At 37.1% G+C, this 67377-nt stretch overlaps 3 protein-coding genes and 1 long non-coding RNA gene across 4 annotated transcripts; all 4 read right to left on the bottom strand.

Annotated features, from left to right (window-relative positions):
• Positions 1 to 6760: 6760 nt before the first annotated feature.
• On the bottom strand, positions 6761 to 9291 carry LOC149233310 (uncharacterized). The gene is made up of 2 exons (XM_089382150.1): positions 8002 to 9291; positions 6761 to 7402 (listed from the first exon to the last, which is right to left on the bottom strand). Exons 1-2 carry the CDS (start codon positions 9289 to 9291, stop codon positions 6761 to 6763), a joined length of 1932 nt encoding a protein of 643 aa, XP_089238276.1.
• A 377-nt stretch (positions 9292 to 9668) lies between these two features.
• Positions 9669 to 11072, bottom strand: LOC149233309 (uncharacterized). The gene has a single exon (XM_089382149.1). The coding sequence runs from the start codon at positions 11070 to 11072 to the stop codon at positions 9669 to 9671; it is 1404 nt and encodes a 467-aa protein (XP_089238275.1).
• An 18987-nt stretch (positions 11073 to 30059) lies between these two features.
• On the bottom strand, positions 30060 to 34367 carry LOC149233308 (uncharacterized). Its single transcript, XR_016247610.1, has 3 exons — positions 33869 to 34367; positions 30291 to 30418; positions 30060 to 30124 (listed from the first exon to the last, which is right to left on the bottom strand). It is a non-coding gene; the product is annotated as an uncharacterized LOC149233308 (long non-coding RNA).
• A 480-nt stretch (positions 34368 to 34847) lies between these two features.
• LOC149233307 (putative anthocyanidin reductase) lies at positions 34848 to 36931 on the bottom strand. The gene is made up of 5 exons (XM_089376711.1): positions 36742 to 36931; positions 36363 to 36532; positions 35842 to 36042; positions 35187 to 35560; positions 34848 to 35100 (listed from the first exon to the last, which is right to left on the bottom strand). Exons 1-5 carry the CDS (start codon positions 36881 to 36883, stop codon positions 34959 to 34961), a joined length of 1029 nt encoding a protein of 342 aa, XP_089232837.1. The 5' UTR covers positions 36884 to 36931; the 3' UTR covers positions 34848 to 34958.
• Between the last annotated feature and the right edge of the window lie 30446 nt (positions 36932 to 67377).

The raw sequence follows: 67377 nt of genomic DNA, 5'->3' as shown, positions 1-67377 counted from the left end.
CCAGTGTTACCTCCTCGGCGCGAGACTCCTCCGACGGCGAGGCATTCTCAGAATGACAGACCAACTGAGAAAGGGAAGATGACAGAGCGACGGGAGAGAAACTGAGCACAGAGGAACCCATCAATACCAGTTAACCAGGCCAGCTTCCAAACAAGCGGAGCCAGGCAGGGTGCGGGAAGAACCACGGGCGGAGGTAAAAAGAGCCAGGAGCAATGGCGTGAACCCAGATATGGATCCATTATAAAACCTTGGATGATGAGCTCTCGAACCAGGCGCTCATAAATGCCGATTTGTGCGACCAACATTCCGTTCAACAGTGGATTAAATGCGCATGCCATGGAGATTGTCCGCCAACCAAATGCGCACGCCATGGAGGTCGCCCGCCAGCCAGGTGCAGGCCACCGCCTACCTTGTACGGACCCTCGTAAATACAATTTATTAACACCCATATCGGTAATCAAAAACTTATTTAAATAACACCAATCAATTTATTTAAACCACGCAAATCAAAAACTTATTTAAATCACACTAATCAAAATTTAGCTACAATTTTTTTACTCCAAATCGCATTAAAAACTAATACTTTGTGTGCAAAATTTGGCCACAATTTTCTTTACTCCAAAAAAAAATCTCAGTTAAGACTAATCCAAACATTAGTTACTTACCTCGGGATCTTTGGATGCGAAATCTTTCGGAGTGGCGACATGAAAAACGCCTGGCAGCCGGCAAGCGCGGCGCACGACGCCTGTCCTGCCGTCTTCCGACAGATCCGCTTTAAAGAGCTTGAGCCTCTCTGCAGCTCCAGAAATGTCCAGCAGAGGGCGCACCTTCACTTCGTTCCCTGTGGGTCCATCCAAGGGTTTTGATTAATTAGTGAATTTGGGTGTAAGGGCTTTGATTTCTTTTGAGTCTACGAAGATCGCTTTAATTTTCGAGAAATACTAAAGGAATAAATCTTTTTGAACAAGAGGACGAGATTCGAACCTGGGTGCCCAACCCAACAATATAAAAAAGGAATAAAGCTTTTTGGATAAGGGGACGAGATTCGAACCTGGGTCGCGCACCGTTGCGTGGACAGTGTAACCTTTGTCCAGTAACCGTTTGACGAGCCATGAAGCCATAAAGCCTGTCGCTCCCGTCACGCAGAAGGTGGTTTCCTTATACTCTCTGCCATTGCCAACGGTTGTTGTCATTTTCGCGTTGACACCTGGAGCGGCTTGAAGATTCAGCGACTGGAAAAAGACGAGAGATAACTATATGCTCTGTGAATGTGTAGAGAATGCGTTTTATATAGAAAGTCCCTACTTGAATGTGATACTCTTGTGATGTTAGAATGGCAGATATGCATCTGTCAGGCAGTTGGATATGTCTGACATTTAGTTGGGGTTGAAACCATCTTGAATCTATTTTATGTTTGAATCCATCATCTTTATCAACTGGAATTGCATTTTCAAACTAGGAGTTATGCTCAACAATCATCTTGAATTTATTTTATATTTGAACCCATCATTATACCAACTAGAATTGTATTTTTAAATTATGCCATGATCTCTAGGTTGTTACTTTCATCAATAGTATCAAAAGATTTTATCATGAGGACAAGTATAAAAGACAAATAGTACATAAAATAATTACTATAATTTATTTTCCCACATATTACAACTATTTATTGGTTGTATCTATATTCCCTTATCAAAAGATTCTATTATAAGGACAAGTATAAAAGACAAATAGTACAAAATAATTATTAAAATGGTTGTTACTTTCATCAATAGAATCAAAAGATTCTATTATGAAGACAAGTATAAAAGACAAATAGTACATAAAATAATTACTAAAATTTATTTTCCCACATATTACAATTATTTATTGGTTGTATCTATATTCCTTTATCAAAAGATTCTATTATAAGGACAAATATAAAAGACAAATAGTACATAAAATAATTATTAAAATTTTTCTTCCCACGTATTACAACTATTTATTGATTATATCTATATTCCCTTATCCAAAGATTCTATTATAAGGAGAAGTATAAAAGACAAATAGTACATAAAATAATTATTAAAATTTATTTTCCCACATATTACAACCATTTATTGGTTGTATCTATATTGCCTTACCCTTGTAGTAGTAAATAAGGTTCCAAATTTCTTTATCCTCTCTTAATTAACTATATAAACCTCATTATATATAAAGTGTAATAATAAACCTTTATATTCACATAAAGTTACTCATAATATTCATAATTCATATAATTTCGACTTACTTATACACATTTATCAATAACCAAATTATCCTCATCATAGATTAGTCCACAATAGTAAAATCACTATTTATACAAAAATACAAATCATAATAAAGATAAATGTAAAAGTGTTTCCCAAAAATTTCATATGAAAACATAAACTTTACATATTAACTTGTTACATGTCTTACTTTTTTGCACTTATTATAGAATATTTGAATTCATTTAATCATTCTTCCAAATTGTGGAATGTTCAATTCTCTAACTTTAAAATGTTGTTTTTAAACCATTGCACTAACTTATATCTTAAAAAATCTCATATAAAAGATATTACCAATTAAATAAAAATAGAAAAAAAAATAAATCTCATACAAAAATGTTATTAGTTAAATGAAAATAAAAATAAAACACAAAACAAATAACAATTATACCTTACCAAATGCATCATGAAAACACATCAATTATAATATGGAAAATCTTAAAAGAACATTACCAAGTGAAAAAGTATCACAAGGGATCAATAAAAAAATACCAATTCACCTTATAGATAATTTTTTTCGTCTTTTAATTTTGTTTCAATATTTTATTTAATCACTAGATATGTAGGAGTTAGATGTTAGATGTTAGACATAAACATTTTCTAAATTCAATTTTTTATATATATTAAGTTTTTTTTATAATAAAATTACGGACATTTGTTTAGATAAACCATCCTCAATCCATGTTAACCCTGGATTTATGAAGCAAGGGATCAAAGCTCTTCAAACCTCTTTTTTGAGTGCAAAACTTGAAGAAAGGTTAAGATGGATCTAGATATTGGATCCCTCTTGGCGCTTGATAGATCATGGATCTATGCTAGTTATATAATATTTATGTTTGTATTGATGTGTCTCTTTCTTATTCCCTCTCTCTATATCAGCCCCCAAATATACACACTCTCCCTCCATATCTATCTATCTCTCTCTCCCTCTCTTTCTCTTCCCTTCTCTTCCTCTCTCTCTCTCCCTCTCTTCCCACCTGCTCTCCTCTCTTCTTCTCTCTCTCCTCGCTCTCTTCCCTCCTGCTCTCCTCTCTTCCTCACTCTCTCTCCATATCTCCCTTGTCACTCCCTCTCTCTCTCCACCTTTCTCCCTCTATGACTTTCTTCTTTTCCCTCTCTCCCCCCTCTCTCTCTCCTCTCTCTTGAGTCCTATCTCTCTCCCTTTCTCTCCCACCTCCCTCTATATCTCCCCCCAATCACCCTCTCCCTCTCTTTTCCCTCCAACTTTTTCACTATCTCCCGCCTCTCTCCTTCTCTCTCCCCCCTCCGTCTGTGTCTCCCTCTCTCTCTTCTCCTTCTCTCCCTATCTATCTCCTCTCCTCTTCTCTCTCTTCCCTCCTCTCACTCTCTCTATCTCTCTCTCCCTCTCTCATTCTCTCTCCTCATCTCTCTCTTGCTTCCTCTCTCTCCCCTCTCTCTCTCTCTTTCCTTCCTCTCTTTCCCTCTCTCTCACTTCCCTCTCTCCCCTCCCAATCTCTCTTTCTCTCTCTCTCTCTCTCTCTCTCACCCTCCAACTTTGTCACTCTCCGCTCCTCTCTCTCTCTCTCTCTCTCCACCCTCCAACTTTGTCACTCTCTACTCCTCTCTCTCTCTCTCTCTCTCTCTCTCTCTCTATTAAATTTGACCTTATTGTATTGTGATTAAGAAAGTATCTAAATTAGAAAAACTCAATTGGTTGTTAAATATTAAACATATATTTTGGGTCGATCATGTCAAAGAAAATAATGAAAAACTTAAGAAACATGCATTATCTTTCCTGTATTATTGTTAGTCACTTTGTTTTTTATAATTCCTTAGATCTTTAGTTAAGATGGATCTATGTTTGTTCTTGATAATATTTTTTATATTATATAAATTTCACACTTTATATATAAAAGTATTCTCATTTTTAATTTTATTGAAACCTTGATTTAATTTCTATGGAAATATTTTTAGTATTAGTGAGGATAGAAGGTTTAGATATATCTCAAAAGTAATTATAACCTTTTTCCTTTTATATTTATTTAAAAAAATATATAAAAATTTAAATAAAATAAAATATTGATAAAATATTTTTAATTGTGAAATAATTTATGCTTTTTGGGCATGTGGTATCGATAAGTCATGGTATTGTAACAAAGCCTATTTACAAGTTAAGAATATTTATGGTAAAGTGGTGTGAATATCCATGGTAAAAATCTTGTCATATTGTTATAAAATATTTTGATTGTGAAATAAGTTATGATTTTTGAAAAAAAAAAAAAAAAAAAAAATGTTTTTATTTATTTACCATACCTCTCGTTTATTTATATTTTTATTAATTAACTATACCTCTTTTATAAATATGGTATTTGGCCCATGGTATTTAGACCATGGTATTAAAATGGTGATTGGCCCATAGGCTTCACCTAAATAAATCCTCTATCTTGAGTATTCTTTAAATATAAAGAGGTTTATGGACTAAATATAAAAAGATGTTTTATTTATTTACCATAACTCTAGTTTATTTTTATTTTTATTTATTTACCATACCTTTGGAGTAAGTATAATAAGAGGTTTTATTTATTTACTAAACCTTTGGAGTAAGTATAAAAAGAAGTTTTATTTATTTACCAAACCTCCAGTTTATTTATATTTTTATTTACTTACCATACCTATTTTTTAGTGTTCATAAACCTTTTTATATTTTAAATTTATAATTAGATTGATAATAATAATAATAATTAGATTGATTTCTAAATAGATCCGGCAGATTAAAAATGTTAAATGTTAAAAGTTACATGTTAAATGTTTACATGTTTATGTGAGATCTACACCGATATTGGGCTGTAGAAAAAGCCATGGCATTGGCCAATGGTATTGTAACAAATCATATTCACATGTTCATAATATTAGTGGCAAAGTGGGGTGAATATCCATGGTTAAAAAATCTTTCATATTGTTATAAAATATTTGATTGTGAAATCATTTATAGATTTTGGGCAAGTGGTTATAATAAACCATGGTATTGTAACAAAGCCTATTGAATTTATTACTTTAACAATTAAAATTGTTACATTACACCTACACATGTACCCTATACTTATAAATAAAATCACATTAAAATATATAACACATAAATAGTACTTATAAATTAACATCTATTTTACCATATAAATTAAAATAATGATTTGGTAACTATATTTAAATTTTTTTTTTCTCGGTAAATCTATTCTATTCTATTAGATTATATACATGAAAACATTACATTCAAAGAGACAGGTTGCCCAAGGCCGACTATGGCGCTTTGGGTTGGCATTTCGCATTCAGTATTCGCCTCGCAGGGGCAGCATTTCCATCGTAACACACACACACATTGTTTTTAGACCATACCAAAACATCCCGCGCACGGGCTTCAGAGCAAAATTCATCCCTCGCAGGGGCATCAAAAGACCTATAACAGCTCCCTTGCGAGTCCTACTGACCAAACCAGAGCAAACATGGACATAAACATGAACTAGAGGGACACAGACAGAGATATATAACCTATACCATACACAGACAGAGACGAAAGACCTATACCAGACCTGAACAAGAGAAATGGATGACAAAGTGTGCCATTGGAAGCTATTCCTCAGGCTTTTCCTCAATAATTCTGCACCACCCGTGGCCTTCTGGAATGCCTTCCCACATTTCCATGGGGTTCTGCTTGGAGGTCGACGCCTCCTGCTCCTGAGGTCGAATGGGAGTCTGCTCAGGTTCCTTCGCTGGCGCTTCCTCGACAATTTCCGGTTGCTCACCTGGGTGTTCCTCCCTGCTGCCCGAACCGTCTTCATCTTCCAGAGGATCCTCAGTGAAAAGAACCGATATGTGTGCATTAATGCGTGAATTGTCCCTCGAGTTGCCAAGAGTGAAGATGGCAGAGCCGAACGCTGGAAGAGGGTGTTGTCCAGCATTGGGATTGCCTACATCCATGAATTGACTTGCCTGTATAGGGAGTGGCCCTGCCCTTCTATGGCAGTAACAGCAGCAGCAGTGGTGGTGGGATTCCGCAACAGGGCGGCGTGAGGAACCTCCACGAACAGATCCCCTTCTGCTGAGCATTCTTTCCCTGGGTCGAACCATGATTGCAGAAATGCCGGTGGCTTGTGGCAGAGCAGCAAATGAGGGCTTTTTCGTCTTGAGTCGCCCCCAACAGAATTACGTCCTCTCCCAACTGTTCCGGTACCGATCTCAGCAGAACATAAACAGCAGCCCACTGAAAATACAAGCTTGAAATTTCCTTTGGCGTCTTGAATGTCGACAAGACCAGCAAGATCTGAAGCCTTAAAGAGACAATTACCCACAGAGACCTGAACTGCGAGCTTTTTGCTCTGATCATGGAACCGCAACATTCCTTCATCCTCCTTAAATCTCCTGACATTCTCTCGAAGCTTGTTCTCCTTAATTGCTCTCTGCAGACTCTCCATTTCACCTTACGCCGCATTGAGTGCCCTGCAGAGCGTCTCATCTTATTAACTCTCGGTGGCAAGAGGCATTAAATTCCCGGAGTGATCACGAGGCGGCACATGTCTGGCATGTGGCTCCTCACTGCCATTCATGCTAACACCCGCATTCGGGGAAGCAACATCTCCTTGGATCAAGCTTTCACATTCCTGGATCTGGTGATTGTTTGGAATGATGTTCGTGTTGCCGAATAGGAGGGTTTGTTCATTCTCTACCCCAATGTTGGCCAAAAGGTCAGCTATCTTGTTGCCCTCTCTTTTTGTGTGGTTGAAGGAGATTGCTCTATTATTGCGCAGATCTTGTTCAATGGCATTCAGCCTCGCTTCTAGCCTCCAACTAGATGCTACTTTCCTAGCTTGAGAGCCGTTCTGTATGCGAGTGGCCATGTTTATAAGGATCTGGGAGTCGCCTTCTACAATCAAGGGTTGAAGATTGAGGTTCCTGGCTTGCAGGAGACCTTGCCAAAGTCCCTCTAGCTCTGCTGAGTTGTTGGTATCCCACCCCATATTTCCAAAGTATATCTGCAGAGGAGTGCCTTCATGGTTCCTCAATATTCCACCAAATCCAGCTGCTCCAGGATTGCCTTTGGAAGCCCCATCAAAGTTAAGTTTGTATGAGTTTTTAGGAGGGGTGTTCCAGCGGCTGTTGTCCTTGAAGTTGTATTAGAAGGGCCAATCTTGGAAACTTCTTGAGGTAGATGCAGATGCCAGTTGTCAAGAATGCTTTTTTCATTGTCTGTAGATGGGAGATCCTCCTTTGTCCACGATCGAAGCAACATCGTTTCTTTGAGATTCCCATGTAGCCTGTTCCAAATTTCTTCAATAGGAGACCGTTTGTTTTTAAATATACGTTTGTTTCTTTCCTTCCAAACGTTCCATAGGACGGTCCCCGGGATGATGTTCCATAGATAGTTGAGGATCTCACTTTTGTAGGGGCTCTTTGGCCATTGTCTTATGGAATTGATGATGTCATTTTCCCCTCTACATCTTCTTTGGCATCTGAAGCTCACCTTTTCCCATAGCTGATTGGCTAGAGGACAAGTATCCAGGAGATGTTGAAGAGTTTCTTCGCTTTGAAAGCAGTTGTGACAAATAGAGGGACCATGAAAGTTTCGTCTTCTTAGTTTATCCCATGTGAGAATTTTTTTATGTCCTACCAGCCAGAGAAAGTAGGAGATTTTGGGCCAAGATCCGAGACCCCATATTTTGCTCCATAATGGGTCTGGAGGAGTGGGGAAGTTGCATATCACCTTGTAGGCTTCGGAAGTGGTGTAGGTCCCTTTGGGTTGGTATCCCCATCTGAGGATGTCATCGCCGTCATCCTGCCTTATGCTTCTTTTCCTTAGCTCTATCACCAGCTCTTCTGCCTCCCTAATATTTGTATTGTTGAGTATTTGGTTACTCTGTTTCCATTTTCTGAATCCATGCTCCATCTCCTGCGTCCAAAATTGTTGTACTTTTTCCTGCTGCTGCTCCTGCCTGTCTGGTATCAGAGATGGGTGAAGAACACTAGTAAGCTTGGGCATTTGGTTCCAGGCATCTGTCCAGAATCTTGCTGTGCGACCATTCCTGATTTCCCAGAAGCTGTGCTGTTGAATTAGCTGATAGTGTTGTTTGGCCGCATTCCAGATTGGCGACCCCTTTTCGGTAGGAATAAATCTGATTAGCTCTTCTTGAGGTCTGTTGTCGGCATATTTGGCTGTCCAGATTTTTACCCAGGGCTTTTCTGGATTGGTGATCCATTGCCACCAGATCTTGGCGTTCATAATGGAATTGTTGTACTCTGGGTCCCTCAGCCCAATGCCGCCCTTGTCTTTGGGCATGCAAACAGTAGTCCATTTAACCAGAGCCCACTTGCGATTAGTTGCCGAGCTGCCCCATAGAAAATCACGCTGTAGGTTCCTAATTCTTTTTAGGACCCACTTTGGCGCAGCAAGGATAGAGAAGAGGTACAGAGGCATGGCCTGAAGGACAGACTTGATGAGCACCACATGACTGGCTAAGTTTAGAGATCTATAAGTCCAGAGGTTGAGACGGGAATCAAGTTTCTCTAGGAGGGAGCGCCAAGCGGGTTGCTTTATGGCTGAAGCAGTAAGGGGAGCTCCGAGATATTTGGAGGGGAGGGTAGCAGAGGGGAAGCCTAGAATGCGAGTGACTGCAGATTTGACAGAAGGAGAAGTGTGAAAGAAGAAAATCTGCGATTTGGAGCAGTTGACATGGGTGCCAGAGGCTTCAGAGAAATCATGGAGAAGGGCTTTTAGGCGAGAAGCTTCCTGTACAGAGGGGTAGCCAAAAAGCATGGTGTCATCAACGAACTGCTGATGAGAGGTGGCAGTAGTGTTGTGAACCGAAAGGCCTTTAAGCTGATGAGACTGGAGGGCGTGTTTAATGTGTCGACCAAGACCTTCAGCCATAAGAACAAAGAGGAAGGGGGACGGGGGATCCCCTTGCCTGATACCTCGAGAGGGTTTGAAGGGGCGGGAGGGGATACGTTCACAAGGATGGAAAAGTGAGTAGATGTGATTAGGCTCATAATCCATCGGATCCACATGGAGCAAAAACCAAAAGCTTTTAACATATGATGTATGTAATTCCAACTGAGTTTATCGAATGCTTTGGAGAGATCCAATTTGAGTATCATACCTGCTTGCTTTGAGTGCTTGAGGGAGTGTATGATCTCGTGCGTGAGGAGAATGCCATCCATTATTTTTCGACCTTCCACGTACCCTGACTGTTCCGGAGAGATGAGCAGCGGTAGGAGGGGTTTTAGCCTGTTAGCAATAACTTTAGATATGACTTCGTAAATGACATTACATAATGCAATTGGCCTGAATTTGTCAGGGGTGATGGAGTCTCCTCTTTGGGGATGAGAGTGATGAAGGTGGAGTTGAGGGAGGGAAGAAGCCAGCGCAGGGCCCTAGATTCTTCTACAATCTGCCAAACTTCCAGCTTTATCATATCCCAAAAAGTGTGAAAGAACTGTGGTAGTGAATCCATCTGGGCCAGGGGCTTTACCTTCTTTAAGCTGGGACATTGCTTCATCCACTTCCTGGGGGAGAATAGGGCGCATGAGAAGCTCATTGTGTTCCTCCGTGATGAGCTTTGGCACATTGCTGATTATTTTACCGATAGCCTGTTGCCGATCTTCTATTTGTTCATGGTGGACATGTTGGAAGTGATTGAGGAGTACCTCTTCGATTTCCTCATGCTTCTCTACTTTTGCCCCTTCTTGATTCTGGATGAAAGGTATATTATTATTCATCCTTCTCTGCACCGTGGTTCTGTGGAAGAATTTGGTGTTGCGCTCCCCTTCCTTCAGCCATCTGACTCTTGACTTTTGCCTCCAATAGATTTCCTCTTGCTTTCTCCTTTCCTCGAGCTGGCTATGGATAAGCCGTTCCTGTTCCAGGGTTGCCTCCGTATGCCCTTCCGTGATGATCTTTTGTTGGAGATCCACCAGATTCTGATTTAACTCTTGCTGCGCCTTGAAGATATTCCCAAAGGTCTCCCTATTCCATCTTTTTAGGTGATTTTTAAGAAATCTTAGCTTCTGTTGGAACTGATACATTTTTGCTCCTTCTGGAGGGACGAAAGATGCCCAAGTGGTCTTGACAAAGTCCTTGAATGTAGGATGCGAAAGCCAAAACCCTTCAAAGCGGAAGGGTCTTTTAGTCAGGTTACCTGGTCTTTGCCATTGTAGAGAGATCAGCCAGTGATCCGACCCTGTGTGAGCAAGTATTGCAGCTGAGATATCTCCTCCTAAATGGACTGCATTGTCTGAGATGAGGAAGCGATCCAATTTGGAGGCAATTTGATGTTTGCCAGCTCTGCGATTGCTCCAAGTGAAGGTACCATTACAGAACGGCATATCTATGAGAGACGCAGTTTGGATGAATTCCTTGAAGCGATTGGCTTCTGGTTCCATTATGATTCTCCCTCCTATCTTCTCCTCGATTTTAGTAATCATGTTGAAGTCTCCTGCAACAATCCATAGTGTGTGCCTTCTGTTATTGCTCAGAGCTTCTATAGTGTCAAGGAGCGCTATTTTACTCCCTGTGTCTTGCGGGAAATATACATTTGATAAGTTGCCATGAATGTTGGTACCCAATATGTGAAAGGCCGCCTGTATGAGATGATGAGAGGCATGAAAATCTGTGAGGGTTATTGCTTGGGTATTCCATGCTATAGCAAGCCCTCCTGATGCTCCCGAGGCATCTACTGCAACCGAGCGACAACCTGGCCATGCTTTTGAGAGAATGCTGCCTAGCGTAGAACTATTACACTTTGTTTCCTGGAGAAAGCACATTTGCGGCTTTTCCATTTTAATCATGTTTTTTAACATCCTGAGCTTTCTGGGGCTGTTTAGCCCTCTTAAGTTCCATGATACTAGCTTCATGATTCAACTGTTGATAGAGGCTTGTAGTACTTTGTCAACTTAGCGTACGTGCCTGAATCTACCAGGATTTTCCCAATCTCGATCGTTCTCTGGAGATCTGTTTTCCTTCCTCTCTTTTTTGTATCCTTTGGGCGTAGGCTGCCATCCCATTGGCTTCCTGGTTGTATCCCTAGTTGGTGCTGATGATAGGCTCTCGAGATGACCACTTCGAGCTTATTGAGTTGACTCTCTGGAATTGTATCGTATGCTTTCTTCTTGCAGGCTAGTTCTAATTCCAGAATATCTAGGCCATTCAGATCTATGCTTTCTGGCTCTTCTTCCATTTGTTGCACTTGATTGCTTTCTTCAATGTTGATCTCTGAGTTCTGGGGGAGGTCTGCCTTTCCGTCGACTTCCATTTCCTTGTGAATCTCTGCTGTTTCTTTCTGACTTCTACTGAGGATAGAAGGGATGATGATGGGGGGATTAGATTTGGAAGGGGGATTGGAGGGAGGGGGGTGGGATGAAGAAGAATGGGTGAGCGGGGTTGGCCTCAGAGTCCAGTGGATGCTCTTCAGAGGTTTGTCCAAGAATATCAAAGCTGTTCTTAGTTACTGGGCCATGGGATTTGTTGGGCTGGGGTTTGTATCCATTTTGGGGCTTTTTGTGAGAGCGCTTCCGGCTTTGGACTTTAGTGAAGCCTTCCTGGGTTAGGGTCTCAGAAGGGTCAGGGGTATTGATTTTGGCATTTTGAGGGCAATCCCTGAAGAGATGTCCCAGAACATGACATTTTCTGCACCGAAAGGGAACATGTTCATAGTCGAGAGGCTGGATCCATTCTTCATCTCGATGGGCAAGAGTTACCGACTCTGGTAGAGCTTCATTCAGGCGAATGAAGACACATATTCGAGCATAGGAGATGTATTTGCGCGATTTGGTTTCTTCTGCCGCTCTGATGTATTCTCCAACTCCATTTCCGATGCCCTTGAGAATGTCCTCATCCCAATATTCATCTGGGAGAGAGTACAGTCTGATCCAGACCGGCGCCCAAGTGAGATCTTCTTTATCTGGATTGAATCTTGGAATCCATTCCCTCAGATATAGTCCCGCTGAGTTAAAAAAGTAAGGCCCTTCTCCCAATATCCTGTATTTGTCCTCTAGACAAAAAAAGATTGCAGTGAAGAAGCCTTTCGGCCCTAGCTGCAGTGTGATCTCCTTTGGGTTTCCATTTCGCCGCAATCCAGCATATATAGGCTTTCTCAGTCGGCCAGAACCCTATGAACTTCCCGATGAGGGCATGATCTCTCATGTACTCTATTCTTCTGTCAATCTTGTCTCCCGGCAGCTCTATTCTTGGCCGTTCCTTGGCCACTGGTCGGCATGTTGTTGAGGATATTTTCGGGCCTTCTTCTGGAGTTTCTCTTCCTTCTTGCGTATTGCTGTCTTTATCCTTCCGCTTTCCAGTCTCCCTATTATCATCTTGGTGTTTTTTCCCTCTGTTTAAGATTTCCTTGTCGACAGATCCAAAGATAACCGTATGCTCAGGATCGTGGTGCGAAGGGGAGGGCTCTGACGCCCCCCCCTGAGGCTGTTCCATTGCGTTGCGCTAATGCTCTGCAGCTCTGTCACGCTGCAGAGGTTTCCTTACAGCTGTGAGTGTACTCCGCGCTGTGCAGTCGGCGCCGTGGATTATTCTCTCAGAACCCTAGCTCAGAACCCTAGCAGCCCGACTCTCCCCAAACAGAAAACTCAACTATATTTAAATTTAATTAATAATCCTATAAAAATTTAATATTTACAATATAACAAGATTCTTAACCATGAATATTCACACTCATTTTACCATGGATATTAATAACTTCAAAATAGGTTTTTTACAATACTATGGCTTATCAATACCACATACCCAAAAACCATAACTCATTTTAAAAAAAACCAAAAATTCTAAATGTTTTATTTTAATTTAATTTTATAACAAATTTTAAATTATAACTTAATACTTACAACAAAAATACAATATAACAAGATTCTAACCATGGATATTTACCCCCATTTTACCATGGATATAATTAATTTGTAAATAAGCTTTTGTTACAATACCATGACTTATCAATACCATTTGCCCAAAAACCATAACTCATTTCAAAATTTAAATATTTTAATTTAATTTTATTGCACGGAGGCTCTCAACTCACTATGGTAGAGTTGTTTTAACCTAACATTTTGACTAAGTCAAATCACATTAAAAAAAAAAGTTAAATTAAAATATTAATGTAATGTAAACATTTTAACTAAGTTAAAATAAAATAATAAAAATAAAAATGGCCCATGGTAATGACCCGTGGTTTTGAGAATCCATGGTATTCATGAAGAATATATCTTATTTAAAGGGGGAAATTAAACCAACCTAGATCCATCTTAACTCTGGATCTACGAAACTCTAAGAGTGATAAAATATCTTAATATGCAAACCTCTTTTAGAGTGAAAAGAGATTTGATCCCTCTTGAAGTTATACAATATGGATGCAAAGAGGTTTCCTGAAATTTCTTCTAGCTTTAGCCAAAACCTACACCTTCGATTGATTGAAGTGAGGCTGGCATAAGGGTGCCTGGTCTTGGCTAGAGCATTGGGGAATAAAGAGGAGATCATCTTGCAGAATTTCAGATAATATTAAAAATAGTATTTCTTCAAATTTAAAGAGAAATTGTGTGACAATAAAGAGTTGGAGGTAAAAAGGGAAGTGCAATATTATAAGGAGGTGATCAACCCCAATTTGGAAAACCAAAATTATCTCTTTGTCTTGACTAATGTTAAGATGAAAATGAACATTTCCAAGATTAGAACTAATTCTCATGATTTTTATAGTGAAACTAGGCATTGGTGAATTCTCAAAACACAGTGCGATGAAAGAGTTTGTCACTTGTGCAAGCATTGGTGAATTATCAAAACACCTTGGGATGAAAGAGTTTGTCACTAATCCTAGAAGGGTTGAAAAACTTGTGCAGGCATTGGTGAGAGTTTGTCACTAATCCTAGGAGGGTTGAAAAACTTGTGCAGACATTGGTGAAATATAAAAACACCTTGGGATGAAAGAGTTTGTCACCAATCCTAGAAGGGTTGAAAATAAAATCCACTTTCTCTTAGATTGTCCATCTTATACTCACATGAAAGAGTTTTCCACCAAACCTGGGAGGATTGAATCTTGTACTCACATTAAAACACTTTCTATTAAATTATCCATCTTATACTCAATTTCACTTTCTCTTATATTGTCCACCTTAAACTCACATTCAATCCCCTTGAACACAGTCTAACATGTCTTCCATGAAGTGGAGGGTGAATTAAACTCATTAGCTACCACTATGTTAGGTTCCTATACCAATAGGTGTCATATTTCATGATTGACTGCGGAAATGCCAAAAATGATCATCCTTTCCATGCTGCAAAGGTTCCATATTTTCAAAAAGACAAAAAATTTAAAAAATGTAAAGAGGGTATGCCCTAAAAGAAAAATCAAAGGGTAAGAAGAATGAATTGGTCAAGAAAGAAAGAAAATGAACCCCAAAGAAAGACCAGGAAAGTGGCTAGTCAAAATGCCACTACTGTACTACTTGTTGCAAAGAATTTCAAATCATGCAATCAGTGAATTTGTCACACTTGATGGATGGCCCAACAGCTCAATCTTGGCCAGTCCATGTTTAAATTTCTTGTTTTAGCATTAGAGAATAAGGTCTGTTCAAACAGTTCAAGCTTGGCAGATCACTAGCTAGGTAGAGAAACAAGGGTGCTCAATAGTTGAATCTGAGCCCCTGGAAGAGATAAGGGCAGACTTAGATAGGGAGGGCAGTCAAAAGAAAAGAAAGAAAGGGTTTGCTAGTTTAAATGCACCCAACAAGATGAAGAAAAAATGTTAGGTGTAGCAGAATGGGTAAGTAATTCTGGTGTTGCAGAAGCAGGTTGGTGATTAGTTTTGCCCTGTTAAATATGATCTATCTCATGAGTATCACAAACATCCTGACAAAGTGGCTACAGTTCAGTGGAGCATGACTGATTTCCCCTCTCATTTGTCCAAGAACACTTGCTAACATCCCTTCAAGGACATTGGGATCTGCTCAGTGGTCCTAACTCATTTCATTTTATGAGAAATACTAAGTGAAACTTTGTGTTTACTTGGTCAAAACAAGCCACATTTCTTGTGTAAAATAATCACTCCATTTCCCTTTCATTTCCCTATAAACCTAAGTTATTACTTTATAAACTTAGCATTTTAATCTACAAAACCATACTAACACCCTAACTCTATTATATAGCTCCTATTTAAACTTTTCCCCTCCCATACTATGTAAAAATACATAAAATCCATAAAAAACTAAATATCCCAACCTTCGGCTTAATATAGCCATACACCATAAAGTTTCGGGAGTTATAGGTTCATTTGGAACCTTATAACAACCCTCCCCGCGCATGCATACACCATGGGATTAATTAACTCTTGGTTAATTAAATAATAACGACCCACAAAAACCAAAGCCGCCCGCATAAACCACATAAAACCCTGTTAACCAAGGTTTCTACCCTGCAAACATTAAAAAATATTAAAATGATGCGCGAGTTCTAAATTATAAACCACCGCCAACTTACCTTCCCGTCAACTGTCGGATTGGGCCCTCCCCATCCAACAGCTCTTGTCCATATCAGAGCCGCTCCGATGTACAAAGATTAGTGCCCGATAAAAAGCGGTTTTCCTGCCGTACCCTGGGACGCGTGTCGCCACCCTATTGCATCGCGTCCATTTGTCAGAAACCACCATCGTACAAAGGGCGGTGCGATAGAAACCACAAACTGCTCCCGCCTCCTGCTGACCATGTCATCCGCCCACGTCAGCGCCCACGTCACTATTTCGTCTGTCGTGTCTGCCATGTCATCCACCCACGTCATCCTCCATGTCATCTGCCACGTCACCTTCCGTACCCCGCTACATGACAAAATTTACGTCATGATGACGTCATCCCAAAAAGCGCCAAAAAGCCCGAAAAAGCCCAAATTTTGTTAAAAAGTCGTGAAAGTGATGGTTTTTTTGTTTATTTCTATTCGTTGGTTTGCGGAGACTGTGCATGCAAATTACGACGAATTTGCCACCAACGCTCCAGTCCGCCACCCAGGGGAATTCACTCTGCAAACTCGGCCCCCTCAGCTCAGTCTTGTACCCACAGTTCGTGCCAGACGCCTGTAAAACAGGTATTTACCCGATATTCACTCGTAAACCCTGTTTTTCCGAAATTTCTCTGTTAAAATCACCTGAAGAACTAAAATTCGAATTAAAATGCGCTCCTACCTACAAATCTCTGCATTTTAATTCACTGTTTGACCCATTTTCCCAAAGAAAGCCTGTGAATTCTGTTCTCCTCTGCAAATTGCCCATTAAACTGCAATTCAAGCCCATTTCTGCTGGCAAAATCTTCAAAAATGCCCAAATATTGAGTTAAAATTGTCAAACTCACTTGCAAAAGAGCACCATTTCCCCTGTTTTATCCAGCTTCCCAATTAAACTCTGCAGACTTTGTCTTTTCTTTGAATTTTACCCAGTGCCCATAAGCCATTTCTATATAAAACTCAGTTTGCAAAATTCCTGTGAAAAGCCCAGTGCCAGTGCTCTGTTTTATGTTGTTACACAGACCCAAATTCCAATTATAAACATAGACAGTGAAGCATGGAAACTCCAGTGGCCTTGAATATTGCCCCCTTAAATGCACCACATAAGGAATTGGAATGGATACCCCTTGTAGATAGGGATTTTCAAATTAAGGATATGATGGGTGAGAAGCCTCACCTGCAAGCCTTTTGTGAAGTTAGGAATAGCTACAGAAGCAATACTTATGTCATGGGAATTTGGGAATCCAACATGCCTATCTATTACCTCCCTTCAGTAAATGTCCTCCCTGATTTCATCCATTTATGCTGTGCAAATTATGAACCCACACAAAGAGCAGTTATGGCTCCATCTGGGACTGTACTTTTCTATATTACTCCTCAATCCATAAATGAGATGCTGAATTTAAGCCCACTCAGCCTCTGGCTCCTCTCACCATGAAATCCTTGCTTGACCAAGCCGCCAAATTGCCCAGTTCAGAGATTACCAGAATAGCTCAATTGTTTATGAGACTAGAGAGCCAGCCCAGGAATCCACCTCCTTTTAATCAAGTCTGGTTCAATGAGGCTGGTATACTCATTACTGATATGATTTCCTACATTTTGAGTGTCAAAACCAGTGAGCATATTGATGAAACTATTTTAGCATTGATGTCCATATTCACTCCAAGACAGCCCCCTGCTGTCAAGTACGATTATGCCACCTTCATAGCAAATAAAATCCATGAGCAATTCATGAATTTGGAGAGAGAAAGAGTGTTCAAATACACATCCTACATATATCATTTGTTGTTGTACTATCAACCTGATAGTTTCCAACTTCCTCTTAAAAGATTGGACCTCAAAGGAGAAAGGAGGTCTATGATTTTCTGGACCTCAGTATTCCATGAAGTCCACAACTCCCCATATACATATTGTGAGTTCATTGACCTGTTCATATATCCAGCCACTTCTTTGTTGATAACAACTCCTCCTACCAGGCTCTCTGCCGAAATGCAGAAAATTTTACATCTCTCAAAGGAATACAATATTGGTGATTGGTATTTTTACCAAAACCACACAGTGATCAGGATTTATGGCTGTGAATTAACTCCCTACAAGCTGCCGAAATATGTCCCTATGAGACTCTTTGCCGGGAATACTACGGCAATTTAGTAGTTCAGACTTAACTCATTTCTATGGTGCTAGGAAAAAAGCACAGCTCAAGATAAGACATCAATTAGGCCCTTTTATCTTCAATAAAAGGGGAAGAAGCCTGGGAAGAAGCAGATAAGATATTAAGAGATCAACTTATGCTGAAACAAAGTTTTCATTGGTCACCATATGACCCTGAACATTTCATAGGTTTTAGAAGAGTAAAAAACAAGCTTACAGGATATGTGCACCACAAAATCCCTGAAATTGAACAATATGCTAATCAACAGGACTGGGTAGAAGGCACACTAGTTGAAGAGCTTACTGAAGAAAAGGAATTAGAAAAAGAAATGAAAGAGCTTGAAAAAACACTTGACCTGGACTCTTTTGGACAGGTCCCTTTCACATTGCCTCAACACATTGGAGTGAGCACAACATCTGCTACAACTTCTCAACAACCTGCCCAAGAGAGTACTCCACCTGTATGGACATCCAAAGGTAAGGAAGTACTGCATTCAGAGCAGGGAACAATGGCAGATCAGCGAGATGCATCAAAGGGGCAAGGCCCTTCAACACAAACAAAGGTACCTGAAATCCCCGTGTTACAAACTCCTCTCAATGAGGAAAGAGCCAAGAAAAGGGACAGGCAGGAAGAGACACCTACAAGTGGATCGGCAGAACAATAAGGGGAAAAGAGGCAAAGGTTAAATCCTTACTCTGAGGAAGATTGGCAGAAGAGACAGCATGCAACTTAAGGGTGAGGAGGAAACAACTGAACAGCAGGCTCCTCCAATTTTGGAAACATCAACTAGCTCATATCAGCAAGAGCAAGAGAGGCAGCATGGTGTGGAGGTTACATCCACCAAGCAACAGAGCAAGCAAGGCTCGGATATCAAGAAAGCATTCACTGAAATAAAGGCCAGAAATGAGCCAGTAAGGTTCCAGCTTTATAATCAATTGCTGAGAATGGCTCCCACCAATCAACAAAGGCTAATGGCAGCCTATGATATCCAAGAAGGGAAAATGACCCTTAGTCACTTCAGGCCTACAACGCAGCAGCCACAGTCAGCTGCTGATTATATCAGGACCAATCTGGAAGTTCTCTCTAAAGACATCCACCCAATGGACCAGATTGAGTTACATAAACAAACGGAGAAATGGTGTACTCTACCTTGGCAGACAAAGTGTTATTGGCTCACAAATTGCAAAATTCGCTACATAATACTTCTGCCCAATTGGAATTGGAAAAGGCCTCCTCATTAGCCAAGGATAACAGGATCAAATCCTTGGAGGAAATTATTATTGAGCTGGGACATGATCCCAAGGATCCCAAGGGCATACAGGCCTTAATAAAAAAGAAAGAAGAAGATATTGCGGCCCTCAGAAAGCAGCTCAAGCTGCCAATTACAATGCACCCTCAGACCACAGAAATTGCACAGCAGAAAGAAGAGGAGGACGTGGTGAGTTTGCTAATGAGGATGAATGAGAGAGTGCCAGAAACAGAGAAGGCATTGGAGATAGCATTACAACGAAAGCAAGGAGAATTGGCCTCCCAGCCATCAGAAACAGCTCCAATAAGCACAATAGCCCCTCCTACAACTACAGCACAGCAGTCCCTCCCATTCTTCCAGAATCAATAGCAGGTACCTCAACTTTAGCAACAACTACAACAGCAACAACAGCAGGACCAGATGCCAGCTTGAGCATGGAAGAGATGATGAAGGAAATAAAGGCTTTAGAACTCCAAATGGCAGAGCTAAAGGAAGCCAAAGAAAAACTGGCCAAGATAGAGGTGAATTATGATAAATCAAAAATAATTGTGGCTGAGAAAACAAGAGAAGTAAAGGCCCTGGAAAATAAGGTAAAAGCCTTGGAGAAGGACCTTACTCTTCACAAAACTCTGGCAGAAATCAAAACAATTTTGTGGACTAAAATTGGCCAGTCCATCACTGATCAATGGACATCAATACAGACTATTCATGACCAGATTGAATTGATAGGGATAGCTCAATTTGAGACTCAAAAATCCAAAGCATTATTGGCAAAAAAGCCTGAACAGTCCAATAAACTGATTCATTTTTTGAATACTCATACCATAGAGCAGCTAGTAGCTCTAGATATTCAGGACAGAACAGGTACAATTTTGACAGTGAAAAAGGTGCTGACCATGAGGAATTTCGTGCAAACTTTGGAAAGAAAGTGCCAAGAAATGCAGACAGAAATAAATGCCTTCAGAGAAAAGTTTGCAGTGTTGCAGAGCAAAGGGTTACCCAGCTTATTGACCAGCAATCAGAGACTATTAACACATGAACAGTATGCTCACAGGGTAAATACCTATGTTACCAATCAAATTACAACATCATCAAGCATTTCAGAAGACACAGTACCTCCCTCTGGACAGAGTTTATATGACAAATTAGAAAATTTGTTCTACATTGAACATGAGATGACACATCTTTTTGAAGTCCAGCCCAATTACTACAGGTATACTGAAGCTGATGAAACATTAATAAAACTACAAAGACACCAGTTGCCAACAGACCAATGGTGGCAGGGCATGTTGGAGATTTTACCAAGGTAGTGTTGGCACTAATTCTTTTTTGTTTGTCTGCATTTAATCAAATTTATGCGGTGTGCCACCTATGATAAATATGAAGACAGCAAGGAAGGCATTCACGCCAAAACGCATTAAAGAAAAATCGGGCAAAAATGGAAGGGCCAGGACAACAACGCAGGAACGTGGAATAAAGGGATAGCTACCAGCCGACTGACTGAGTCAAAAAGTTAAAGATATCAGACCACTTAAGGCAGCCAACACAACGTAAGTTACTCCTGCATTCATTGCGCTCTATTTCTAATGCCATTTATTGCCTTTAAAGAAGTAGATGGATGAAGTTAATGCTTGATATTTTGTCTATAAGATATTTTGTAAACTCTTTTTTTTATAAATACCTCCACAAGAGATGTATTGTTGTTGGTTGGTGAATATCATTCTGGACCTGCACTGTAATTTTGAGAAACTTTCTGAATAAAGATTGTTGGAATGCTTTGCTGGTGAACTTTCTGGTTGTGGAATTAATGGCAGAAGAATATGTTGCAGAATTCTCGTGTTACTTCATGGATCAATAAGTATTTTTACCCTTGTTTTACTATTCCTATGTTTATTTATCATCTATATATCATGTTCTAATTGCAGGAAAAAAGAATACCCAGAATTTACTTGACTATACTCTGTGTTCAATTCCTGTTAATTTTTATGTTTTCTACAGGACCAACATAGGCAAGAATTCTTGACTGCTCTTGTCTCCCTGGTTCTTTCACTCTAAATATCATCAAGGAATTCTTAACTGCTCCTTGGTAATGTTTATTCAATTTCCCTCTGTTAGCATAATGAAAGATTCTTGATTGCCTTTCATTCCTTGACTTCATTTCATCTTATTCAGCTTGAAAATTGTTCTATGTTTAATTATCTTGCTCTGTAGTCCTCCTTTTGCCTAAAACACCACACCAGAGGTTCATTTTCAACTGACTCCATTAACCCAATGGTTTGAACTTCTCTTATCTTGCAGCCCTGTTCTACTGAATGTCACCTTCCAAACACCAAACAAATACTTGTGCTTCATAACTAGCCTAACATATAACAAAACAAATCTAAATCATAAAGAGAGAGCCCTCTCTGGTTGCAGATTGGCTAGAATCTGCAGCTAAAAGACTGGTTAGTGGTTACCTCGGCCGTATTCCCTTTTCTCAAGATCTTTTGGGGAACAACCTGAGTGATAACACACTAGAGTTATTGTCCTTTGACAACCTTCTTAACATTTTAACTCATCAAAACTACGGTGACTTGAGAACCCTTCTCTCACTTCTTTTTGAGCATATAAATAAAATATTAAAGAATCCTATTTAATCTATTATCTTCTTAACATCTGATAGACCATATCAACCTTAGTGGACATTAATCATTATAGTCGTCATCATTATATGTCGAAATTATCATTTCACTCCTCTTAATATTATTATAGTAATAAAATACATTTTTATTTTTATACCTAATAATTCAAAACCGTATATTTAATCTATTATTTTTTAAAATTTCATATTACTATCAATTTATATCTAGATTATTAATTTACTAATAATTATAATTAATTTACAACAAATCTAACTAATTTTTAAATCCAAAACTTTCAAGAAATTAAAATTAGAAATAATTGCATAGTATTTATAGATTTTTTAAACAATTTTTTAATTTTTTTTTAAATAAACCAATAATTATAATAAAAATATTTAAAGTCTAAAATAATCTTTATAAAGTAAAATCTATCGAATTATAATTTTTTAAAATAATAATTTTTTTGTCAAAATAATTATAAAAAATAATTAATTATATATTATTAAAAAAATTTTAAATTCAAATATTAAAATAAATATTCATTTTTCCATATTTAATAACAACTAATTATTTTAATTTATATTAATATAAAAAAATATCAATAAAATATATATATATATATATATAAATGAATTTTACTCACCTTATTTTTTGAATAAGAGGACGAATTTCGAACATGAGTGCCCAACCCAACAATATACGGAAGGAATACAACTTTTTGAATAAGAGGACGAGATTCGAAACGGGGTGGCGCACTGTTGCATGGACAGTGTAACCTTTGTCATCTAGGAAATGTTTGATGCTTCCGTCATGCCATCGCTTGTGTTTTCCTTATGGAGTCTGCCATCGCTGGTTGTTGTTGTCATTTTTCGGGTGACACCTGTAGTGGATTGAAGATTAAGCCATTGGAATGTGTCCAGAATGCGTTTTTATATAAGGAGGTCCCTTTGAATGTGTTCAGAATGAGTTTTTATATAAGGAAGTCCCTTTGAATGTGTCCAGAATGCGTTTTTATATGAGGAGGCCGAGGTTATTACTAAGGTTGCGTAGTTCCATCACCATAAATTCAGGGAGGCGATTGAAATTGAAAAAAGGCTTAACAATCTCAATAGAGATGACGGCTGGAAAATCAGTAGTTGCTGGATCCCTGCCCTTTCTTCTTAGTCTTACCTTCCTTTCCCCCTTCCCCCCCTCCCCCACCCCCTTTTTAGTTTTCGAGGTTTCCCCCTTTTTTCCTAGTGTTGTCCTTTCCATCCTCCTAAGGTTTCTCCTTTGGTTTAAGTTTTTTATTAATTGTCTTGTTCTTGTCCTTCTTGTATTTAAGATCTGTCGCTAGTTCTAATTTTTATTACTATTTCACTATTTCCTTATCAAAATTTTCTTGATATTTTTTGTTATTAAGCTTCTTCCTTGATCATATGAATAAACTATAAATAAATATAAATTAATACTAACTTATTAATCCCATTAAATCCTTATTATTAAAATCCCTCTACTATCCCTAGTGATTTAAATGATTAAATAAATCAATAAAGAATAGATTGACTTTCTGATTTATAACTCCTCCCCCTTTTTTTTTCAATCGATTAAATTAAATTAGAATTAAGTAATTCAATATTTAAATAAAATTAATATTATAACATTCTAATATATAATAAAAATAAAACCCTTCACATATCTATATGATTAAATAAATTAAAAAATGAATCAAATTAATTTAATTTAATAACCTAAGGAAAATATTTTAATTAAATAAATATAACATTCTAATATATAATATATTAGAATTAGTTATTATTCACTAAAATTAGAATATTATTCTATTATTAGAAGTTATTACCTTTGACTTATTAAATCTAGCCCCGTTGATGGTCAACTTAGCCGTTTGGAAGATCTGCTCTCCCTATTTATTTTGCAGCGATGATCTGGCTTCTCAACTTGTCCTGATAATGAACCACACTAATTGGTTTGAAACGCTTTGACAAAGGTTTTCTACATGTGATTTACGCCGAAACTCTTCTTATAAATGTTATGGATCACAGAAGCCTCAATTCAATATACGTTTTATTTTAATAAATATGGTTGGTGACATAAATCTAAATATTTATTAATATAATTAATTCATTTGTGTGGAATTTAGTTTTTATGAAGTTTTAGTATGAAATTTTATGGAGATTGAAGAGAGAGAGTTGTGAGGGTTACATTTTCTTAAAAGATATCTAATTTTAAGGAATTTTACAGTTTTGAATGACAATATTATTTAACGTATCCAACATATTAATTAATTGAATCTAAATTTAACTTGATTAAATTTAAAAAAAAAAAAAATAACATAAAATGATGGTGACTATTAATGAAATAATGGTTACCATTTACTATCATTAGTCTAAATATCACTCAAGTGATGGTTTAATATAAAATCTAACACAACCGTATAAATTAAATGGGTCATAAACAATAATAGACACTAAAACACTTATCTCATCATACATCTCACAGTCCTAAGATTAAATAAAATCATAACTAGCATTTGCACCAAATGTTGCAAAAGAAACGCCATAAGGCATAAATTGAGGAACAATCACTACATGGGAATGGGCAAATCTAAATGAGATGCAAATATGTAGCAGAAATGAAATTCTAACGTTGTATAAACAGAAGTTGATTTAGGGTGCCTCACACTATTTTTTATTAATTATTGAATTAATATTGCATATAAATATCATAAAATTCAATCAACTTATAATTTAAGGCTCTGATCTAAATTTGACTTTGGGTCATTAACAGGTGATGTTGTGTCTCAACTACTTAACCACTAAATCATAGGCCAACAAAGAAAAGACTGCAAAATGTTACAGGCATTACCATAGTAAACCCAATGACTCTACACACAAGAATTTTTGGGGGAGAGTGTTATTGGAATTAATAAATGGCATAACAGGAGCATAACCCTTGTCTTGCTTCCAATCCTCGTTTACAAAAGAAAGCTCATTCTGAATGATATATCTTAGGTTTGGAGTAGAAGGCAAAGTTGAAGCCTCTGATAAAAAAGAGCGACATTTTTCCTTCACTTCATTAAAGCGATTGTAAGTGGGAGTGGGAATATAATTTTTGTTAGTTTTGAAGGTAGATGGAGCATCAAATTTCAGTAATTTGTAAGGGGATGAACTGGCCTCATTGCAGTTGTTGTGGTCTAAAGTGGTTGTTAGCTATTTTTGTGGTTGATGTGAGTAGTTTTGTGAGTGTGGCCTCAATGCAGAGTGTTCTTTGTCTTCTGTGCTTCTATTGCATTGTCTACAAACTCATTCTGGTGAAAATTGGGCTGGCTAGGAATTTAATGCAGGACCTGCTCTACCAGTGAGCTACCTGCCCTTTTGATGATGGGCATCTTTACCGGTTTGATATCAAGGTGTCAATTGGTACCTCCAGCATTCCATTGGGTTAATGCCAAATGGTGTAGTAGCACATAGGTAACTTTTGCAGTGACGTTTCGGGGGAGTAGTTCAAGTTCTGTTGATATTCACCTTCTTCTGCTAGCTAAAAACGTGTTTTAGGTATGGTTACTCAAGGTTGAAGTTATGATAACGAGAAAGATCAAGGCCTAGGTTTTGGGCTGAGTTCTTTGTATGTTTAATCTGCTACATGTGCCTCTGGTTAGAGTTCCTTCTTGAATACTTACTTGAGTTGGTGGAACTCAGAGTTCATAACACTTTCCAGCTTATTTCAAAATTCATTCCATATTTTCATGCAGCATTGCCTCAAAGTTTCCATGTCGGCACTGGTTGCCTTTTCTCCAGACCAATCCCGGTTCAATTATGCAAGTACTCTTCTTAATAGCATACGCTGTGTTGGGTGCCAAATTATACATTTCTGTTATTGAAATTCAACTCGAGAATATGGTAATATGGTAATATGGTCATATGGTCATATGTTTATTGTGTTTTCTATTTTCCAGTTTTGGTCTGCCAATCATGTACACGAGCTTTTTTTTCTTATCTTCACAAGATAAGATAATGCATGCTATGTACGTTTAGGAACATTTGAAATCTTCTAAGAATTGATGGAAACAATAGATGTTACTATGGAAAAATCAGATGAGTCCAAATTAATATCACATGGATCTTTTGATGAACTAGTAGTTGTACCTAAGCTAACCTTAACTGACAACACCTACAAGTCATTACCAACTCCCGTGTTTTATGATGCTAAAAAATAACTTATAGCCTTATCTGTTACAAAAATGGTTCTCCATCAACAAAAGGAGCATTCTACATCTGCAAGTGAATGGATTTATTTGGATTTCCATCACTCACAGGGAGGGGACTGCAACAATCATAGTTGTTTTTCTCTTCAGAAAAATATACAAGATGAAGACAACTGCAAATTGATTAAATTTACAGATCCTTCTTTGAAAGTGACTTCAACTTTTTTGAATATAATGGAGTATTTTGATAAGCACCAGGATAATCAACCTGAAAATAATGGTCCAAAGCTCTCCGAAAGTGTTGGTATATCAGATATTCCAAGGTTCAAGTCTGAGACTGTTCTGGGTGGGGTACCTGACAACATTGACATGAAAACACAGGATAATCTGCAAAATGCACTTCAGTCAAGAACTAAGAAAGTCTCTTTATTGTTCAACTCTATGTTTGTATCCAGTGATCTGTCATTTTACTTGAATGTGAAAAGAAGTTTTGTAAGATGTGGAGATCCTTCAGCAAAAGAAACAAGTAGCATGCAAAATTCTTTGTATACCGATCTCAATGAATTCTCAAATACTATTTCATCCAATTTTTATTGTCAAAAGAACATGATACAACTTCATCATATTGAGATGTCCAAATCTGTCATAGACATTATTGATTGCATTCGAACAGATTCTGAAATGGTTTATGAGTTAGATAATGAGCTAAAAAGAATAGTACATACATTTCCAAACTTGAAAAAGCTTTGTATTCCACATGTTAATTAGGTAGATCTAATGAGTTTGATCAAGGACAGGGTTTCCCAAATAGGTTCCTTGAAATATGATACAACTTTGAGAGGACTAGGCACTATGCATATATTATAGAAGACAACTTTTGATGTTTGTTTCTAAGTGTTCAGGTAGCATATCTGTATTTGATAGAGTTGGTTCAAAGCATAGAGTTTTTGGAAGATTCTATAAAACTACCCTATTCTTTGCTTAAATATGCCTTTCTTGACCATCAATAAGCACTTTGGATGTAACAGCACCAAAACAGAGAACTTTTGGAGGAGAGTCTACCATGGACTTCATTTCCATTTTCTTATACATTTGGTTAGATGTACCTAATTTGTTTAATGCATATATAATTTTTTCTGAGTTCCAATATGATGCTCACTAAAAACAAACAGATAAATCTGATGCAGCCTTGCACCAATAAGTAAACAGTGTAACGTTTCAATTTAAAACAGCAGCATTGGTCCACAGTAAAAAAGCCTTCAAGAGCCATCCATTTCCTCCAACTGGCTACCTCGAACATCTTATCAAGTGATATGATACAACCTTGGCTTTTACACCAGCAAGTATAGCGATGTAATCATTCAGTTAAAACAGTAGAACTTGTGCACAGTAAGACAGTAATGAAGGGTTATCTACTTTCTCGAATTGGCTACACCATTTTTTTAACTGTTGAAAATGCATCATATACCACATTAAAAATAAAAAAGATTGACCAAAGATTTTGTAAAAAAAATACTTGTCTAGATTATAACAAGCAGATCATTGTTTACACAATGGATCACAAAAAGTCCATTTGTAAGGGAATAATAATCTGTTAACTTGATCAAACAAGGGAAAGGGTACAGGGTCGTAGAAAATGTGGATTCAAGCTGCTGTTGTAACGTTTTTGAGTAACCCACTTATTTGGATGATGTTTTTTGGTTTTGTCTAGATATTTTTCCATGAACAGGATAAAAAGTTGCTATAGTATTTTTTTAAACATTTGTTAAATAAAATGCTATAGTACTCCATGCACCTGCCATGCACCTCAGTTTTTTAAAACTAACTTGTACTTGGATGTAACAGGTTATAAATCAGAATTGGAAGACAAAAGGATAGTGTGCGAAAAAGATGAAATACAGAAAACAAAAATAGACTTTCCTGTAAGCCTCGTACCATGCCACAGAATGGGCCTTATTGCAAATGGCCAAAGCCTCTAAGTCTGTGTTTCAGCGCATTGGACATTGGGATTTTTCTCTCCCCTTGCACGCAGTTATGATATATAAGGGGGCTTCTATCTTTATTGCGATTAACATGTTGACTCTGTTCCATCTACATCTATGTTCCAGATTTATTTGCTTTTTAATCAGGCCATCAATAGGGGCTTATAAATTTTCATGCATTGTTGCCAGCAGGACAGTTGCTATTGCAGTATAGTTCTCATGCTAGATGGCCAACTTTCTTCTTTATCTATCCATATCTAGTTATCAAAAACACAGATTTCGAGTGCCTACTTTAATGAAGTCTCCACCAGTGGATGAGTCACACTGTCTGTACAACATTCTTGAAGGAAATCGGATGAGAAATGGAAAGAGGACCTTAAGTAGTGCAAGAGCAATGCAATGGTATTTTGTATTCCTAAGCCTATTCAGACAATGAATAATGCAGTGTGGAGAATGTGATTCCAACCTTCCTGATGATCTTTTGTATAGAATTCCTAATTATTGTGAATTGCAAGTGTTTTCCAGACAGGAATAGCTTGTAAAAAATAAAATTCCATCACACAGTCAAGGAAACTCATCTGGTAGTGGTCCACAGTACCTTCACAAAGGCCCTGGTACTTCATGAATTCAGAGGATGCATCTGGGTTTGCATGTGATCATGTTCTAGCGAAATGTTACAATTTGTTTTAAAAATTTAAACCAAAACAAAAATCTTGCATTGCATTCAAAAGTACAACTCACTTGGCCAAGGGAAGCAATTAGAAAGTTTAAGGAGGTCAGCTTCCAGTATGTAAAGAGATAAGGAAATATGGTAGCAGACCTATTGGCTAATATTGCAATAGAGGAGGAATAGAAGGATCAGACCTAAACACAAATTCACTGAACTTAGCTGAAGGGGAGTGGACGTCAAGCTTCAAAATTGGTCCAATCAAATTGCAATGATCTTTAGGAAGTCTTTTATCTAAAGTTCATTTGTCTTGTTTCAATCCCCTAATTTCAGAGGCATTTCAGAGGCCCAGTATTCCCCAACATTACTATGGGTTACGGTCCAATCATGTAAGCTTTTTTAGAAGGACCTGTTTTAATTTGAGAATTTATGAGAGAGATACCACATAGAATTCCAAGGTTGAAAGTAGATCAGCTTAATAATTTCAAAGGGTGGAAAAAGCCATGCAAGGCTATAAATTTAATAAGAATACTCCTGGCCAGCTCAAAGAGGGAGAAATCTTGTTGCGCAGGAATTGTAAAGCCATGAGGAGGAATTTAGAAGGACCTGTTTTAATTTGAGAATTTATGAGAGAGATACCACACAGAATTCCAAGGTTGAAAGTAGATCAGCTTAATAATTTCAAAGGGTGGAAAAAGCCATGCAAGGCTATAAATTTAATAAGAATACTCCTGGCCAGCTCAAAGAGGGAGAAATCTTGTTGCACAGGAATTGTAAATTGTTCAACTCTATGTTTGTATCCAGTGATCTGTCATTTTACTTGAATGTGAAAAGAAGTTTTGTAAGATGTGGAGATCCTTCAGCAAAAGAAACAAGTAGCATGCAAAATTCTTTGCATACCGATCTCAATGAATTCTCAAATACTATTTCATCTGATTTTTATTGTCAAAAGAACATGATACAACTTCAGCATATTGAGATGTCCAAATCTGTCATAGACATTATTGATTGCATTCGAACAGATTCTGAAATGGTTTATGAGTTATATAATGAGCTAAAAATAATAGTACATACATTTCCAGACTTGAAAAAGCTTTGTATTCTTTTTCCCAAAAATTCATGATTTTTTACCAAAAAATTGCGATTTTTTCAAAATGAAAAAATCACTGAATTAATCGCGCAATATTATCGGGAAAATGAAAAAATCACGATTTTTTATGTTATCGTGATTTTCGCAACACTGAAATCAACACACTAATACCAAGCAAACACCTAGTTCCATAACATCTAGAGAAGCAAGAAGATGAGAAGAATGTTATACATATAAGATTAGTTAGTCACAACAAACTAAGTAGAATGCAATTATTGTTAAAATAGATCTAACAATGAATCCTTTAAAAAAATTATACCTTGGAGAAAAAGGATCCACACAGCTCTGGAGCCCTATACCATCTTGTGGCAACATAGTCCTGCACTTCATCAAATATATACATCTTAAAAATGGGAAATTTACTAACTAAAGTACAACAATCAAAATCAAACAGAGAATTCAACAGAAACCCTGTCAAACCAGATATAACAATATAGCAACTTATTAGATTTGGATCTGTATAATATAGATTTAAAATAGTATACCGTCCAGAAGATTGTTGTGGGCATGTCATTGAAGGCAACTCTTGCTAAGCCAAAGTCACATATTTTTAGCTTGCAATCAGCATTTGCCAAAACATTCTTCGGTTTCAAATCCCGATGATACACATTTGCTACAAGAACATAAAGTTGACAAATTAGAGAATAGAATTCACATTTCTTCTTCCATACTAAGTTCCCTGAAATGGGAAGGTGCTTCACAGTCACAATAGATTCTTAAAAACGCAGTTAAAACTTAACAGGAATATTTGAACAGGATCGATGTCCTAAACCAGATACCCTTTAGTACACAAACGAGAAAGAAGCATATGCACTTCACAAAACACTAAAATATATATTTTTGGAAGTGAATAAAGCACAATTGCAATGTGCAACTGCTTGAAATGATTTGTAAATACAATGCATGGGGCAAATACAGAGATCAAAATTGTGAATCCTCAAATTGACTAACTCTTGCAGTTACAGATGAAAATTTGAGCATTTGAAGATTGAACCATTATTCTGAAGGATTGATTTCTAATCACTGAATCAAACTAAACTGGTTTGAGGGTTAACGGGCCACATATGTCAAATTGTGGTCAAAAAACTGATCCTTAGACTTGTGAACAATTACAAAACAACAATGGGCCCCCTATGCCTATAGTGGACATTACCATGGTGAAATAAATAGGGACTTCAATCAAGAGTATAAATAGCTGATGTGCCAGAAAATGATTAAAATAATTATTGTTTAATAACTTGTATATTGCACTTGGATTGTCAATACATCTGTAATGCAGAAATACATAGAAAGAAAAGAGCATACAGAATGATCTCATGGTTCAGATTGTTTTATCTATAAAACTGGAGGAAGGCAAAAAGGAAATAGGCTAGCCGCTATACATACATATTAATTTTCACACAGTAATTATGCGTTAAAAAATAGTGAGAATAAATTAAAATTAGACAAAACCCCTGCAACATAAAAGCAAAAATCACAATCTTAACAGAACAGTAACCGAATATTGCCTACTCACATAAACAACCCATATATCTAGTGAATATAGTCAGCAATGAGCATGCATAAACCCTTTCCCAAGTTTAAACTTATTTAGAAATAAGAATATTAGCAAAAGAAAGCTACGAGTATGTATGTACTTCAGAGCTCGTAGAAGTTGGTACAAGGAAAATTTATAATGTTCCGGCATCGAGTCATCATTTGCCTTAAAAACCCGGTGTAGATCTAATTCCATATGTTCAAATACCACGTAAATGTCTTTGGATTCCCACCTTAACATAATGTGTTTGATTTCAACAATATCATAATGTCGCAACAGCCTCAAAAGCTTAATGTCAAGTAAAATCCGGGTTGCATCAGAAATATGTTCAAAGATGTCATTTATTTTCTTGATTGCAACTTTCTCCCCAATGTGAGTATCAATTACAGAGCATACAACACCATAGCTTCCTTTTCCTATAACCTCCTGAATCTTGTAGTGATTTTCTTCACCATATTCAGTGAAAAACTCAACCTCTATAGGGGTCTACATCAGGTGAATTGCATAACAATCGGATTTTAAACCTTACATCGTCTTCACAAAATGTGATATGTGATATAAACTGAATATTTAAGAAAGAAACAACTAATAAGATCTAACAAGAAGAAAAATATTAAGCAGAGCAAAATGACATGTTCTAGGCCTGAAATTTCCATGACCTCTCCGAGATGAAAGAAAGCTAACAACATTCCCTCAAAGCATGAAAACGGTATCGAAATTGAACTACTGTGAGTAGTGACAATGCCAAAGGTTGCTTCATTGAACACTAGCAGCTAAAACATATACAAGAGTAGGAACATTGGGTTTGAACAAGCCTATGTAATTCACAATTATGAGCTATTTCATTATTGGGACACCGACAAATAAATTATTTTCCAGCTAAACATCAAGAAAAGCATTATCAGTACCACACATGACTTAATGCCTATGACCTCATTTAAAAAAGGTACAACTATAACTAAAAATTTGAACGGAGGCCTGAACCAAACTTCAAAGTATTACCCGAACTGATTTATCTTCATGGCAAAGTAGGATGTTCAGTTAAAATTTTAAACGGAGACCTGAACCAAACTTCAAAGTATTGCCCGAACTGATTTATCTTCATGGCAAAGTAGGATGTTCAGTTAAAATTTTAAAAACAAACTGAATGAGAAAGATTTGCCATCCTTTGTTCGAATACAGTATCAAACCAAAAAAGTGGGATCAATTTAAGCCTATAAGGAACTAAACATGCAAAATATGAGACGATGGAACTATCCTTGCCTCAAAACAGCAGAAAGCAGAATTCCCTAACATTTGGGTGAAAATTTAGTGTTCTTCAAAGAGGCATGTGAAGCATAACTGGAGGAAAATAATATTTTGCCTAAGATTGTGAAGGTGAACACCCATGAATTGACAGTCAATGAAAAGGTCCAATGCATCAATCACCTGGGTAAAATAAAAAACGACCACAATAAGCTGGATTCTTTAGGTCAACGCATGTCCAGATGTCCATATCTCTATACAGTCTGTTATAGCGCACAGATCTTTGTGATCAAATTCATGATTTAAATGACATAATTGATGAAGAGATTTCGATTTTCAAGACTGAATGCATGATTTTCCTTCTATAATTTGAATAGATGCAAACAAGGAAATGTGAACCTGCACAATGTGGCATGTTCTAAAGGGGAAATGCTTTAGGTCAAGAAACGGAAGGGAGTCCGAAACATAATATTCTAAAACCGTTACAGTTATTAGATGCCAAACATGACAAAAAACACCTCCCAACTAAAAAGGGCCGTGATGCTTGAAAGGCCATTCCATAGTATGGCTTCTGTTAATTTCCTCTTTAAAAGGGAAAACTATGATAATATTTTTTTGATCAAAGAAGGGCAATGCATATTCAGTGTCAAGCTTTTTATTCTTATTGGTTGGTTCATCAATTCCAGTAGCCCTGTGAATGAAAACAAATTTTGATGAGTTACACAACAAGGAGCCCTTCAGATTAAAGGGAAAGTCGCAATCATTAATGATAGGTGAAAGGTAAGTGATAACCTTACCTTCTAGTCAGGTAAGACAACCACAAGCAAAAAAGGGTCCACAAGTCTGACCTCAAGAGATTTCATGACATTTTTAACAAATAAGGTTAATCGATATCAACAATATACCGATACCCACCCCTTGCTATTCCATGGAGTCATTTCAATTTTAGAGTATCGGAATATCAATCCACATGCAGAACATGGTCTTACCCAACATGAAATGGGGGTGTACCTCAGTACTAAAGGAGCCCAACGGCAGGGGGCGGGACCTAGATTTGTTTCACATCCTGTTAAATTTTTAACACAGAAACAAAAACAACATGGGCCCTAATGCCAAAGGATAATTCTGGCAATGTGACACTATATTCTCCATCTGCTGCAGAACATCCAACTTATAAGAATCCCCTACGACACACTTAAACAAACCCGAAAAGAAAAAGCAGCATGTCTTGCAGTAATCGAATCACAGACATTAAGATCAACCCCAGACCAAGGTACTTACTTTTCTTCTCTGATCTTGCTGCATAGTTCTTTGTCTCTGTTCACTTTTAGATCCACGTTGTATTCTTATGTCCTGATACAAGGCCAATGCCTCAACTATCTGCGAACCTTCCTGGAACCGCAAATACCAAATCTTTTCACATGGGCAGTGCTTCAAATGAGAGGAAAAAATCAGCCTTTTCTCAGCTTGGTCTGTACGTCAGCCACATTTGACCCATCTGCCTCTGCTTCTGATAAAAAACCCACTGTTTATCTTGATCCTGCCATTAATAAACAATTCTAGATCTACTCTCCTGCGCTCAGTCATAGAGAAACAACACAAGCCCATGGCCTGCAAGGCCTGCGAGTGCCTAATATCTGCATTGCCAGAAAAACAAGAAAAAGCAGGAAAATTGTCCTTTCGGCCCCTGTACTGCCCGTCACTCACTGATCTTCAATGTACTCGATCGCAGGGGAAATATTGAAAAGAAATCCACATTGGGGTTTGGGAACTGAGGGTCTTAAACAGACGGGTAGTCGAGAATGTGCGACCCTCCCCATCCTCCTGCAGAAAAAGCTCGTGCAGCACAGGACGGACTGGCTAGGTAGACGGACGGGCTGCGCTGGGTTTAATTAATTTTTTAACTAATAACTGTTTTTTAATGGATTTTTGGACGGCAGAGAATTGTTGAATCGTCTAACAATAGATCTAACGGTTAAGATTAGGACAGGAAGACATTTAGGGGAATTCATTTCAAAGGGAAACACCTTGCGTAAAAATAACTAAATTATAAATTTTGATTTATATTATTATTATTGATAATTATATAAAAAAAAAGAAGTTAAGATATGGATAAAAATACATTCATTTTAAAAAAACATGTAAAGAGATGATCATGAGACTCACCACCACTTTATCATAGAGATTTTTAATTTGTAAATAAATTTTACTACAATATCATAACATGTCGCGACTTAAAACATATTTTAATAACATGTCATGACTTAAAAAGTTAAATAAACATTTTTTATTACGAATACCAACAAACACACAGCGCGTTGTATTATTTCCATGGGAAGAAAACAGCTCTGTTTTGTTATTCGTAGAGTAGTTAAGCAAGCAATCCCTTCGCCTTCGCGGATTCTACAGCGTCATCGTAGATTTCGTCGATGCCAAATTTGAAGGAGAAACCGCTCTCCACCAATTTCTTCGACGACAGGTTCAACTTCTGGGTTTGTGGCACACCCTCGAACCTGCGCGCACACACAAGCATTCATACTCGTATATACGTACGCAAACAGATACGAAAAAAGGGCAAATACTATACAGATATACTTACTCAGTCGGGACATTGTACTGCGGATAGCGTTTGGATAAGTAGTCTGCCAGCTGTGGGACGGAGGTGTTGATGGGGCAGCAGATGTAGCGACCCTTTGCAGAGGGGTTGTCCATCAAGAAAATATGAGCACTACAGACGTCGTCCACGTGTACCATTGATACGGAGCCGGACAACAACTGGCTGCCCTTAATAAACTGCAACATACGGGGATTGCCAGTAAGCAGGGAGAGCGCCATCTGGACGGTGGACGGCACGTCGGGAAGGATGGAGGGCCCCACCAGCAACACCGGGATGATGGTTACGACATCCAGCCCCTGTTCTTTCCCGTATTGCAGCGCTGCTTGCTCTGCCAGCGTCTTGGAAACTGCATATGCCTGCAACATTTAAAAACACAAGGTACTATTTTGTCGAGTAAGAAAGAACTCTGAAATCTCAGACTGCCCAAAAAAGTTTCAAAAAATTTTGTAGAGGGAGTGTTTGAATTGTGTTTTTGATGGTGGAAATGGATTTAACACCGTAAAAAAATGTCAAGAACACCCAAAATTTTAAAATTTGACAACAAAAATATTTGCCAGATATTTCCTAAATATAATTGGACCCTATAACTTTCCAGACAACTCCTCCACCTCGTTAGACTAAACGTATAGTTAAATACCCAGACGAACGGCTTTTTAGTTCGGAGGAAATCGAGGTCTGTCCAGCAAGATTCGTCGATCTGCTGATTCTGCTCCGTTGATTCGTTTATGGAAACCGTAGCCGCGGACGATGTGACCACCACGCGTTTCACGGTTTGGGCCTTCGTGCAGGACTTCAGAACATCAAGGGTTCCGTTGATCGCTGGCTTGATTACATCATTCTGAAAAGTTTGACAGTCGAAACTTAGAAATCGAAATCTAGAACTCTTGAACTCTAAAGAATCGGTCTCTTTGCATTTTTCGAACTCTCTATGATTTTTAATGCGCCGAGAGAGTTGAATTTATATATATAATTAAAAAATTTATTTAAATCACACGAATCAAAAACTTATTTAAATCACACAAATCAAAACTTAGCCACAATTTTTTTTACTCCAAATCACATTAAAGACTAATACTTTGAATGCAAAATTGGGCCACAATTTTCTTTTACTCCAAAAAAAAATTCCATTTAAGACTAATCCAAACATTAGTTACTTACCTCGGGATCTTTGGGTGCGAAATCGTTCGGCGTGGCGACATGAAAAACGCCCTGGCAGCCGGCAACGGCGGCGTCGAAACTGCCGTCTTCCGACAGATCCGCTTTAAAGAGCTTGAGCCTCTCCGCAGCTCCAGAAATGTCCAGCAGAGGGCGCACCTTCACTTCGTTCCCTGTGGGTCCATCCAAGGGTTTTGATTAATTAGTGAATTTGGTTTAAGGGCTTTGATTTCTTTTGAGTCTACGAAGATCGCTTTAATTTTCGAGAAATACTAAAGGAATAAATCTTTTTGAACAAGAGGACGAGATTCGAACCTGGGTGCCCAACCCAACAATATATAGAAGGAATAAAGCTTTTTGGATAAGGGGACGAGATTCGAACCTGGGTCGCGCACCGTTGCGTGGACAGTGTAACCTTTGTCGAGTAATCGTTTGACGAGCCATGAAGCCATAAAGCCTGTCGCTCCCGTCACGCAGAAGGTGGTTTCCTTATACTCTCTGCCATTGCCAACGGTTGTTGTCATTTTCGCGTTGACACCTGGAGCGGCTTGAAGATTAAGCGACTCGAAAAGACGAGAGATAACTATATGCTCTGTGAATGTGTCGAGAATGCTCTGTGAATGTGATACTCTGGTGATGTTAGAATGGCAGATATGCATTTGTCAGGCAGTTGGATATGTCTGACATTTAGTTGGGGGTGAAACCATTTGTTACGTCGACCATCTTTACTACCACTTGTTACGTGGACCATCTTTACTACCATTTGTTACGTCGACCATCTTTTATGTTACTTTATCTTTAATGTACTTTTCTTAGCTTTTATCTCGTTCTTCCCATTTTTAAAATGAAACTTCCTCAAAACCAGTAAATCCAATAACCGTTAATTAGGAATTAGGCTCAATAACCATCTTGAATCCATTTTATGTTTGAATTCATCATTCTTACCAACTGGAATTGCATTTTCAAACTAGGAGTTATGCTCAATAATTATCTGGAATCCATTTTATATTTGAACCCATCATTCATATCAACTAGAATTGCATTTTCAAACTATGCCATGATCGTTAGGTTGTTACTTTCATCAATAGTATCAAAAGATTTTATTATGAGGACAAGTATAAAAGACAAATAGTACATAAAATAATTACTAAAATTTATTTTCCCACATATTACAAATATTTATTGGTTGTATCTATATTCCCTTATCAAAAGATTCTATTATAAGGACAAGTATAAAAGACAAATAGTACATAAAATAATTATTAAAATGGTTGTTACTTTCATCAATAGTATCAAAAGATTCTATTATGAGGACAAGTATAAAATACAAACAGTACATAAAATAATTACTAAAATTTATTTTCCCACATATTACAATTATTAATTGGTTGTATCTATATTCCCTTATCAAAAGATTCTATTATAAGGACAAGTATAAAAGACAAATAGCACATAAAATAATTATTAAAATTTTTCTTCCCACGTATTACAACTATTTATTGGTTATATCTCTATTCCCTTATCCAAAGATTCTATTATAAGGAGAAGTATAAAAGACAAATAGTACATAAAATAATTATTAAAATTTATTTTCCCACATAATACAACCATTTATTGGTTGTATCTATATTCCCTTACCCTTGTAGTAGTAAATAAGGTTCCAAATTTCTTTATCCTCTCTTAATTAACTATATAAACCTCATTATATATAAAGTGTAATAATAAACCTTTATATTCACATAAAGTTACTCATATTCATAAAGTCATATAATTTCTACTTACTTATACACATTTATCAATAACCAAATTATCCTCATCATAAATTAGTCCACAATAGTAAAATCACTATTTATACAAAAATACAAATCATAATAAAGATAAATGTAAAAATGTTTCCCAAAAATTTCATATGAAAACATAAACTTTACATATTAACTTGTTAGATGTCTTACTTTTTTGAACTTATTATAGAATATTTGAATTCTTTTAATCATTCTTCCAAATTGTGGAATTTTCAATTCTCTAACTTTAAAATGCTGTTTTTAAACCATTGCACTAACTTATATCTTAAAAAATCTCATTTAAAGATATTACCAATTAAATAAAAATAGAAATAAAATAAATCTCATACAAAAATATTATTAGTTAAATGAAAATAAAAATAAAACACAAAACAATTACCAATTATACCTTACCAAATGTATCATGAAAACATATCAATTATAATATGGAAAATCTTAAAAGAACATTACCAACTGAAAAAGCATCACAAGGGATCAATATAAAAATACCAATTCACCTTATAGATAATTTTTTTCATCTTTTAATTTTGTTTCAATATTTTATTTAATCACTAGATATGTAGGAGTTAGATGTTAGATGTTAGACATAAACATTTTCTAAATTCGATTTTTTATATATATTAAGTTTGTTTTTATTAATAAAATTACGGACATTTATTTGGATAAACCATCCTAAATCCATGTTAATCCTGGATCTATCAAGCAAGGGATCAAAGCTCTTCAAACCTCTTTTCTCAGTGCAAAACTTGAAGAAAGGTTAATATGGATCTAGATATTGGATACCTCTTGGCGCTTGATAGATCATGGATCTATGCTATTTATATAATATTTATATTTGTATCGACGTGTCTCTTTCTTATTCCCTCTCTATATCAACCCCCAAATATACACACTCTCCCTCCATATCCATCTATCTCTCTCTCTCCCTCTCTTTCTCTTCCCCTTCTCTTCCTCTCTCTCTCCTCCCTCTCTTCCCTCCTGCTCTCTTCTCTTCCTCTCTCTCTCCTCCCTCACTTCCCTCCTGCTCTCCTCTCTTCCTCACTCTCTCTCCATATCTCCTTTATCACTCCCTCTCTCTCTCCACCTTTCTCCCTCTATGAATTTCTTCTTTCCTCCCTCTCTCTCCCCCCCTCTCTCCTCTCTCTTGAGTCCTATCTCTCTCCCTTTCTCTCCAACCTCCCTCTATATCTCCCCCCAATCACTCTCTCCCTCTCTCTTCCCTCCAACTTTTTCACTATCTCCCTCCCTCTCTCCCTCTCTCTTCCCTCCAACTTTTTCACTATCTCCCTCCCTCTCTCCTTCTCTCTCCCCCCTCCATCTATGTGTCTCCCTCTCTCCTTCTCTCTCCCCCCTCCATCTATGTGTCTCCCTCTCTCTCTTCTCCTTCTCTCCCTGTCTATCTCCTCTCCTCTTCTCTCTCTTCCCTCCTCTCACTCTCTCTATCTCTCTCTCCCTCTCTCCTTCTCTCTCTCCCCTCATCTCTCTCTTGCTTCCTCTCTCTCCCCTCCTCTCTCTCTCTTCCTTCCTCTCTTTCCCTCTCTCTCACCTCCTTCTCTCCCCCTCCCCCAATCTCTCTTTCTCTCTCTCTCTCTCAACCCTCCAACTTTGTCACTCTCTACTTCTCTCTCTCTCTCTCTCTCCACCCTCCAACTTTGTCACTCTCTCTCTCTATTAAATATGACCCTATTGTATTGTGTTTAAGAAAGTATCTAAATTAGAAAAACTCAATTGGTTGTTAAATATTAAACATATATTTTGGGTCGATCATGTCAAAGAAAATAATGAAAAACTTAAGAATCATGCATTATCTTCACTGTATTATTGTTAGTCACTTTGTTTTTTATAATTTCTTAGATCTTTAGTTAATATGGATCTATATTTGTTCTTGATAATATTTTTTATATTATATAAATTTCACATCTTTATATATAAAAGTATTCTCATTTTCAATTTTATTGAAACCTTGATATAATTTCTATGGATATATTTTTAGTATTAGTGAGGATATAAGGTTTAGATATATCTCAAAAGTAATTATAACCTTTTTCCTGTTATATTTATTTTTTAAAAAGTACAAAAATTTAAATAAAATAATATTAATAAAATATTTTAATTGTGAAATAAGTTATTCTTTTTGGGCATGTGGTATCGATAAGTCATGGTATTGTAACAAAGCCTATTTACAAGTTAAGAATATCTATGGTAATGTGGTGTGAATATCCATAGTAAAAATCTTGTCATATTGTTATAAAATATTTTGATTGTGAAATAAGTTATGATTTTTGGGAATGTAGTATTAACTAGCATCTGGATCTACCAAGCCCCGAGAGGGATCAAATCTTTTTTCACACTATGATAATTTGCATATCAGGATATTTGATCCCTCTAGGCACCTAGTAGATCCAGAGTAAAGATGATATATGTTGGTTTAATTCCCCCCTTTGAATAGGCTACATTCCACGTGGATATGATGGGTCAATACCATTGGTTCTCAATACCATGGCTCAATACCATGTGCCATATTCACTTTTATTAATATTAATATTATGGTTAATAATTTTTTTTTTGCGTGGTATTAATAATAATTTGGCCCATGGTATTTGGTGAAGAGGCTTCACCTAAATAAAACCTCATTTTTAGTGTTCGTAAATATAAAGTGAATTATTGAGTAAATATAAAAAAAATGTTTTATTTATTTACCATACCTCTAGTTTATTTATATTTTTATTAATTAACTATACCTCTTTTATAAATATGGTATTTGGCCCATGGTATTTAGACCATGGTATTAAAATGGTGATTGGCCCATAGGCTTCACCTAAATAAATCCTCTTTTTTGAGTATTCTTTAAATATAAAGAGGTTTATGGACTAAATACAAAAAGATGTTTTATTTATTTACCATAGCTCTAGTTTATTTATATTTTTATTTATTTACCATACCTTTGGAGTAAGTATAAAAAGAGGTTTTATTTATTTATTTATATTTTTATTTACTTACCATACCTATTTTTTTGGTGTTCATAAACCTTTTTATAGTTTAAATTTATAACTAGATTGATAATAATAATAATTAGATTGATTTATAAATAGGGCCGACATTAGATTAAAAATGTTAAATGTTAAAAGTTACATGTTAAATGTTTACATTTACGTTTGCATGTTTATGTGAGATTTACACCCATATTGGGCTGTAGAATAAGCCATGGCATTGTAACAAATCATATTCACATGTTCATAATATTAGTGGCAAAGTGGGGTGAATATCCATGGTTAAAAAATCTTTTCATATTGTTATAAAATATATATATATTTTTTTTAACACTAGGAATATTTGATTGTGAAATCATTTATAGTTTTTGGGCATGTGGTTATAATAAACCATGGTATTGGTCCATGATATTGTAACAAAGCCTATTCACCGGTTAATAACAAAATAAAAATATAACAAATTGAATTTTATTATTTTTATTACTTTAATTTTTTATTATTAATTGAGCCAACATTTAAATGTTTACTTTTAACTTTTTGTTTATTATTTTTATTTTTTTATGCGACATTTAAAATTGTTACATTACACCTACACATGTACCCTATACTTATAAATAAAATCACATTAAAATATATAACACATATAAATAGTACTTATTAATTAACATCTATTTTACCATATAAATTAAATAATGATTTGGTAACTATATTTAAATTTAATTAATAAGCCTATAAAAATTTAATATTTACAATATAACAAGATTCTTAACCATGAATATTCACATTCATTTTACCATGGATATTAATAACTTCAAAATAGGTTTTTTTACAATACCATGGGCTGATACCATGGCTTATCAATACCACATACCCAAAAACCATAACTCATTTTAACAAAAAAAAAACAAAAAATTTTAAATGTTTTATTTTAATTTAATTTTATAACAAATTTTAAATTATAGCTTAATACCTACAACAAATATACAATATAACAAGATTCTTAACCATGGATATTTACTCCCATTTTACCATGGATATAATTAATTTGTAAATAGGCTTTTGTTACAATACCATGACTTATCAATACCACTACCACTTGCCCAGAAACCATAACTCATTTCAAAATTAAAATAATTTTATTTTATTTTATTGCATGGAGGCTCTCAACCCACTATGGTAGAGTTGTTTTAACCTAACATTTTGACTAAGTCAAATCACATTAAAAAAAAATTTAAGTTAAATTAAAATATTAATGTAATGTAAACATTTTAACTAAGTTAAAATAAAATAATAAAAATAAAAATGGTCCATGGTAATGACCCGTGGTATTGAGAATCCATGGTATTCATGTAGAATATATCTTATTTAAAGGGGGAAATTAAACCAACCTAGATCCATCTTAACTCTGGATCTACGAAACTCTGAGAGTGATCAAATCTCTTAATATGAAAACCTCTTTTAGAGTGAAAAGAGTTCTGATCCCTCTTGAAGTTGTACAATATGGATGCAAAGAGGTTGCCTGAAATTGCTTCTAACTTTAGCCAAAACCTACACCTTGATTGAAGTGAGGCTGACATAAGGGTGCCTGGTCTTGGCTAGAGCATTGGGGAATAAAGAGGAGATCATCTTGCAGAATTCAGATAATATTAAAAATAGTATTGCTTCCAAATTTAAAGAGAAATTGTGTGACAATAAAGAGTTGGAGGTAAAACGGGAAGTGCAATATTATAAGGAGGTGATCAACCTCAATTTGGAAAAAGAAAATTATCTCTTTGTCTTGACTAGTGTTAAGATGAAAATGAACATTTCCAAGATTAGAACTAATTCTGATGATCTTTATAGTGAAACTAGGCATTGTTGAATTCTCAAAACACAGTGGGATGAAAGAGTTTGTCACTAATCCTAGGAGGGTTGAAAAACTTGTGCAGGCATTGGTGAGAGTTTGTCACTAATCCTAGGAGGGTCGAAAAACTTGTGCAGACATTGGTGAAATATAAAAACACTTTGGGATGAAAGAGTTTGTCACCAATCCTAGAAGGGTTGAAAATAAAAACCACTTTCTCTTAGATTGTCCATCTTATACTCACATGAAAGAGTTTTCCACCAAACCTGGGAGGATTGAATCTTCTACTCACATTAAAACACTTTCTATTAAATTATCCATCTTATACTCAATTTCACTTTCTCTTATATTGTCCACCTTATAGTCACATTCAATCCCTTTGAACAGAGTCTAACATCTCTTCCATGAAGTGGAGAGTGAATTAAACTCATTAGCTACCAATAAAGTTATTGTCCTTTGACAACCTTCTTAACATTTTAACTCATTTTAACTCATCAAAACTACGGTGATTTGAGAACCCTTCTCTCACTTCTTTTTAACCATATAAATAAAATATTAAAGAATCCTATTTAATCTATTATCTTCTTAAGATTTGATGGACCATATAAACCTTAGTGGACATTAATCATCATAGTCGTCAGCATTATATGTCGAAATTATCATTTCACTCCTCTTAATATTATTATAATAATACCATATATTTTTATTTTTATACATAATAATTCAAAACTTGTATAATTAATCTATTCTTTTTGAAAATTTCATATTACTATCAATTTATCTCTAGATTATTAATTTACTAATAATTATAATTAATTTACAACAGATCTAACTAATTTTTAAATCCAAAACTTTGAAGAAATTAAAATTAGAAATAATTGCATAGTATTTATAAATTTTTTAAACAATTTTTTAATTTTTTTTAAATAAACCAATAATTATAATAAAAATATTTAAAGTCTAAAATAATCTTTTTAAATTTTTTTTAAGATAATAACTTTTTTGTCAAAATAATTATAAAAAATAATTCATTATATATTATTAAAAAATTTAAATTCAAATATTAAAATAAATATTCATTTTTCTATATTTAATAACGACTAATTATTTTAATATAAAAAATATCAATCAATTATTTATATATATATATATAGAATTTTATTCACCTTATTTTTTTGAATAAAACGACGAAATTCGAACATGAGTGCCCAACCCAACAATATACGGAAGAAATACAACTTTTTGAATAAGAGGACGAGATTCGAAACGGGGTGGCGCACTGTTGCATGGACAGTGTAACCCTTGTCGTCTAGGAAATGTTTGACAAGCTATGAAGCCATAAACGGGGACAGTGTAACCCTTGTCGTCTATGAAATGTTTGACGCTCCCGTCATGCCATCGCCGGTCGTTTTTATCATTTCCCGGGAGACACCTGCAGTGGATTGAAGATTAAGCGAGTGGAAAGGACGAAAGATAGCTAGATACTCTGAGAATGTGTCTAGTTAAGGAGGTCCCTGCATTATTTTATAAGGAGGCCCCTTTGAATGTGATTAGTTAACGGCATGATGTTAGAATGTCAGATATGCATCGGACATGAACGACATGCTAGTCCCCACATGTTAGTCCGAGTGTTCAATTTTTAGGGGGAAGATTTTTTGTTTTTTGTTTTTTTAAATTATGAATCACAGAAGAAGCTTATATTTTGAGTGTTAATCATATATGAAATCACAATATATTTTAAATAGCAAAATATCACTATTCAACTAAGATTTATTTTGTCAAATTAGGACAAAAACTCCAAAACCTAAATAGTCCTAGCTCTACAACTCACTATGGAAGAAATTAAAATTGTATTTAAAAAAATAAAATAATAATGATATTAAAAATTACTAATAACTAAAAAATGGCATTGTCTTTTCACAATTTTGTAATCATTTTTGTCAGAAATTTTTCTTCTCATAAAATCTGATCATCGGAATGTTTGAATTGTTTTTTTTTAATGGTGAAAATGGATTCAGCACCATCAAAACTCTGGGGCACTCAAAATTTAATTTACGACCAATTTTTACCAAAATCATGTCGGAATTTCCGCTATTTGCTGGTCAAAATTATGGCCTCATTAGACTACTCTCTAAATAAAAAATCTTTCGATATTGAACACAAATATTGATAACGAAAAATAAATCAATATTTACCATAACAAAAAGAATTAGATGTCCACCATATTTCATCCATAGGTGTTGCTTTCTACTTTTTTAGTATGAGGAAAATGTGTAATTCCTTCACCCTTTAACATGGAGATTGCACATGCACATGATAGCCAAAATAACATTGATATCACAACCTACTAGGAAGGAGATGTGAAATTCATTCCATACTTAGAATAGAGTTGACATGTTGTATTTAAAAAAAAAATTAATAACCCAAAAAATGTGAGCTTCAACCACTAAATAACATAATTATTTCACCAATAAGCCTTCTCCAATTCAGTATGGTAGATATTTGTAATGTCTTGTAAACATTTTGGCTAAATCAAAATAAAATAAATTATTAATTATAATTATTAATAAAAAACATAAAGTTAATAATAAATCCATCGTAGATCTATTTAACTCTAAATTTATCAAGCTCCTAGAGGGATCATATTTCTTGAAATGAAAACCTCTTTTAGAGTAAAAAGAGATAGAGGAAATAGTTTTTCTCAAGACATTTTATTATTATTAATTTTAATCAAATTTTGACATATATTTTTAAAAACTTGAGTTTAAGTTGTTTAATCTATAGATTGGACAAGGAGTTTATTTTAAATAACAAAAAATCACAATCTTGCAAAACATTATATCACCAAATTCCTACAAGTTAGATTAGTTCCATAATTAAGATGAATCTAGATTGGTTATTAGAGAACACCTACATATCTATTCTATATGCTTGAACTGGAAAAGAAACATTGTTTCGATATTCAAGTAATTTTCAAATCTAATTGCTTAAATTATGCGGATTATACCATTATAATTTTAATGAAGTTAAAAGAAAAACAACAAAAAGTTTTCACACTAAAGCAAACAAAAATGCTTCTAAAATTGCATAAAGATAAGAAGTGCTTAGGGAATTTAACACGCCTAACCTTAATATATATATATATATATATATATTCTCCTAACTATACTTAGGATAGGTATGAGAGAAACATATTTATAATACATGATGCGGTGTTACATAAATACATATTACCTGCAGATAAATAAATATGTTCACAAGTACAATAGATTGTTACATATGTTAACACCCTGAGGTGATATCAATTCATAAGGATATGATACTTTAAAATATGTTTAATGCTTTGATTATATTTAATGTGACCACCCATAGCGTAAATGAGTGCGAGGTAATATACCGCTCTCCCCACTTGGCTACAGTTGGTAACATGGTTTCCGAATCACGAATTGGGACAGTTGTAACACGATCCACCGTTGATGCGTTCAATGTTGACAAATATCGAGCTGGGATATTTGTGGCACGATTCGTTTAGGGTTCAATCCAACAGTTCTGCTGCATGTCGTTCGTTTCAGGTAATTGTCACCTTCACTTGCCTAGAGCATTCGTCATTTGCCTCCTGCAAGGTCTAGTACCATGCTTCTGCAATCCGCTTAGTTTTCCATATTGTTTCGATCATATACCCAGTCTTGGACATTATTCCTTTACTCGTCATTATTCAATTTATTTTACTTCTAATCGGCAAGTTAACCCCTTGATAGTTTTATCTTATACACGGTTTTCTTTTCTTCCTCAGAGTATTGTTTCATTGAGTATGCACTTTCTCACAGTGCTTGCAGCCAACATCAAGAGGTTAAAATTCCATCTTGCAAAACTTCAGGTAACAGAGATTCTTGTTGTTTATTTGGGCTTCATCTCTACTTTCCCTTCTCTTCTTTAGGAATGATGGGGTTTTCCCCTTTTTTCTTGTATCGTGTAATTTACAGGGTTATGAGTAACGATTGGGAAAAGTTTGACTATGGCAGGTTTCGGCAGAGGAAGGGGACGAACTTGAGTTTCGTAGGGTGAGTTCTGCACTTTTATATTTCTTAGTTTTATTTACTGAGCATCACAACATTTCCCTTTCAAGGTTTTACGACTTAGTAGTGTTTGAGAGATTTCTGTGTAGGGTTTCGGCAAAGGGGATTCACTGCGTCTGATTGGACAAGATCCAAAAATATTATAAGTGAGCCTTCCTAGAGGTCTTTTTCTTGCTTTATTACACATGCCATAGATGAGTCATTAATAATAACTTTGTTTACTAGGGTTCCATGCAGAAAATCCTTCGACCATTGCTTCCTCACGTAATTACTTCTAGAATTTTTGTTGTTAATTCATATTATATAATTTTTCCTTGCTTCGCCTTAAGATATTTGAATGCATGTTGCGACCCTAATATGTGAAATTTCTCCACAGGTAACTTTGTGTTAGATTACGATTTTCTTCTTTCATTCTATTGTGGCCACAACCACCACCTTATTAAAACTTGCTCTGATAGCAAATTTGAATGGGTCCCCTAGAAGTCCGATCTTTCATTTATCCGAATGATAACTCTTCGAATGATCTGTTTTTATCCCAGGGATTTTAACTCTCTGCCGAGTCAAATCTTCAATTCTTAATGGTTAAGACCCCCTGAATAAGTCTCTGTGGCATGATTCATTTATAACCCAGTCTAGCCCTTCATTCATATCCTTCATCGGGACTTTCTCAACCCTCAAAACCTTCTATCGCGTCCTTATTTCTATATCAATGCTTTGATAATAGAAATACTATACAAATATGCATAACTTACCCTTTTCGCGCTTCCTCGGTCTTTACACATCTCTCGATGCATGCCTTCATCGCTTATCGCAATCGCTTGACCACTCCTCCATCGCATATCACTTTTCGCATTGGTAAAGGGCTAAGGTCTATCTCCCATGAGTTACTGCGATGCTATCAAGTCTCTGATCGCATCGAATATCGTAATCGGCACTTTCAACGCTGATACATAAGGCGCACCACGATACACTGGACCCACCGGGATTATTAAACATAACACACATATTTTTCGGGTCTGCTTCCCCAATCGCAAATCGCAATTGGCAGAGTTCAGTGTTTATACATAAAGCGCGATGCGATATGGCAGACCCACCAGAATTATTAACTACAGCGCATATATTTTTCGGGTCCGGCCTATCGTAAATTGCAATCGGTGGAGCCCAAGGCTTATGCATAAGGTGCGATGTGATATGGTGGACCCGCCAGGACTATTAAACGCAACTTATATATTTTCAGGTCCGGCCAATTGCAAATCGCAATCGACAGTCGGAGAAAGTGAAGTGACATGCGATATGCGAAGGGGCGATGAGCAGACCCGACGATAATTATAGATTTGGGTGTATAGTATTTGAAGTCCGACCTTATGGTTCGGCTACAGGTTTTTCCGTATATTCCCATGTGTTCCAATAAAGTGTTGTGGTCCGGCTTTTTTAAAAGAAAATCTGATAGAGTGAATGGTCCACTTTTGAAGTGTTGTCAAGTGATTCTTGAATAAAAATGAATATTATGGGCAACGAGAATACATGTTACAACAGGTTCAGTGGTTTAATAATTATAGTTTCTCTGCGTTGCGAGATTAAATAGAAACTGTGACTGAATGCAAGGTTTGTTTGTGGGCATGTTTGTCATATTTCTCATAATCATAGCTAATATGAATTATTTCTACAAGTAAGAACCAAGAGAAGAAAGGCGAGTTCGAGTGGACCCAGTAATGGATAAATGCGATTTATATCAAGACAACACCTCTGCACCACCAATGTCGATATTGCAAAGACATACTCTGCAAGAAAGGGATACGAACCACCATAGTGCATAATGGAGGCACGCTCTATGTCAAGAGGAAGCACTCATGACAGCGTTGATCCATCAAGATGTTATTACCTCTAAACACACCTTCAATCATGCCAGATGTGGGATGATGAGCGCAGTGTCTTTAGTTTCCTTCAGGAAATAATAGGGAATAACGTTCGCTCAATACAGTTGCGAAGAGATGACACATAGTCATTCTCTTTTAATCAACATCTATTCATTTCCCCAGAAAATGAAGCGCTCCAACAGATATGCCCTCTACGTGTCAGCCGTTTCACCGATCGATTCTACATCTATATATTTTAATGTGTATATGGAAAAGAGCAGGAAGGTGGGAAGTCGGGGGGAGGGGGGTTAGACGGAGGGTCAGTCTTTTCTGCATAAGTATTACCTCCGGAGATGGGTAAAGGACTTTTTTTTGGGCAAAACAACTTTTGATTTATTGTGCTAATAAAGAACACTGTTTGGGTCAAGGAGCCTTTTTTAGATTTATTTTCCTCTTCTTTCATATGTTTAGAATCAGGGTGTTGTTGTTGGCATAAATATAAATGTGTTTTGTTTTGTGCAGTTTGATAACGATAGAACTTATGACTAGTCTTGGTTATTTGAATGTAATTCTTTATCATGGTTAACTCATGAGCGGTACCCGATTCGAAACTATATTAAACACCAGTTGCAAGTTTATTTGTAGGAACAGGAATGTGCATTCTTGTATGAATAATTAGATTGCAATTAGGCTTTAATACAACCTTGTTCATCTGCGAACTCAGTAATTGATTCATTTGGACTTGGAATATATATATGATGTTCAATATCTTTTATTATGCTCCTGCATGATAGATTAGAATAGTTAAGATTAGTATAAGTAGGTAGAATTAGTATAGATAGGACTTAATACATATAGGTTAGCTGTTTCTTTTGTTGATTTAACTGAAGTCTTCCTCCGGGGAGCAATCTTTCAACACCTATAACAGTTTACGGGATCCTTTAAAACCCGTTGGAACTAGCCACTCCAAACGAAAGTAGATCTAATCGAGGCCTGCGATCGGGTTAGTTACCCTTGATGGTATAGCAAAAATTGATCGCATCAACAAAGTGGCGCTAGAAGGAGGGCCTGAACTGCCATCCACATCTTTTCAGGATTTCATCTATAAATGTCGCGCATGGATTCGAAAAGATTAATGTATGGATTGTAAAGGTCGAAAAGATCCTTCCACACATTTGGAAGAGCCTCATTTCAAAGAAGCAGAGATCCCTCTAAGTCCCGTGTTTGGGTCACCCAAAGAAGAGAGACTGTGGGAGTATCTTGTCACTTAGGAACAACCAGTCAGAGTACTTACTTGGGCTTACGATCATTCCCTCTCTCAGCTCCCCATCTTTCACTCTTTACCTCTGACAACTAAAAGAAGGCTAAGGATCTTTACCATAAGCGAAGAGACATCTGCAGCCCCTTCTCTTGAAGATATTGTGTTAGAGTCCTTGCAAAGTATCGACACTCCTTTGGAAGAAATTCCTGAGGATCCCCCCTCTAAAGGTAATCCCTGGCTTGATTTGGAAAATACTAAAAAAGAACGTCTCAAAGAAACCTTCAACCAGAACCTCCCTATCCATAATATGGCTAACGTTCCCCCTCAAGGTGGGAATCCGCCTCTACTACCTCCTCCAGGTGGGAATCTGCCTCTACCACCTCCTCCGGGAGCACTCCCTCCCTGGCTCTCTCAGGATGTCGTAGCGGTACCTGGGCCGCAACATGCCTTACCCAAGAATGCAAAAAGAGTACTGCCTAAATTCGACCTTAAGTGGGGAGACACTACTGATAACCATATTCACTCTTTCTTCCTAGCCATGCGCATGTTGGGGGTAGCCAATGAAGATGTAGTATGTCGCTTATTCCCTTTTACTATGATTGGTGTGGCCTCCACATGGTACTTGAGCTTGAGAATAGGATCGATCACCTCATGCGGTGCCTTTCAACAGGCCATTTTAGACAAGTTTGGCAATGACAAAACACCTGCGGCCTTAGTTTTAGAACTATCCCGTTTGAAAATGGAAACCAAAGAGAAGGTCAAGGATTTTAACATCCGGTTCAACACTTTGTTCAACAGAATCCTGGCTAATGCTAGACCTACTGATGAGGTGCTCATGGAATTCTACATCACTGCTCTCCCTGTCCCTACCGCGATGTGGGTTAAAAGGAGTAACGCACAAACCTTACAGGATGCTATTGATGAAGCAGTAAAAATCGAGAATGAAATGATCAGTCTCACAACATGTCATCATATGACCGAAGGAAATAAAACCTCTCAGTCATCCAAGAAGAATAATGGGAGTGATAACAAAGTGGCTGAGATCAAAGAAAGGGATACCACAGATGTGGAAGGTTTGCATCGGATCATTAAGAAATTGACGAACATAGTCATCGATATGAAAAGGAACTCTGGAGAAAGTACAAATTGGAATGGAGGAGATTATAACAACAGAAAATCCTTCAAACCTTTCTATCATAAGAAGATAGAAGGTGGTCATGGCCAACTTGCACTGCCTGCTCCACCCAATGAAGAGATTTTAAATATGGAAGAGCTGGCTCTTATCAGATTGCTTCTTACCAAAGAAGACCCTATAGTGGAGCTGGAGCCAGAACAAGAAAATGAGGAATAATACCAAGTAGAAGAGCCCTTGGACGAGGAATCTCAAATCAATGTATTGTGGGATTTCTATACAAATGAGAACGATGACGATGAAGGAGATAGTACGGCAGAAATCCACACTAATGAAATCCACACATGAAGTAAAGGGCCACTTGCGGGCATGATGAAGCCTGTAGACCAGACAAAGAAAGATGTTCGCCCTTTGAAGGCATCCGCTCCCAAAGTTCCTGTTGAGAAGGGTAGACCTAGTGGTGATTCCAAGAGTACTCCAGTTGCAAACTATCCAGAGAAAGATAATACATCTCTGACTGCAACGAAGGCGACTCAAAATGGTAAACTCCCACCTAAGAATGGAAAAATCGGTATGTTTACTCTGCCCTACCCTGTTTATAACATTGATTACAACATTATGGATGATCTTAAGAAATCTCGAGCTAATATCACATACTTCGATTTGCTAAAATTAACGCAGCAAAGAGATATGCTCTTGAAAGCTATGAATGAATGGAATTGCAAATCTCCCACCATTCCGAGTAGCCAAACCAAGAAGTCGATGTCCAGACCTATTAGTACCCCCAGTACAGCCCAAACACCATCAGCTATGGAAGTCACTCTGTAAAAAATGAATCGAACCCCCCAAGATGTCAGTGCAGCCATGATAGGAAGGAAATCAAAATCCATGACTCCACCTTTCCTTATCACATTTGAGATCTTCAACATGAACATACACAATTGCTTGGTAGATTTCGGTGCCTCGTCCACAGTTATGCCTTACGTTGTTGCTAAAAGACTTCATGCGATACCCGAGAAAACTGGAACTCGAATTATGAAATTGGATAAAACGAATGTGAAAGTAATTGGGGAATTGAAATATGTGTTGATTTGGATGGCTACCAAACCACAGTACACACAAGTCATTGACATAGTGGTAGTCGACATACCCGAGGCTTATGGAATGCTGCTTAGTAGGGACTGGTCAACAAAACTGAATGGATATTTCTCAACTGATTGGTCCCATCTCTTGCTGCCTCAGAAGGGAAAAGGTGATATGCTGAGAGTTGATCGAGAAAGATACATGAAGTATGTGGTGACGGAACTAAACGGCCCCAATGAACCTGTAATGTTTACCAACTCTATCCTTGGGAATTATAGTTTCAACGTTTGTGCCATCGAAACCTGTTTCAGAGAATTCCATGCAGAGACAGTTGAAGAAACTATGACAAACACACAGTTGGAAGCTCTCCCCCGTAGTCCAACTGATGAGCCACCCTGTAATATAGTAGATGATAGAACCAATTTCATAGGAAGCAGTTCATTTAATGTAACATTAGATTCTATTTTCTGGACACTCTACTTTGATGGCTCTAACTGCCTTGAAGGTGCAGGTGCTGGGAGCATTCTCATTGACCCACAAGGGAACCAACATCTGATGGCCAGCCGGTTGGAGTTTGCGTGCACCAACAACATGGCAGAATATGAAGGCTTGCTACAGGGCCTGAAAAAATCCATTGATATGAAGGTAAAAAATCTTAAAGTTTTTGGTGACTCACAGATAATTGTGGACCAGGTAAGGAAAAGGATACACTGCAATTCGCCACACCTGGTAAGATATGAACATGAGGTATGGAGCTTAATTGACAATTTCGATTCTTTTAATATCACATAAATACCTCGAGGGAAAAGCTAAGATGCCGGTCTGATGGCTGTTATGGCTGTGAAACTTTTGCCTGATCTTAGACTAAACAAGAATAAATGTTATGTTGAATTGATTTTCAGACCATCTGTGCCTGATAACATCTTGAATTGGCAAGTGTTCGAAGGTGATGAGCAAATCCTTGAGTTCCTGCATGGCGAAAAAACATTTGAAAACACAGTCATTGATGAAAAAGAGCATGACAAGCTTATGAATGTGAGTGAAGATGAGGAAAAAGAGCAGCTCAATATAATTCCCAAGTCAATTGTCAAGATGGAGCACTTGTATGACCTACATGATAAATTTAAGAAGCCAACTAACTGAAAAATGCATAGCTGATCCATGAAGTATTAATCGGTCAAGCTTGGAACCAAAGAAGACCCAAAATTTGTTAATTTGGCCTTGGGATTCTTTCCATGAGAAAAGGCTACATTTGTTAAGCTATTTAAAGAGTACAAGGATGTCTTTGCATGGACATATGGCGACTTAAAAACCTTCAATACCAGCATTATGCAAAATGTGATTTCGTTGGAGAAGGATGTTAGGCCATACCAACAAAAGCTTCATAAGATGCATCCAAGCCTAGAACCGTTGGTGAAGAAAGAATTAAACAAAATGTTGGACGCCAAAATCATTTTTCCTGTCAGGCACACCCGCTAGGTAGCCAATCTTGTGCCAGTAAGAAAGAAAAATGGAGACATCAAGTTATGTATCGATTTCAGAAACCTGAACAAAGCATCGCAGAAAGATAACTATCCTGTCCCTTCTATGGAACACATTCTTCAGTGCATTTCTGGGTCTGAAATGTTGTCCCTATTGGATGGTTTTTCGGGATATAATCAAGTGTTGGTATCGAATGGAGATCAGCTTAAGACAACCTTCAACACTAAATGGGGCACTTACACATACCGTAAAATGTCGTTTGGACTTATTAATGCGGGCGCCACATTTTAGAGAGCTATGGACATAGCTTTCTGAGGATTGATTAACATATCAGTAGTAGTGTACATGGATGACATTACTGTGTATTTGTATCGCAAAAGGGATCATATTTATCACCTGAAACAGATTTTTGAAAGATGCCGAAGATACGGAATATCGTTGAATCCCAAGAAGAGCGTCTTCGCAGTTACAGAAGGGAAACTACTGGGTCATATCCTCTCTAAAGAAGGGATTATTATTGATCCTGAAAGAATAGAGACCATCATGAGAATACAACCCCCTGCAAATAAAAGGGCAATGCAATCTTTCTTCGGGAAAATTAATTTTGTTAGGAAATTCGTTTCAGGTTTCGCAGAAATAGTGCATCCCATGCAGCTAATGATGAAGAAAGATGTTGTGTATAGGTGGAGCGATGAAGCTAAGAAATCGTTTCAGCGAATTAAGGAGGCCATCACAGAAGCTCCTGCATTGGTCAGCCCCAATTTCAACAAGGAATTCTTCTTGTACACTTTCGCTTTTGATGTTTCATATGCTGCAATCCTCACCCAAAAAAATGATGATGGCAACGAAGTCCCTATTTCTTATATGAGCTCTAATCTTCAGGGAGCAGAACTGAACTACCCAGACGTGGAGAAACAAGGTTTTATGGTTTTTAAAGTAGTAAAACATTTCCGTCGTTATTTATTAAAGGACAGGACTAAAGTAATCGTTCCCCACCCTGCTGTAAGAGCCCTCTTCGTGCAGAAAGAAATGGGTGAATGAAGAGGGAATTGGATAATTGCCCTTTAAGAATATGACCTGGAGATTAAGCTAGCGAAGATAGTTCGAGGGCAGGGATTGTGTGAGCTCGCGGCAGAAGCCTTAGCAGATAAAGAAGGGGCATCCGAAGAACCAGAAGTGCAGAGCATACAAAATGCACAAGCAGAATTCAGGGAGGAGCCCCTATGGATTAATGAGACGTTGATGTGTGAGCGTGAAACGTCGGAAGTCCCTTTGGACCCAGAGTCATGGTATTACGACATACACTTTTATTTAACATGGGGACCATGTCCTGAGCACATGGATGCATCACGAAGGAGAGAACTCAGATTGAAATCTAATCAGTATCACTTGGCCAATGACACATTATACAGAAAAAATTATGATGGAGTTTGGCTGAGGTGTTTTGAGGAGGATGATGTCGATCATGTCTTGAAAGAAATGCATGACGGCCAGCAGGTGGTCAGTATGGAGGAGAGACCACTACTCACAAAATATTAAGAGCTGGATATTATTGGCCCACAGTGTTCAGAGAATTGCATGCCTACCCTCGGAAATGCAAGGTAGGTCAAACTGCCGCAAGACAAGAAAGAAAGCTAGTCGTTCCCCTCAGGCCCATTATGATTTATCACTCGTTCCAGAAATGGGGCCTGGATGTCATAGGTGAGATCACTCCGAACTCTTCACAGCAGCATAAGTATATACTCACGGCAACCAACTACTTCACTAGATGGACCAAAGCCATCCCGCTTCGGAAGGTTAATGAAGACGAGGTAATATCTTTTATTGAGAAATTTATTATCAACAGGTTTGGCATCCTTGACGCTCTCATATTTGATAATGCTTCTTACTTTTCATCACTAAAATTGACTGAATTTGCTATCGATAAATCAATTCACATAAGGTATGCATCAAACTATTACCCCCAGGGAAATGGAGTTGCAGAGTCCTCAAATAAAAACCTCATCCGCATAATTCGTAAATCTGTCGCCAACAACCAGAGGAATTGGCACAACACTCTAACAAACACCCTTTGGGCTGATAGGGTCACCCCAAAAGTAGCATTAGGAAACTCCCCATACTTCCTCGTCTATGGACAGGAAGCCATCTTGCCTCCTAACATTACCCTTCCCTCTTTACAACTCTCCCAAGCTTTGAGAGGGACCCCTTCAGCCTTACTTCAAAAAAGGATCAACCAACTAGTGAGGTTGGAGGAATTGAGAGATAAAGCCAGAAATAAATTTAGAAATCACCAAATGATTGTGAACAGATGGTTTGATCACCATATGGCAGGAGATAAAGATTACCAAGTAGGAGAGCTAGTCTTGAAATGGGACAATTTGAGTGAGCCAAAAGGTAAGCACACGAAATTCCAACACTTATGGCTAGGCCCATTCCAAGTTGAGGAAACAATTGGTCTGGGAACTTACAGATTATAGGGAGAAACTAAAAAACTCCCTGTTAATGGTCAACATCTTAAGAGATACTTCCAGTAGCCACCATATGGTGGTTACCTCCTTAGTAGGTTAGGATTCATTTTATTTTTGCTGTTAGCTTAAGTTATATTTTCATCCCATCTGTTCTTGTTTTTCCGCAAAGTTTATTTTCCTTTTGTTTTGAATTTCAGTCCTTTTCAGCCAATTGATTTTGGTCCTTCAGTCTCGTTTTCACCTTTATAACTCTCCTCAGATTTCCCTCATTTCCCACCATCAGCTTTTTGCCTCCCTCAGTAACCTGCTGATGAGTCTGCCAATCCTAAATTCATCGTTACCTTGCAAATCAAGCAAACTTTCAATGAGCCTATGAGAACTGGAAAATCAGCGGTGAAATTCAAATCAAAGCCACTCATTGGCATCTATTGGGAACTAGGTAGGATCTGTTGATAACCTGGATACCCAGAGCATGTAGGGGCATCTTTATAAAACGAAAAATGTGTAACCACAACTGGACTGGCATGGCGGAACGCTGCATTTTTAAAATCCCATCCAGACCTAGCCTATACTTGTCTATGAGGTTTGTAGTCATTCTCCATTGGTTCCGTCCACCACACTAAAATTTCCAATATCTGTCATCTACAAGTAAACCTCCTCTCATGGGCTAAGCTCGCTGTCGTATATCTTGTGGAAAATTTAATTGTGCTCTAGTCCTTGTGCCTGAAACTGGAAGGACTTATGTAAAAGAAAATGAAATGTTGAGTCCTTGTGCCAATCTGGAAGGACATGTTGTTTGGGAAGCCGGTTGGAGTAGGGACTATTGCTGGACTCAGAGTACCGGTTAACATAGCAAGCCCAACCTTGCTTAAGCAGTTTAAAAATATGGCATGATCCATGATTGCACCACATTCAAGCATACAGAAGTATAGCACTAAAATTCTTACATAAAGTGCAGATAAACATATCTACATCAAGTTTGATGAGCGATAAAGAGCTGAGGTACACACCTAAATAGATATTGACAGACCGGTGATGGCCCCAAAAGGATTTTGAAAGTAGAAAACAGGTAAAGGAAGGTCAATAAATCCCATAATATGACCATTGGAGAATGCCTACAAAACCCTATTAGTAAGTAGAAGCTATTTGACTTTATCCCACGTAACACTATTAATGTTGAAGTGGAACCCATGCCTATCCGTCTATACAGTTTTCATTTCAAGTTTATCTTAACACCCCGATGTTCTACTGATCCAAATTTTATTTGGTAACAGAGATAACTGGTTCGCCCAGCAGTTCGCCATTTGTTGTGGCCACAACCACCACCCTATTAAAACCTGCTCTGGGAGCAAATTTGAATGGGGCCCCTAGAAGTCTAATCTTTCATTTCTCCGAATGATTTATTTTTATCCCAGGGATTTTAACTCTCTGCCGAGTCAAATCTTCAATTCTTAATGGTTAAGACCCCCCTGAATAAGTCTTTGCGACATGACTCATTTATAACCCAGTCTAGCCCTTCATTCATATCCTTCATTAGGACTTTCTCAACCCTTAAAACCTTCTATCGCGTCCTTATTTCTATATCAATGCTTTGATAATAGAAATATTATACAAATATGCATAACTTACCCTTTTCGCACTTCCTCAGTCTTTACACATCTCTCGATGCATGCCTTCATTGCTTATCGCAATCGCTTGACCACTCCTCCATCGCATATCACTTTTTGCATTGGTAAAGGGCTAAGGTCTATCTCCCATGAGTTACTGTGATGCTATCAAGTCTCTGATCGCATCGGATATCACAATCGGCACTTTAAACACTGATAGATAAGGCGCACCGCGATACACTAGACCCGCCGGGATTATTAAACATAACACATATATATTTTCGGGTCCGCTTCCCCAATCAAAAATTTCAATTGGCAGAGTTCAGTGTTTATACATAAAGTGCAATACGATATGGCGAACCCGCCAGAATTATTAACCGCAACGCATATATTTTTCGGGTCCAACCTATCATAAATCGTAATTGGCGGAGCCCAAGGCTTATACATAAGGCGCAATGCGATATGGCGGACCCGCCGGGACTATTAAACACAACTTATATATTTTTGGGTCCAGCCAATCGTAAATCGCAATTGACAGTCGGAGAAAGTGAAGTGACATGCGATATGTGGAGGGTCAATGAGCAGACCTGACAATAATTATAGATCCGGGTGTATAGTATTTGAAGATCTGCCTTATGGTTCGGCTGCAGCTTTTCCCGTATATTCCCATGTGTTCCGATAAAGTGTTGCGGTCTGGGTTTTTTAAAGAAAATCTGATAGAGTGAATGGTCTGCTTTTGAAGCATTCTCAAGCGATTCTTGAATATAAATGAATATTATGGGCAACGAGAATACATGTCACAATAGGTTCAGTGGTTTAATAATTATAGTTGCTCTGCATTGCGAGATTAAATAGAAACTATGACTGAATGCAAGGTTTGTTTGTGGGCATGTTTGTCATATTTCTCATAATCATAGCTAATATGAACTATTTCTACAGGCAAGGACCAAGAGAAGAAAGGCGAGTTCGAGTGGACCCGGTAATGGATAAATGAGATTTATATCAAGACGACACCTCTACACCACCAATGTCGATATTGCAAAGGCATACTCTGCAAGGAAGGGATACAAACCGCCATAGTCTATAATGGAGGCACGCTCTATGTCAAGAGGAAGCACTTATGACAGCGCTAATCCATCAAGATGTTATTACCTCCAAACACACCTTCAATCATGCTAGATGTGGGATGATGAGCACAGTGTCTTCAGTTTCCTTCAAGAAATAATAGGGAATAACGTCCTCTCAATACAGGTGCGAAGAGATGACACGCAGTCATTCTCTTTTAATCAACATCTATTCATTTCCCCAGGAAATGAAGCGGTCCAATAGATATGCCCTCGACGTGTCAGCCGTTTCATCAATCGATTCTACGTATGTATATTTTAATGTGTATATGGAAAATAGCAGGAAGGTGGAAAGTCGGGGGGCGGGGGGGGGGGGGGGAGATGGAGGGTCAGTCTTTTCTGCATAAGTATTACCTCTAGAGATGGGTAGAGGACTTGTTTTTTGGCAGAACAGCTTTTGATTTATTGTGCTAATAAAGAAGACTGTTTGGGTCAAGAAGGAGCCTTTTTTAGATTTATTTTCCTCTTCTTTCATGTGTTTAGAATCGGGGTGTTGTTGCTGGCATAAATATAAATGTGTTTTGTTTTGTGCAGATTGATAGCGATACAGCTTATGACTAGTCTTGGTTATTTGAATGTAATTCTTTATCATGGTTAACTCATGAGAAATCCCCGATTCGAAACCATATTAAACACTAGTTGCAAGTTTATTTGTAGGAACAGGAATGTGCATTCTTGTATGAATAATTAGATTGCAATTAAGCTTTAATACAACCTTGTTCATCTGCAAACTCAGTAATTGATTCATTTGGACTTGGAATCTATATATGATGTTTAATCTCTTTTATTATGCTCCTGCAGGATAGATTAGAATATTTAAGATTAGTATAAGTAGGTAGAATTAGTATAGATAGGACTTAATACATATAGGTTATTTGTTTCTTTTGTTGATTTAACTGAAGTCTTCCTCCAAGGAGCAATCTTTCAACACCTATAACAGTTTACGGGATCCTTTAAAACCCGTTGGAACTAGCCACTCCAAACAAAAGCAGATCTAATTAGGGCTTGAAATCGGGTTATCTCCCCTTGTTGGCATAGCAAAAATTCTCCGCGTCAACACATTCACGGCTCACCTTCAGGACTATTCTAACGGCAGGGCATTCCCTCCCTTATTTTTTGCCAGAATGTACTCTATTGGCTAATCATGATAGCATATATTTATTGTATAATATTTGGATTAATCAAATAATTGGTAAATGCCTTTTTATTTCTTAAAATATAGTTATTTTGTTTTTCTTCGTATGAGTTCATTGGTTGATACCATCATTCCTATTTGTTTAAATTGATTTTCAGAGTCATATTTTTAAGTTGTTTTGCAACATGCCTCTACCATTAGTTTTGTTCCTAATGTTGATATCGAGAAGTTGAGGGAGCCAACGATACTGTCCCTCGGTTGTTGGTCACTCGAATTGACCTAGGGACTAACCCAGTTTCCCCAACTTGAATTATTTCCTTCCTCTATACTTACCAATATATTTATTAATAGTTTCTCCAAATTTCTTAGTATTCAAGACAGTACATGCTCCTAATTTACATAGAATCCAAAGACTAGTCATTTTACCAAATTCACAATGTTTATTTGAACATTTTAGATATATTTCTCATATTGCAATTTATAAAAATATCTTACAAATTCCATTTACAAAAGACATACCCTGTAAGAAATATCAGCTAGGATCACATAGAAATACTTATTTGTTCAAGATTAGTAGGTCATAGGAAATCATCAGGGAAGAGAGAACGCTCCTTCCAACCATTAAGCACAGTCTTCCACCAGTGCTTCCCCTGAGCCAAATTCCCTTCAGAACAATCTTTCTTGGACAGAGACCACACAGGTCTATGCCAAAATTCCCATGGCCCCCAACTAGCTCAAGAATTTCTTTGTGGCAATGTCCTTCCTTACCTCGATGGGGTCCTTTCTGAGGTAATAAGTTACCTTCTCCTCTTTCTTGATTGCCTCAGGTTCCCTCTCTACCCTCTTGGATCTCTTTTCCCCGAATGGGATATTTATCCCTAGGGAGAGAAGAAAGTGTCCATTAACTGTATGATATGTAAATTCTCTTTTTTCATTTCCACCTTCCCGTAATTCCTTGGTTGACCATATCTTGGTAATGTAATTAAAATAAAATGTTCATGTTTCATATTACATTTGGATTTCTATTAGCCCATACTCTTCCAAGTTGTTTTAGTAGAAGCAATAAAAAAACTTAGGAGTGTTATAGGGAACTAGAAGTATTATATCAATAAGTTGTCATATTCCTCCATATGTGTGGACCTGAGCTTTAAATATGAGCAAAGATCAGGAAAATGAGCCATGATTTGAGAAATAATGACACGGTATGAGTGAGACCAATGCTACACATGAATCTATGTGAAAAGAAGGGCACTCAAAGAGTACAATAGGAGTGGAGTGGCCCATAATGGAAGAGGAGTGCCACAATTTGATGAATGGCCTTGCACAGGAAGGTCACCATGATATGCTAAGAAGGCCACTTAAAGGAAATATTGTCTTAGAGTGGCGTGATGCAGAGGATCATGGATAACATTGCTTAGCATTATCTAGATCTACGATCCTCTCTTTGTTGATAGTGTGCAAACTTAATGAAAGTCCCTTGTACATCACATGGATGTAAAACACACCTTGAAATATGACAAAATAGTTATTTTAATCTAATGTTATTAAAAGCATGGAGAGTTATGAGTTGACTTGATATATTGGTATTTCAGTAGGCTGGGGTGTTATATTCAATGCAGTACCTATATTTTGCAACAAATCCTCTCCAGATGATGTGTGATATAATATTATAACTACTGAGGTTATATTGTTTTTGTTTTTAGTTAAAAAGGTTTGATTTTCCATTAGTTTTTAAACTTATAAATATTTTTTTTTAAGTTTACTAAAGTTCTGAAAAAAATTAAATATTTTGAAAATAAAAAATAAACTTCGAAATTTTTTGAATTTTTATTTTTATTTTTGAATTTGTTCATTTACATGAAAGGACTAATTTCATGGTGTTTAAAATTGAATTTGTTAGAAAACAAATTGTTTAAAAATAAAAAATCAAAAATACGTTGTATGCAATCATAACATTTAATAAAGAGTACACCTATCAAAGCTAAATATTTATGAAAATGAATTGTCATTGTATGAAGTACTAAGTCAAGTGTCATAACATTTAATAAAGAGTACACCTATCAAAGCTAAATATTTATGAAAATGAAATGTCATTGTATGAAGTACTAAGTGTCATATCATTGATGACACCATACAACCAATGAGGGTAAAATCCAATTCGAACTATGAAGCATGAGCTTCACCTGCCGCTCTTCCTGAGGGCTTCTTACCGGCCTTCTTTTGTAGACACTTTGTGGCAAAGTGTCCCAACTCGTGACAGTGAAAACACCTGATTTTAGATTTGTCCTTTTTATTTCCACCCTAATAAGATTCTGATTTGGAATGGGATGACTCGCCCTTCCCTTTCTTTGCCTTACCAGCTAAGGCACAATTCTCCTCATCGTCATGCTTTGATGAGGATCTATCTTTGGTATTCCGCCGAATATCTTGTTTTACCAAGTCAGACCACAATCACTCCCACTCTGGTAGCTTCTCCCTCCCATTAACTGAGTCCTGGTAGCTGTGCTAGCTCTTGGGAAGTCCTAGAATTACTAGGTTCACCAGATTGTGTTCGAAAACAATATTCCCGACACTTCCAAGCTCATCCCGACATTGGGTGAACTTCGTCAAGTACTTCGGAATTGAGTCACCCTTCTCCATCTTGATCTTTTTGATTTTGTCCTTCAATGCCAGCTTCCTATAATCACTGCTATTTTGAAACAGGTCCCTCAATGCCTTCCACATTGCAAATGGAGTTTCCTTTCCGTGGATATTTGAGACAATATGATCTCGAACTCCTTCTAGGATAATCCTTCTTGCCTTTTCCACACACTTTCTCCATTCAGCCAGATATTTAGCATCAGATGCTGGAGGCTTCGGAATATCATGATCTATGAATTCCTTCAGCCTGTTGTCTTCCGTCATTGCCTCCATCCTATCCTTCCAATCTATGTAATTCGAGGTTCCCTCGAGGGCATACTCAAGTTTCAAACCCTAGAACGACATCCTGCTGACTCTGAAGTATGAACCTGCAAATTCGATTTCAGTTTAACAACAAACTCGTATTGTCCTCTTCGCTAATGTCTTCAACTCTGATACCATGTATATTTTTACTTATAGATTCAACAACTTATGTGACATGCTAAAACAAAAGGCAATAATCAAATCTACTCATCAGCGGAAACCAAAATTGATCAATGAAAACACTAAACAGAAAAGGAAGAATTTCATTCACACATAACACAATATTGTTTTGGGGAAAGCAACTGCTTAAAAACCTAACTATCTATAATGCATTAACTAGAATATTTGATAACAAAATACAATGCTTGTTCAACCCGAACAATCTATAAACAAGTACAATCTATCTCACGGCTTCACAAACCAGCTCAAAGCAATACCGAGCCAAATTTTCTACCTTGCCAAGCCCCTACTTCCTTACACAATTCCTGAGAGAATTAGCATTTATTTAATTGGGAAAATCCCTCACCATAACTGTGCAATCCATCCATAAGCCTTCTACTAATTGCATGCATCATTTGTACAGTTCGCAAAATTATACAACTGATAGTACATTGTCCCTGAACAATAATGTGAAATGGGTCTTCCTCTGAAATGACATACATGAGTTATTTATGATTGAATATCCAGTTAACTGGCGGAGTAGTGAAGTTGCATTGAATTTGATCCCCACTACTATACCTCCTACTAGTTCATCCAACTTTTTGAACTAGTTAAACTGACTATAACTCAGTTAGACTGAGTTAATTAATTACAACTCAAAAGAACTCAACCTCGACCCCTAAAACTGAGGAAACACTCTACATGACTCTAGATAGACTTCCAACTTGAATTTAATGAGCCAACTAAGTCAAATTAGCTTAGTTAACGATTACAAGTTACTATGAGAATAGAATTTCGATCAAGAACAAATTAAATTAGAATTTCTTGTTGCTATTTTTAACATTTTTGACACCTTCAAAAATTCACTCCAAGGGAATCTCCAAGATTTCTCAAGATTTTGTTGCTGAAATATTTCATAAAATATTCCCTTGGAATATTCTTAGAATATGTCTTAGGATTCGTGCCTATGAGGGACCCCTCTCAGCCTACCATTTGTCCAAAAGGTGATACACCTTACTCTCCACAGGCCCACCTCCTCCTTTGGTCCCATGCTTATGAGAAATGAAGGTTTAAATAAATGTTTTCAGCCAAATTTAACAAGGCGTCAAGTTGGCATGTTAGTTGGCTACCTTATATTAAGGCATTGGTGGTTAGGGGGTCAAGGTTTCAAATATTATGGTTTGCAAGTCTTTAACATATGATTGTAACAACCATTCTAATTTTTAATATAATGTTATATGGTATGTTAGACCATACACCAAATACAAATGTTGAACCCAAATGATATTTGCGTCGATCTTGAGGTCTAAATTGGAGGTTCCACGTGGAACCATGTAATTGGTCCACGTGGAAACATTTCATTTACTGCATAAACACCAATCACTATCCATTGTTTGTAAGACATGTGGTGCACTCTCATGATGCCATGTGGCATGCTTTGGAAGTGTCATATGGCACATTTTCACTGGCCCAAATCATGTCCAAAAAAATTCCATATGTGCATGAAATGTGAAACATCCTTAGGTTTCCACATCAACCTACTAATGTCAGTAGGACGGGCTGCTATGTCATCATTTGACTTTGACTTTTTCCCCATTTGACCAAAACTTTGACTGCGAATATCTTGAGCATACAAACTCGGATTGAGGTGTCGTTTTCACCATTGGAAAGCTTGCGACGAGATATTTGATCTAACCTTTATTTCAATGAAATCCAAGAACTTTTATTTTTAAAAATTTCCTTAGCCCTCTTTGATTTGTTAGCCTCTCTAGAGCCACCGGGATCATTCCTCCCCACTGAGGAGCTTTTGGTCCTCCAAAATCATGAACATAATCTATAATCTATTGTGTTCCATTGTCTTCACAACAAGTTCTATGACATACCACACTTCCTTCTCCTTCACCTTTGTTCTTCAGAGCCATAAGTGATGATCCAACACCTACCTCCTATGCAAACATGTAGTACAATATTTGCAAACTACATGTTCAATTACATTACCAATCATGACCCAAGCATCCCCATACTTTCCAATAGTTTATAACACACACTCTTTGGTTAACTGTAAATAATAATAGAAACCAATGCCCCAGCTATCAACAAAAAATCCAAAAACATCATCATTGCTTTAATAAGCGATGGAAAACACGTCATCACTTTTACAATTACATTGCAACAAATGATTTACAAAATGCAGCCATGACAAGCTACTATATCTATTAAAAACATCCCTTTCTCAACAAAGTGAATTGGTCATCTCCCTGTGACAGATTCACTTGTTGAAAATCTTCACCAGCTGGTTCCTACATGGGCACTTTGTCCTTGAGACACCGCTCTAGATGGAGCCTCTAGAACATGGTTGTTTGATGTCCACCTCTGTTGTGATGATTGAAAAAAGTCTTCTTCCTCCAGACCTTCTTAACCTTCTTCATTCCCTAATGTGGAGAAGGCCTTTCACGTCTCGTCCTTTTTCTTGTTGCAATTCTCTTCCAGCACTCTAAAACCATGTGGTTATGTAAGCCACAAAAACTACATGGTTTTCTACGCCATGATTTCTGCTCAACATTAACAATATGCTTGTAATTAAAATGAACTTTAGAATAATGAGACTTTTTATACCTCTCTTGGTTGTCTCTCGTGCAATCTTGGCAATGAGAGCTTGCCTTAGCTCTCCCTCTACAATGTGCATTGTCATGGGAGGATTGTAATGTGTTCACATCATCCTCTTTCCTCAATGCCTTGGAAGCTTCTTCCACCTTTGAGAACTCTCCTTTAGTGTATCTCATCTTGGTAAGGAGTCTCAGGCCGGTTCCTGAAATGGGTACCTCAAGGCTTCCAACATAAATAGCATCACGTGAAAATGAAACTAAATAACAATCAACATTGTTTACCTCAACTGTTGATTCTGAAATAGGTGATGATAGCTTTGTTAAGCCTTCGTTTCATTTCAATTTTTCTAAGGCCTCTTCCGTAGCTTATAACTGAAGTTTCAATCTTTGCTTCTCCTCTTTTTCTTCTTGTAGAAGTATCCTCAATTCAACATTCTCTTCTTGGGGGATCTGATTGATCTCCTCATTCGAATGATGAGAAGACAATGAAGAAGATGAATAATCACTGGGAGATTTATATGGAGCATCGTCCTTTGCTCTTTATTTTTCCTATACCTCCCTTGACATTTTCTCCTCATAGTCTGCATACATTATATCTACCATTTTTGCCATCCTGTAGAATGCCTCCTAGAGATCTATGCCATCCTCCATTTTCATTCTAGTTGCACGTTAAATCATTCACACTCATAATTCACATCAGCAAGAAGACCACTCTAATACCAAACTTGATCCAAATCTCTTCAGCTACCGGAATTGTTATAGACATTTTTGTGCCTTACAGCATTGAGCATGAAATTTCCATAATCCAAGGGATCCAAAGTCCCTAAAAGAGTTGTTCCTGCCCCTAAAGGAACAAGGTCAACCAATGACAGCTTCTCCCAGAAGTTCTCCACCAAAAATAACTCAAAAACAGTCAATTCAGGATCAATTCAGAAGCTCTTCTAGCTACCTGCGTTGCAGTGCACCCCAGTACACTAGCTGGGTGCGTTGCAACGCACCTAAAAGCACTACCAGGGTGCGCTGAGCGAGAAATGCCAAATGGCAATGTCATTCCGCAAGGTGTACAGACACTGGAAGCTTCCAGAATCTTCCTCAATGACACTTGCCTCAATGAATTCGACTAGTGATGAGTAAGAGGCTCTCAACCTCCAAGTGGAAGCAAGAAGACTTGATATGCCCACCACTACTACCTTGTATGTGTCAGAGCTTTCGCCCTCCTCTGCCATGATCCCTGCGACATCAATTGTTGTGCATTTAATAGAGGGGAGTTCTAGCAAAGTTCTTGTAAGAGGATTGCATACAAATAAAAATGGTGCAGTTATTAGCAAGAACAAGCCTGCGGCTGATCCCAAGATTCCGTTTTCTCCATTATTTGCATTTTCAATGAAGATGGAGGAGGTCGTCTTCCAGGTTCGTGTGAAGAAGCAGTATGCCAAACCATCGGAGTTGAC

The sequence above is a fragment of the Pinus tabuliformis genome, chromosome J (genome assembly GCF_031772625.1).
Source record: "Pinus tabuliformis cultivar Carrire ecotype Pingquan chromosome J, CPIR1, whole genome shotgun sequence".
Taxonomy (NCBI): domain Eukaryota; kingdom Viridiplantae; phylum Streptophyta; class Pinopsida; order Pinales; family Pinaceae; genus Pinus; species Pinus tabuliformis.
This window is presented reverse-complemented; position numbering and strand designations above follow the sequence as displayed.

Excerpts from the sequence above, each read along its gene's own strand:
- LOC149233309 (XM_089382149.1), bottom strand. The coding sequence starts at position 11,072 with ATGGAAAAGCCGCAAATGTGCTTTCTCCAGGAAACAAAGTGTAATAGT.
- LOC149233310 (XM_089382150.1), bottom strand. The coding sequence starts at position 9,291 with ATGGATTATGAGCCTAATCACATCTACTCACTTTTCCATCCTTGTGAA. Across the intron at positions 7,403-8,001 it reads CCACTTCCGAAGCCTACAAG|GACAACAGCCGCTGGAACAC; the intron begins GTGATATGCAAC and ends TACAACTTCAAG.
- LOC149233307 (XM_089376711.1), bottom strand. The coding sequence starts at position 36,883 with ATGACAACAACCGTTGGCAATGGCAGAGAGTATAAGGAAACCACCTTC. Across the intron at positions 35,561-35,841 it reads CTAAAAAGCCGTTCGTCTGG|GCATATGCAGTTTCCAAGAC; the intron begins GTATTTAACTAT and ends TAAATGTTGCAG. Across the intron at positions 35,101-35,186 it reads CAGTACAATGTCCCGACTGA|GTTCGAGGGTGTGCCACAAA; the intron begins GTAAGTATATCT and ends GTGTGCGCGCAG.